General features: G+C 40.2%; 3 protein-coding genes across 9 annotated transcripts; 1 reads left to right on the top strand and 2 right to left on the bottom strand.

Annotated features, from left to right (window-relative positions):
* The first annotated feature begins 22382 nt into the window (after positions 1-22382).
* On the top strand, positions 22383-40096 carry LOC102782906 (snake venom 5'-nucleotidase-like). Its single transcript, XM_006809773.3, has 9 exons — positions 22383-22772; positions 22958-23177; positions 23457-23645; positions 23823-24020; positions 30417-30571; positions 30764-30872; positions 30977-31126; positions 31777-31977; positions 35759-40096. Exons 1-9 carry the CDS (start codon positions 22383-22385, stop codon positions 35914-35916), a joined length of 1770 nt encoding a protein of 589 aa, XP_006809836.3. The 3' UTR covers positions 35917-40096.
* On the bottom strand, positions 37297-60533 carry LOC102783199 (sorting nexin-14-like). Of its 5 annotated transcripts, none has more exons than XM_006809774.3 (31): positions 59950-60533; positions 59593-59763; positions 59366-59486; positions 59097-59170; positions 58648-58726; positions 58506-58549; positions 58333-58420; positions 58160-58244; positions 57924-58080; positions 57668-57743; positions 57398-57442; positions 56481-56561; positions 56141-56255; positions 55794-55949; positions 55550-55674; positions 54879-54937; positions 54423-54449; positions 53521-53667; positions 52752-52884; positions 51597-51783; positions 51278-51361; positions 50896-50996; positions 49085-49196; positions 48831-48871; positions 48560-48679; positions 46277-46400; positions 39483-39647; positions 39283-39378; positions 39063-39154; positions 38662-38718; positions 37297-37540 (listed from the first exon to the last, which is right to left on the bottom strand). In XM_006809774.3, the coding sequence occupies exons 2-31, from the start codon at positions 59727-59729 to the stop codon at positions 37499-37501; spliced, it is 2970 nt and encodes a 989-aa protein (XP_006809837.1). In that variant the 5' UTR covers positions 59730-59763; positions 59950-60533; the 3' UTR covers positions 37297-37498. The 5 variants fall into 5 exon arrangements, with proteins under 5 accessions (XP_006809837.1, XP_006809838.1, XP_006809840.1 ...); XM_006809775.3 differs by having other exon boundaries at positions 37297-37537; XM_006809777.3 differs by lacking the exon at positions 53521-53667.
* A 589-nt stretch (positions 60534-61122) lies between these two features.
* Positions 61123-69830, bottom strand: LOC102782421 (heterogeneous nuclear ribonucleoprotein Q). 3 transcript variants are annotated; one of them, XM_006809771.3, is made up of 12 exons: positions 69690-69830; positions 67734-67890; positions 66674-66792; positions 66301-66408; positions 66029-66142; positions 65571-65747; positions 65185-65320; positions 64629-64834; positions 64370-64519; positions 64147-64268; positions 63680-64002; positions 61123-63200 (listed from the first exon to the last, which is right to left on the bottom strand). In XM_006809771.3, the coding sequence occupies exons 2-12, from the start codon at positions 67876-67878 to the stop codon at positions 63172-63174; spliced, it is 1629 nt and encodes a 542-aa protein (XP_006809834.1). In that variant the 5' UTR covers positions 67879-67890; positions 69690-69830; the 3' UTR covers positions 61123-63171. The 3 variants fall into 3 exon arrangements, with proteins under 3 accessions (XP_006809834.1, XP_035772384.1, XP_006809835.1); XM_035916491.2 differs by having other exon boundaries at positions 61123-63197; XM_006809772.3 differs by lacking the exon at positions 67734-67890 and having other exon boundaries at positions 69690-69824.
* Between the last annotated feature and the right edge of the window lie 1710 nt (positions 69831-71540).

The following is a 71540-nucleotide window of genomic DNA, read 5'->3' as shown; positions in this document are numbered from 1 at the left end:
TAGCTGTAAGTGTTGATAGAAGAAGCATACACACATATTTACGGCGTTATCTTATACAATTCAAGATCCCCGTGCTGGGCAAACAGGTTTTGAAGCTGTTTGAGCCAAGATTTTCAAGTTATACACATAATGAAAAACTATACTTTGTTTCGGCAAAATTCCCCCATTCAAATGCATGTAATCGTAGGAAACGCACTGTCTTGACGAAATAAAGCGTTTTTGTACAACTTCATATAAATAGCTGTAAGTGTTGATAGAAGAAGCATACACACATATTTACGGCGTTATCTTATACAATTCAAGATCCCCGTGCTGGGCAAACAGGTTTTGAAGCTGTTTGAGCCAAGATTTTCAAGTTATTCACATAATGAAAACCTACACTTTGTTTCGGCAAAATTCCCCCATTCAAATGCATGTAATCGTAGGAAACGCACTGTCTTGACGAAATAAAGCGTTTTTGTACAACTTCATAAAAATAGCTGTAAGTCTTGATAGAAGAGTCAGACACACATATTTAAGGTGTTATCTTATACAATTCAAGATCCCCGTGCTGGGCAAACAGGTTTTGAAGCTGTTTGAGCTAAGATTTTCAAGTTATTCACATAATGAAAACCTATACTTTGTTTCGGCAAAATTCCCCCATTCAAATGCATGTAATCGTAGGAAACGCACTGTCTTGACGAAATAAAGCGTTTTTGTACAACTTCATATAAATAGCTGTAAGTCTTGATAGAAGAAGCATACACACATATTTACGGCGTTATCTTATACAATTCAAGATCCCCGTGCTGGGCAAACAGGTTTTAAAGCTGTTTGAGCCAAGATTTTCAAGTTATACACATAATGAAAAACTATACTTTGTTTCTGCAAAATTCCCCCATTCAAATGCATGTAATCGTAGGAAACGCACTGTCTTGACGAAATAAAGCGTTTTTGTACAACTTCATATAAATAGCTGTAAGTGTTGATAGAAGAAGCATACACACATATTTACGGCGTTATCTTATACAATTCAAGATCCCCGTGCTGGGCAAACAGGTTTTGAAGCTGTTTGAGCTAAGATTTTCAAGTTATTCACATAATGAAAACCTACACTTTGTTTCGGCAAAATTCCCCCATTCAAATGCATGTAATCGTAGGAAACGCACTGTCTTGACGAAATAAAGCGTTTTTGTACAACTTCATAAAAATAGCTGTAAGTCTTGATAGAAGAGTCAGACACACATATTTAAGGTGTTATCTTATACAATTCAAGATCCCCGTGCTGGGCAAACAGGTTTTGAAGCTGTTTGAGCCAAGATTTTCAAGTTATTCACATAATGAAAACATACACTTTGTTTCGGCAAAATTCCCCCATTCAAATGCATGTAATCGTAGGAAACGCACTGTCTTGACGAAATAAAGCGTTTTTGTACAACTTCATAAAAATAGCTGTAAGTCTTGATAGAAGAGTCAGACACACATATTTAAGGTGTTATCTTATACAATTCAAGATCCCCGTGCTGGGCAAACAGGTTTTGAAGCTGTTTGAGCTAAGATTTTCAACTTATTCACATAATGAAAACCTATACTTTGTTTCGGCAAAATTCCCCCATTCAAATGCATGTAATCGTAGGAAACGCACTGTCTTGACGAAATAAAGCGTTTTTGTACAACTTCATATAAATAGCTGTAAGTCTTGATAGAAGAAGCATACACACATATTTACGGCGTTATCTTATACAATTCAAGATCCCCGTGCTGGGCAAACAGGTTTTGAAGCTGTTTGAGCCAAGATTTTCAAGTTATACACATAATGAAAACCTATACTTTGTTTCGGCAAAATTCCCCCATTCAAATGCATGTAATCGTAGGAAACGCACTGTCTTGACGAAATAAAGCGTTTTTGTACAACTTCATATAAATAGCTGTAAGTGTTGATAGAAGAAGCATACACACATATTTACGGCGTTATCTTATACAATTCAAGATCCCCGTGCTGGGCAAACAGGTTTTGAAGCTGTTTGAGCCAAGATTTTCAAGTTATTCACATAATGAAAACCTACACTTTGTTTCGGCAAAATTCCCCCATTCAAATGCATGTAATCGTAGGAAACGCACTGTCTTGACGAAATAAAGCGTTTTTGTACAACTTCATAAAAATAGCTGTAAGTCTTGATAGAAGAGTCAGACACACATATTTAAGGTGTTATCTTATACAATTCAAGATCCCCGTGCTGGGCAAACAGGTTTTGAAGCTGTTTGAGCTAAGATTTTCAAGTTATTCACATAATGAAAACCTATACTTTGTTTCGGCAAAATTCCCCCATTCAAATGCATGTAATCGTAGGAAACGCACTGTCTTGACGAAATAAAGCGTTTTTGTACAACTTCATATAAATAGCTGTAAGTCTTGATAGAAGAAGCATACACACATATTTACGGCGTTATCTTATACAATTCAAGATCCCCGTGCTGGGCAAACAGGTTTGGAAGGTGTTTGAGCTAAGATTTTCAAGTTATTCACATAATGAAAACCTATACTTTGTTTCGGCCCATTCCCCCATTCAAATGCATGTAATCGTAGGAAACGCACTGTCTTGACGAAATAAAGCGTTTTTGTACAACTTCATAAAAATAGCTGTAAGTCTTGATAGAAGAGTCAGACACACATATTTACGGCGTTATCTTATACAATTCAAGATCCCCGTGCTGGGCAAACAGGTTTTGAAGCTGTTTGAGCCAAGATTTTCAAGTTATTCACATAATGAAAACCTATACTTTGTTTCGGCCGCATTCCCCCATTCAAATGCATGTAATCGTAGGAAACGCACTGTCTTGACGAAATAAAGCGTTTTTATACAACTTCATAAAAATAGCTGTAAGTCTTGATAGAAGAGTCAGACACACATATTTACGGCGTTATCTTATACAATTCAAGATCCCCGTGCTGGGCAAACAGGTTTTGAAGCTGTTTGAGCCAAGATTTTCAAGTTATTCACATAATGAAAACCTATACTTTGTTTCGGCAAAATTCCCCCATTCAAATGCATGTGATCGTAGGAAACGCACTGTCTTGACGAAATAAAGCGTTTTCGTACAACTTCATATAAATTGCTGTAAGTCTTGATAGAAGAAGCATACACACATATTTACGGCGTTATCTTATACAATTCAAGATCCCCGTGCTGGGCAAACAGGTTTTGAAGCTGTTTGAGCCAAGATTTTCAAATTATACACATAATGAAAAACTATACTTTGTTTCGGCAAAATTCCCCCATTCAAATGCATGTAATCGTAGGAAACGAACTGTCTTGACGAAATAAAGCGTTTTTGTACAACTTCATATAAATAGCTGTAAGTGTTGATAGAAGAAGCATACACACATATTTACGGCGTTATCTTATACAATTCAAGATCCCCGTGCTGGGCAAACAGGTTTTGAAGCTGTTTGAGCCAAGATTTTCAAGTTATTCACATAATGAAAACCTATACTTTGTTTCGGCCGCATTCCCCCATTCAAATGCATGTAATCGTAGGAAACGCACTGTCTTGACGAAATAAAGCGTTTTTGTACAACTTCATATAAATAGCTGTAAGTCTTGATAGAAGAAGCATACACACATATTTACGGCGTTATCTTATACAATTCAAGATCCCCGTGCTGGGCAAACAGGTTTTGAAGCTGTTTGAGCCAAGATTTTCAAGTTATTCACATAATGAAAACCTATACTTTGTTTCGGCCGCATTCCCCCATTCAAATGCATGTAATCGTAGGAAACGCACTGTCTTGACGAAATAAAGCGTTTTTGTACAACTTCATAAAAATAGCTGTAAGTCTTGATAGAAGAGTCAGACACACATATTTATTGCGTTATCTTATACAATTCAAGATCCCCGTGCTGGGCAAACAGGTTTTGAAGCTGTTTGAGCCAAGATTTTCAAGTTATTCACATAATGAAAACCTATACTTTGTTTCGGGCGCATTCCCCCATTCTAATGCATGTAATCGTAGGAAACGCACTGTCTTGACGAAATAAAGCGTTTTTGTACAACTTCATATAAATAGCTGTAAGTCTTGATACAAGAAGCATACACACATATTTACGGCGTTATCTTATACAATTCAAGATCCCCGTGCTGGGCAAACAGGTTTTGAAGCTGTTTGAGCCAAGATTTTCAAGTTATTCACATAATGAAAACCTACACTTTGTTTCGGCAAAATTCCCCCATTCAAATGCATGTAATCGTAGGAAACGCACTGTCTTGACGAAATAAAGCGTTTTTGTACAACTTCATAAAAATAGCTGTAAGTCTTAATAGAAGAGTCAGACACACATATTTACGGCGTTATCTTATACAATTCAAGATCCCCGTGCTGGGCAAACAGGTTTTGAAGCTGTTTGAGCCAAGATTTTCAAGTTATTCACATAATGAAAACCTATACTTTGTTTCGGCAAAATTCCCCCATTCAAATGCATGTAATCGTAGGAAATGCACTGTCTTGACGAAATAAAGCGTTTTTGTACAACTTCATAAAAATAGCTGTAAGTGTTGATAGAACAGTCAGACACACATATTTATTGCGTTATCTTATACAATTCAAGATCCCCGTGCTGGGCAAACAGGTTTTGAAGCTGTTTGAGCTAAGATTTTCAAGTTATTCACATAATGAAAACCTATACTTTGTTTCGGGCGCATTCCCCCATTCTAATGCATGTAATCGTAGGAAACGCACTGTCTTGACGAAATAAAGCGTTTTTGTACAACTTCATATAAATAGCTGTAAGTGTTGATAGAAGAAGCATACACACATATTTACGGCGTTATCTTATACAATTCAAGATCCCCGTGCTGGGCAAACAGGTTTTGAAGCTGTTTGAGCCAAGATTTTCAAGTTATTCACATAATGAAAACCTACACTTTGTTTTGGCAAAATTCCCCCATTCAAATGCATGTAATCATAGGAAACGCACTGTCTTGACCAAATAAAGCGTTTTTGTACAACTTCATAAAAATAGCTGTAAGTCTTGATAGAAGAGTCAGACACACATATTTAAGGTGTTATCTTATACAATTCAAGATCCCCGTGCTGGGCAAACAGGTTTTGAAGCTGAGGAAATCAAGAAAAATGGCAGACTACCACCAAATATGAATTCTGCCAACATTAATCTCCTGCTAAAACCAGGAAAAGACCCTTTATTTCCCTCAAGTTATCGTCCAATATCCCTTATAAATGTAGACCTTAAAATAATCTGCAAAGCTCTCTCAAAGAGATTAGAGAAAATAACCCCCCTTTTAATTCATCCTGACCAAACTGGTTTCATAAAAGGTCGGCACTCCTCAACAAACACTCGTAGATTATTTAATTTAATAGACTACTCATACAATAAAAACATTGAAACCATAATATTATCTCTAGATGCAGAAAAAGCATTTGACAGAGTTAACTGGAAATTTTTATTTGCAACTTTACACAAATTTGGTTTTGGAAACTCTTTCATAAATTGGATAAGAATATTATACAATTCCCCAACAGCTCGTATCAGAACAAATGACCAGACATCCTCCAGCTTTTGTCTCATGAGGGGCACCAGACAGGGATGCCCACTCTCCCCTTCACTTTTTGCAATTTTTATCGAACCTCTAGCAGCAGCATTTAGACAGGCTACAACAATTAAGGGCATAAAATGTAAGAACGTAGAACATAAAATCAGTCTCTATGCGGATGATGTGTTGCTTTTTCTGCAAAACTCACAAATCAACCTCTCTGAGGTAATTACTCTAATAAACTGGTTTTCAAGAGTTTCAGATTATTCAATTAATTGGCCAAAATCTACAGTTCTTCCCATTAACTGCTCCTTCCATAATTCATCTTCTGCCCCACTACAATCTGGAAATATTAAATATTTAAGTATTAATGTTTCTCCTAAGCTTTCAGACTTAATTAAATTAAACCACATCCCACTTCTAAAGAAAGTAGAAGGCGATCTGACTAGATGGAAATCTCTACCCATATCACTCATTGGAAGGGTCGCCACTATAAAAATGATGATCTTGCCAAAAATAAATTACTTATTTTTAATGATCCCCAACAAACCATCACAAGATTGGTTCAGATCTCTGGATTCACATATTTCTAAATTCCTTTGGAAAGATAAACCCCAGCGTATCAGCTTAAAAACACTACAAAGAACCAAGGATAGAGGAGGATTAGATCTGCCTAATTTTCACCAATACTTCTTAGCCAACAGGCTTCAGTTCATCTCAGAATTGTTAAAATGTACCCTCTTAGATGAGCCCTGGCTAGATGTTGAACAGGCACTATGCAATGATCTAGAGATTTCAGACCTACCATTTATTAGCTCAAACATCAAAAGACATGAATGCTTTAAAAGCATCAACATCAGCTTTTCTCTGACAGCATGGTGGGAGTTTCTAAAAATAACGGAGTCTTCATTAATCCCATGCAAACGTACACCTATCTGGAATAACCCTGACATATTACAAAACAATAATAAGATTAATTTCCCAGAATGGAGTTGTAAAGGAATTAAATACTTAGAACATATATTAGAGGGAACAGAATTTATTCCATTTGACAGACTAGTTACACAATATGGGATCAACAAGAAAAGATTTTTAGAATATCAACAAATTAAATCCATAGTAAAAAAGAAATTTAACCTCAGTCAAGTTGAATTACAAACACCACCAAGTGTGGTTCAATTTCTTACTCTTAAATCCCCCAAACTATTATCTAAAATATACAGAACACTTTCTAAAATAGATGAATCAATATCCCTTCCTATTGCAAAGTGGGAAGCAGATTTATCAGTCAGCTTAGACCAAAACGTCTGGTCTCAGATGTGCTTAAAAACCTTTAAATTGATTAAAAATCCCAATCTGCAATTAATACAATACAAAATACTGCATAGAGTGCACTATACAGGTCATCGAATGTTCAAGATGGGCTTTACATCCGCCAACAACTGCTCACACTGTCAAGGCAATACACCAGACAATTACATCCACGCTCTTTGGTTCTGTCCACCAGTGCAGAAGTTTTGGCACGAGATATGTGAAGACTTATCAAAGTGTCTGAAATGTAAAATTCCAACCTCCCCTTTAGTATGCTTGTTGGGAAATTTGGATGATGTCACTACAGAAACTAATACAGTCCACATGGTTTTTACTGCCCTATGCATCGCCAAGAAAACAGTCCTCATGAACTGGAAAAATAAAAATAATCTTAATTCTAGCCAATATAGAAACTATCTAATAGATCACATTAGTCTCGATATAGCCTCTGCCACCACATTAGATCAATCCCTCTGGGCTCCTTTGATCGGCTCCATCACCTAGCGGGGTTGGGGGGTCGTGGTTTGGTCCCGCCTTGGCTATTGTGGTTGATGTGGAGGTTGGGATGGGCTTAGGGCACCTGGAGGACCCCTAGAGACGTTATCCCTGGAGGGCTTAACCCGGGGGTTGTGTTCATAACCTGGTTAGTGGCTCTGGTCGCTCTCAGAGGGTGTTCTCCTCGTGGCTGCGTGCAGCGGGGCTGGAGGATGGTCTGTGCTGGCGGACGTAGGTTACTGGCCTGGTGGCCTGGCTGCCCCTGAGTGGATCCGGGGCGGGCGTGGGGGTTTGGGGTTCGGGGGTGCTTCGCCTCCGTGCTGGGGCTCTGGCTGGGCCTTGGGGGCTTCGGTCCTCGTCGGTGTGTCGCCGAGGTTGTGGGCGGGTGGGTGCACGGGGGCTCAGCCCTGGCGCAGGGGGCCTCTTGTGCATCGGCCTAACCGGGGGGCTCTTCAACTGGCAGGGAGGTTGTTCCATCTTTGCAGGAGTCCACTCTGCAGGTGGGGGAGAGACATAGGAGAGGTGGAGAATAAACTTAACCTGGGTGTCTGTGTCTTGTGTAGTCTGGGAGATGATTGAATGTTGGGGTGGGTACAGTTTCCTCTGCGGTGGGGTGGGGTGGGCTGCCCCGGGTCCTGTGGGGCTTGGCGGTGCTGCTGCCGTAGGCCCCGGTCTGGATGGGCCTGGGCTCCCTTGCCTTGGTGGATACCAGAGGACGGGGGTGCCTATTGGGGTCAGCGGGGGAGCTGGCCCAAGGGAGGGACACCCTCCCCTCCCTTCTTTTCCTCCCCATCCCCGGCTGCCTCCCTCTTCCCGCTCCACCACACCCACCCACACAGGTAGGGCTTTGGGGTGCGGGTGTGTCACCAGGGTGCAGGGGAGACATTCCCCCCCCCCCTCTGTCCTCTTCTGGCCACCTGTGCCTCAATTTTATCTCACAACTTAGACATCCACATTACTTACACTCTCATAACACACACACACACATATATATATATATATATATATATATATATATAGGGCCTTGAGGGTGGGCACGTTAACGGCGTCCAGTAGACGGTCTGTGTATTCAAACCTACCTCTGGCGCCGGTGCCCACCTCTCAATTTTAAATCCATGTAGACATTGAGGGTTCTCGGGAGGGGCCGTGCTAACACCTGCTGCTCTCTGGCAGCAGCACCATGCTCTCCCTTGTTTTAAACACACTTTAGAGCAACACGCAGCAACACTACACTTGAGCGGGAGGAGGAGGGTATGAGGTCTTAACACACCCCCGTTCTCTGCTAGCCATCGAGGCGGGGGGGGCTGGGAAGAGATGCTGGCTGTCCGATTGGCCTCCCTGCTGCTGCGGAGCCTGGGGCGGTCTGCTAGCCTCCACCCCGGAGGGAAGGGTAACATCTCTTGGGTCTGGGTGCCGTTTCCCCCTCTGGGGGCGAGGATACCTGGACCCGGGGTATAGAGTATGTTTGGGGAGTGTGATTGTGTGTACATGTCCATTTACGTTTATTCCTACGTTGGGTGAGTGCTGAGTGTTTGTATATGTGTGCATGAGGGTGGGAATGCATGTCTGTGTCTGTGTGTGCCTGTTTGTCTGTGTCTATATGTCAGGTCGGGTCTTAGACTCCACCTCTCTGGGAACTCCCAGGCCCTCCAAGTGTGGAGGCCTATCTCCCCTCACCACACTCCCTGCCGGTGACTGATGCCCTCAGGGGTCGGTGCATTGTTGGTTCTTGGTGTCCGGGGCTGGGCGCTCAGGTCATGTGCCAGCTCACTCCTGGTGGCTACTTGGCGGGGCCTGGCGCCTGCTGCTCAGTCAGGCCTCTTCCGGGGCGCGGAGGGCCCTCGGGCCTCTGGCCTCTGTGCCTGCGGCTCGGTTCACTCTGGCACAGCTGGCTGCCGGCGGAGCCGGCGGGCACGCCGGTGCAGCCCCCTCTAGTTTCTGCCCGGTGGCTACTGGGTGACCCCTCGTCTGGGTATCCTCAGCCCTTCCCATGAAGGTGGCACGGATGCCCCTCCGGTGGTCCTCCTTGGGCTCTTGCACTCTGGGACCTCTGGATGTCTGAGGCCTGGATCTCCTCCATGCCTGCTTCATGCCCTGAGGGACAGGGCTATGGCTCTCTACATCCTCTTGCAGACCATTACATGGGGAAACCATTTGAATACAAGCGCGCCGACCCACACAGGTGTGCACACAGGTGTTCACTGTTTGTAGACTTAAATCACACCTTTCTTGGCTGCTACTTCAAAGCACATTGTGCGCTGTCTGTCCTGCGTGCTGCACAACAACATTCAATATTTAGTATTTACTGCTGTTTACACTTAGCTAGATTAATGCGATGGTGTTGTGTATAGTATGTTGCTTTGTTTTGTTTTTTAGTTTTTTTTGCTTGTTTTCTATTCTTTTTCTCTCAACAGGTGATCCCGGAGATATTTTTTTTCCCCCCTTTCTCACTGTCCCTCTCCCCTTCTGTTTTTCTTTTCCTTCCTCTTTCTTTCTCCCTTTCCTATCCCTCACTCATGTCTGTCCGGTCTGTAACAACTGAAAATAAAAGAAAATAAATAATAAAAACATAGGTCGATCAAATGGACCAATACGGCAATGCCATGATGATCCATTTGGCAAAATAAATCCATTGGGTATCCTTGTTGGTCTTCAGACAACAATTATGACGGCTAAAGAACCAAATGGGTCAGGCAAAAAAAAAAAAAAAAAAAAAAAAAAAAAAAAGCTGTTTGAGCCAAGATTTTCAAGTTATTCACATAATGAAAACCTACACTTTGTTTCGGGCGCATTCCCCCATTCTAATGCATGTAATCGTAGGAAACGCACTGTCTTGACGAAATAAAGCGTTTTTGTACAACTTCATATAAATAGCTGTAAGTCTTGATAGAAGAAGCATACACACATATTTACGGCGTTATCTTATACAATTCAAGATCCCCGTGCTGGGCAAACAGGTTTTGAAGCTGTTTGAGCCAAGATTTTCAAGTTATTCACATAATGAAAACCTATACTTTTTTTCGGCAAAATTCCCCCATTCAAATGCATGTAATCGTAGGAAACGCACTGTCTTGACGAAATAAAGCGTTTTTGTACAACTTCATAAAAATAGCTGTAAGTGTTGATAGAACAGTCAGACACACATATTTATTGCGTTATCTTATACAATTCAAGATCCCCGTGCTGGGCAAACAGGTTTTGAAGCTGTTTGAGCTAAGATTTTCAAGTTATTCACATAATGAAAACCTACACTTTGTTTCGGGCGCATTCCCCCATTCTAATGCATGTAATCGTAGGAAACGCACTGTCTTGACGAAATAAAGCGTTTTTGTACAACTTCATATAAATAGCTGTAAGTGTTGATAGAAGAAGCATACACACATATTTACGGCGTTATCTTATACAATTCAAGATCCCCGTGCTGGGCAAACAGGTTTTGAAGCTGTTTGAGCCAAGATTTTCAAGTTATACACATAATGAAAAACTATACTTTGTTTCGGCAAAATTCCCCCATTCAAATGCATGTAATCGTAGGAAACGCACTGTCTTGACGAAATAAAGCGTTTTTGTACAACTTCATAAAAATAGCTGTAAGTCTTGATAGAAGAGTCAGACACACATATTTAAGGTGTTATCTTATACAATTCAAGATCCCCGTGCTGGGCAAACAGGTTTTGAAGCTGTTTGAGCTAAGATTTTCAAGTTATTCACATAATGAAAACCTATACTTTGTTTCGGCAAAATTCCCCCATTCAAATGCATGTAATCGTAGGAAACGCACTGTCTTGACGAAATAAAGCGTTTTTGTACAACTTCATATAAATAGCTGTAAGTCTTGATAGAAGAGTCAGACACACATATTTACGGCGTTATCTTATACAATTCAAGATCCCCGTGCTGGGCAAACAGGTTTTGAAGCTGTTTGAGCTAAGATTTTCAAGTTATTCACATAATGAAAACCTACACTTTGTTTCGGGCGCATTCCCCCATTCTAATGCATGTAATCGTAGGAAACGCACTGTCTTGACGAAATAAAGCGTTTTTGTACAACTTCATATAAATAGCTGTAAGTCTTGATAGAAGAAGCATACACACATATTTACGGCGTTATCTTATACAATTCAAGATCCCCGTGCTGGGCAAACAGGTTTTGAAGCTGTTTGAGCCAAGATTTTCAAGTTATACACATAATGAAAAACTATACTTTGTTTCGGCAAAATTCCCCCATTCAAATGCATGTAATCGTAGGAAACGCACTGTCTTGACGAAATAAAGCGTTTTTGTACAACCTCATATAAATAGCTGTAAGTGTTGATAGAAGAAGCATACACACATATTTACGGCGTTATCTTATACAATTCAAGATCCCCGTGCTGGGCAAACAGGTTTTGAAGCTGTTTGGGCCAAGATTTTCAAGTTATTCACATAATAAAAACCTACACTTTGTTTCGGCAAATTTCCCCCATTCAAATGCATGTAATCGTAGGAAATGCACTGTCTTGACGAAATAAAGCGTTTTTGTACAACTTCATATAAATAGCTGTAAGTCTTGATAGAAGAGTCAGACACACGTATTTACGGCGTTATCTTATACAATTCAAGATCCCCGTGCTGGGCAAACAGGTTTTGAAGCTGTTTGAGCCAAGATTTTCAAGTTATTCACATAATGAAAACCTATACTTTGTTTCGGCAAAATTCCCCCATTCAAATGCATGTAATCGTAGGAAACACACTGTCTTGACGAAATAAAGCGTTTTTGTACAACTTCATAAAAATAGCTGTAAGTGTTGATAGAACAGTCAGACACACATATTTATTGCGTTATCTTATACAATTCAAGATCCCCGTGCTGGGCAAACAGGTTTTGAAGCTGTTTGAGCTAAGATTTTCAAGTTATTCACATAATGAAAACCTACACTTTGTTTCGGGCGCATTCCCCCATTCTAATGCATGTAATCGTAGGAAACGCACTGTCTTGACGAAATAAAGCGTTTTTGTACAACTTCATATAAATAGCTTTAAGTCTTGATAGAAGAAGCATACACACATATTTACGGCGTTATCTTATACAATTCAAGATCCCCGTGCTGGGCAAACAGGTTTTGAAGCTGTTTGAGCCAAGATTTTCAAGTTATACACATAATGAAAAACTATACTTTGTTTCGGCAAAATTCCCCCATTCAAATGCATGTAATCGTAGGAAACGCACTGTCTTGGCGAAATAAAGCGTTTTTGTACAACTTCATATAAATAGCTGTAAGTGTTGATAGAAGAAGCATACACACATATTTACGGCGTTATCTTATACAATTCAAGATCCCCGTGCTGGGCAAACAGGTTTTGAAGCTGTTTGAGCCAAGATTTTCAAGTTATTCACATAATGAAAACCTACACTTTGTTTCGGCAAAATTCCCCCATTCAAATGCATGTAATCGTAGGAAACGCACTGTCTTGACGAAATAAAGCGTTTTTGTACAACTTCATAAAAATAGCTGTAAGTCTTGATAGAAGAGTCAGTGTTACGGATTCAAATATTGGGGATGGATACAAGAGGAAAACCAAAATAACCACACTGGTCCGGCCGGGTCAAGTCAAACGATGATTTAATGAACACACGCGTGGGAGATGGACACCATACAGCAGACAGCATCAAATCTCAAAATGGTGGAGCCTTGATCAAACTCTTATAGCCTCTAGTGGCCCCCACCTAATCATAAAAGCCTAAACATTCACATTCTTTCTCACACAGCGCCTAAGCTACGACCTTGGCTCCCTGTTTATCTGCTCCTGATGAAATGGGGCAGTATGCTCTGTTCTCTTCTAATCAGACAAATAAGGCGATGACTTTCTGTGAACAATATTTTCTTATAACTCAGCAGTATAATGCATCATAAAACAATATCATTCATTCACAATAAATCAACAGTCTAATGTAATGCAAATCAGTTTACCAAATGTAATAGTTATCACCTTCTTCTAATTCAGGAGCATAATGCAAACTAAAACTACATAATAATTCACAATCTTTAGTTAGGGGTCTAACATGGCATAAAATAATATCATAATGCGACAATTCCCCCTGATGAGCTCTTTAGACTTAAAGAGCTCACTTACACCCTGCAATCCAGTGTTGCCGGGTTCATTTCTCCTTACTCCTCAGGCCCTTTGTCCCCCTGTTGGGTGAACCATATGTGAGATGACCTCTGTGTTTACGCAGTTCAGATGCAAGAAAAACTTTTATTACAACAACAACAGTAGGTACAGGTGATACTCCCATCACTCCCCAGTTCTCCCACAGCTTTATTTCGGTGCTACCTTATACCCTCCAAACGTACTCAGACTAGAACCTCTGTCCGAGGAGCTTTTAACCTTTATTTTATTGCTGTAGGCACCAGTGTCTTCCAGTCGGGTGATCCTCTGCTCTTCTTTCTTCAACATCAGGGGTTAGACAACCCTTCAGTCGTTGCACAGATCAGGGGATTATTCTGCCCCGATTTCAAACAATGATCTGTGTATTCTGGGGTCACCGCCGTGTTCCCCAACAAAAGAAAGAGGAACGTGTTCCCCTTATGACCAAGAGCCTCTCGAACGTCGTTGGTCTGGTGTTCCTGGATTTCCGTCAACCCCTGCATGGTTATTGCTGTGTTTATGGGATCCATCCTTTTGAGGTGACTAACTGGAGCCCAAAATGCCATGACACTTGAACCCAGTTGATGTTTCAGCAGTCACCGTGTCTGTCTCTGCTGCGAAGGATCCTCGTATATCTGTGACCTCGTCTGGTGTCTGTTCCTTTCTCTGTAAGAGACAGAAAACCAAAACACCTCTCTTCCTAGCTCTAACAATCTAATGTTGCTGTCTACTGATCTTTTGGTGATTCAGAATTTGTTTAGAATATTCAGAATGTCCCAAGGACTTATCCTAATTTAGTGTATGTGTGTGTAAGCGTGTTTGCATTTAGCCTGCTGCACTCAAGGCATTTCCTACACTTTATCAGTCCGGACTATCGCCGAATGAAGCTTATGACCTTCAAAAAAAACCGAGTGCCAACTCATTATAAGCACATTTGCAAGATATATATAAAAATGATTAAAACCACTCATTCTAATAAAAGACATAAACAAATTAGCCATTTCTAATTCTAACATGTGTCCATTCAATAAAGCTAGAAAATTAAAAGAAAAGGTTAGTGACCTCATATCTCAAAAAGTATCAGACTTTCTCCTATCCAGTGTCGTTGCTCCAATCTTGTTATCCTGTGTTAGGGAATGAAATCAATTTAATTGTCATGTTAGATCTGTTCAACTCCTGGCTCCGCCCAGAGCCTGCGTCTTCACAATCATCTACAAACAAAACCTGTATTAATATGAACTTCACTTCAACATGAACTTGTTGACTACTTTTGACACCAGTAGATAAAAGATTAACATGGGGTTATAACAATCACTGTAATACAAATGTTAATATAATGTCAATAGCTTCAATAAATGTTCAATGCAATGCTTGTTATATTATTCTGATGTAACAATAATGCTGATGCTAAAATAACAATAAAACACACCCTTTTTATCCCTTACTGACCACAGCAGGGGCCTCTATGTTTTAATTCAGCCATGAAGCTCACCTGATTCATCACTGAGCCCCACCGGCACTGGCATTTGACAGGGTGGCGCTGCATATTCTTCCTTTAATGTCACTATTTTCAATCTGTTAATTAGAGTGCTTAAACATGAAGTAGACTACGTCCACAACAAGTCAATACAACTGTGAATGTGGCCAATTATCAATCTATTACCAATCAATAACAAAAAATAGCTTTTATTTTATGCATGCTTTTAGTCAACCACTCACCCAGAGGATCTCCAATCCCAGAAAATTCCTTCTCCTCATTTAATGAGTCTGTCCTCCTTCCATGCCCTGGTAACTGGTCCATCCCGAGCACTACATGCATAACATGCATGTAGTGCAAGCCTGGCTCTGCCTGGGGTTTGAATCAAAGATGTTCTTGCTGAGACACAACAGATCATGTATATGAGATGACTGTATAACATTCTAGTTTTGCCGTCGTGTGTGTAATTAAACTCACAAAATGTATTTTTGCACCAGCGCTCATAGGTCAGTAGGTTGTTCCACTGCACCACACGTGTAGCAAGCTGAGAGAACAAAACAAAAAGCATCTCCACTTAGTGGCTGCGTTACCTAGTTACAGCATTAAGCAGTAAATGCAAATGCTAATGCAGCGCAAGCAATAAATCACTAGCCATTAACCTTGTTAAACATGCAGATTTACCTCCCATCAGAATAAAAATATTTCTACAGGAGTAAACACAAATTTTTTTAAGCTTGAGTAATCAATGCAAATACATCGAGTGTCCTGAAAAATACCAAGACAAGAAGTTTTTCACCATCCTTGAAGGTGTGCAAAAATGTAAATAAAAAATAATCTTTTCAATGTCATAAAAAAGGGTCAAGAATGAGCAAAAGCATTTGTGTCAGACACCTGAGCTACATTTACAGTTTCATATACTGTGACAGTGTCTCACTGAGGTGGAGATAAAGTGTGTATTTGTCTGAATTTACAGGAATTTTAACAACTGATGTATGACGGGGGAAAAAAAAAATATTGTTTTTTGTTGTTGTAATAAAATCTTAAGGAGCTTGTAGCAATGTGAGTTTAGCAGACCTGACTGAACATTACCTAGCGCTGTTTTTTTTACTCCTAAGGCATGCAAACGCACCTCTGACACCTTTTCAAACCAAATTCCCAATTTGCATTATTGTAATCCTGATAATTGCTTTTAGTGTTCAATTTTTTTTCATTCACGGAGAGCTGACTGCATCTGTTAGAGAAAGCCTTTATTTAATTTGCAACAGCGTTGTGATTTCTGGTGTCTAACACTTGAATTCCCCTACAGTACAAGCACTGACAAGCAGCAGGCATTCCTCTGTGTTTGAACTCTGTAAAGAGTAATCTCAGGCAGCACTCAGTCCAAAACAGACCCTCCTGTGAGTTCATGATTGTACCCCTTCACTGACCATGACTGACTGGCACTGCTAATGCACAGGAACTGGACACAACCCAGCCAGTGTTGCCACTTTTCACATACTCACTGTTACCCAAAAAATGTGGAGAACTATGTTACCACCAGCTGAGGTGAGGTTGGATCAACCCTCTGGTGTGACTGCAAGCTCTGACTGTGAGATTTATGTAAGGACACTTGGAAATGCTCTATTAAATAAGCAGAAAACACACACGTGCGCTCAAAAATTGTATTTGAACAATGTTACTAGAATCATAAAGTGGTGTATTGTTTGTTTCCTGGTTGATTTTTCTGTGTTAAAAGCCTCCCTGTGGCCCACTTTGACTGCAGCAGCAGTAGCAGCATGGGGGGATTTCTATGACTCTGTTTGTGTTATCTCCTCTCATCTCTAAACGCATGGTAGCACAGCAAATCAGAAAGCCACCTATAAGCTCACAATGGAACTGAAAGTCCTATTTTTAGTCAGTTAATAAGGTATCCACTGTGCGTTAAAGCTGATCATTATAGAACATGCATGTGGTATACTGTAAGTTCTAGTTTTCTTAAATATATATATATAGACAGAGATACCAAGAGGAGTGAGAGTTCAAAAAGTAGAGTTTTCTGGGCAGGAAATCAATCAAAGCAGGGAAACAAACCTGATGGAATGAGCAGGAACCAGGAGAGATGGGCAGAATCAAAAATTATTAGAAGGCTTAGAGGTATAACCAAACCAGGGTGCACACTGTGCCATTGTAGGTTGGTCCAGACCAGTGTGGAGAACAAACACATCAAAGAACCAAGCCAATATCTTTGGTAATGGCTCCAAAATTGTGGATAGGCTTAAAGTTACCTGGTTTAACCTGGAAGAAATTTCCAACTTTTTCAGAAATTCAGGAAATAACTGCTGCTGTGTCACACAGTGTGTCCCACAGCCAACAATAACAGGAATATAGCTTGAAATGTTGCCAATTTGTAATCATTGTTATCCATCTGATGGCCTTTAGACAGAATGCGGGTTCAGGGCTCCTCTTATCCAGAAGCTCTGTCTCTGTTATATTGACTGACGTGCCTATTGTGGTATGAAGGAGGGGGAGTTTTATCAGATTTTTCAAGGATGTGTTGATTTTAAGCAGTTAGAGAGTGGGTACATTCTCTTAATATACCAACATTTGTTTCCCCACTGTTAACCTATTGCAATTTAATTCAATTTCACTTCAGTTTTATCTGTATAGTGACAAATCCCATCATAGATCATAGGTGCCTTAAGGTGTGTTATATTGTGAGGTAAACGTCATACAATAATGCAGAAAAACCCTAACAATCAAATTATCACCTAAAAGTGATAATTTGGCAAGAGCAGGAAGGAAAAACTCCCTTTTAACAGGAAGAAACCTCCAGCAGAACCAGATTCAGGAAGGGGCAACCATCTGCCCCAACCAATTACGGGTGAGGGGAGGGAGACACGACAAAAGACTGAAATTGTCTTTTAAATAAGAAACATTTTCTTCCACTTATCCAATCTAGAGAGCTAGAGCTTATCCTAGCTGTTGTTGGGCAAAAGGTGAAGTACTCCCTGGACAGATAGCCAAATATTTATTTAATTGTTATTTCCTGGAGTGGGCCAGGATACTGACTACATCCTTTAGGTCATGGTGGTGAAGCCCACTGAGGCTGTGATGCCAGGAGCCCTGCTGGAGCGGGGCTGCAGAATTGTTTCCTCAGCTGTTTATCTTTAAGATGGAGAAACCTAGTTATTTTTTTAGTTATTTTTCTCCAGTTTAACTCTTTACCTTAGCTTCAGTTTGCCTTTAGTTTGACCAACTAATATTCACTGTAACTATGCTGAACAAAACTCCAGCTGTTAAGAAAAAGGGGAATAAAAGAGAGTTTGACTGTTGAACTGTTTAAAAGCTTTTTATTCCTCAGCCATCCTTAACAGACAAAAACCCAAATGAAATTAGCTGGTGGTTAAATGTGTGACACAAAATGTCTATACCAACAGAGATTTAAAAGAAAATCTAGTTGCGTTATTGCAGCAGGAGTCTAGTCTGTGTGATGTCCTTCAGCTGTTATCATGACTGTGTCAAGGAGCTGCAACATGGATACAAATAATGAAAGAATTAAAGCTGTGCAGGGACTCGGTAGATTGTATCATCGTCTACATTCATCAAACCTGGTGTCATACCCAAGTTTATTATGTTCATTCAGTAAAGTGCTGCTTGCAACGAACTTGTAATATTACTGCAGTCACACAAACACCTTTACAGCTGAATGTTTCTCTCAGAAAGATGACCTTGCACAGAGTGAGACAGAGAAAGCCAGCAACACAGTTTTTGACTTTCGGCTGGTGACTGTGGCTCCATCCACACATACATGGGTATTTTTTAAGCCAGATTTTCTGCTTTAGTATTGCGTAAGTATTCTAAGGGCCTCGCATAATCAATGTTTGAAACAATATATGAGAGAAGATTTTTTTTCATGGGTTTACCTCAGTTTAACTGATTGAACGGTGAAACATCCTGACTAGCCAGTTTAAAAATCAACCTCCTGCTGACTAGGACATTTAAGAGAGAATAGCCTTTTATTGTCATTGTACATGTACAATGAAATTATGGCAGTATGGAATCAGGTATTTTAAAAAAAAGTCATCTCAAGTCACCAACTTTATCAAACTAACATTTTCTGGTTGGTAGGTACTTTTTGGGTTTGTTTTGTTCTCACTGAAAACAGCTTCCTTCCTCATTTCCTTTCAGAAATGAGTGATCCAACACATACACCCAGAAATGCAAAACAATGGTGTGAAAGACTAAACTGCTCTGAACGGTTGGGGAGGAAAACACAGATTAGTGCAGCTTTAATTGAAATGCTGCAAAAGTAATTAAGAGCAGGCTGTTCTGTCGACCTGCTAAAGACACTTCATTTCACTCTTACATAGTTGCACTTTCTCCATCAAGTCCATCAAGAGCACTTTTTGAGGCAACCGTTTAGTTATTGTGGTCAATTCTTTTTATTCGTGATAAATGACAGCTGTAGCAGCCGAGGCCAAATGGGGCAAACCCGAACCAGGGCAGATCCCTTGTTGTCGTGAGTGTCAACCCTCCCTCTCTACCTACCCGAAATTACTGCTGCGGGGAACTGCTCCTTCTTATCCAAGTGTTTATGACATGAGACACAAGAGAAGTGACAAAGCTGAGCAGCTAGGTCAGCCACGTTTGGAAACTGGAGCCTTAAATAATTCCCAACTGCTGAAGTAAATATATATAGCTCATACAAAGAAGAGCTATTGTATTAAGACCCGATATGCACCGAAGTGCTACATGAATAATACTGAAGTAACCTGAAATCTATTTCCATAAGATAGTTCATCATAAAATGCATATTTTTATACATTTGTACAAACAAAAAATACTTATTTTTCTTATTCTTAGAGATTATGTAACAGATTTATTTGTTATATTGCAATCACATTAGAGTTTCTACTACTCCAAAGAGCATGGCAAAGGAAAAAGAAAGCATCTATATATACAGCACAGTATGATCTTATGGATGTCATAAATTACAGAAACAACAATTAAATATTGCAGAAATAATAATATAATAAAATGATGTGTGCAAGAGTGAAATGTGATGACTTCTTTCACTGCTTTGTATGATCTGAAGGCTGGACTGGAGTACTATGAGAAACTCAAATATAGGACACATGTTGAGCAGCAGAGTGTGTCCCACTGCAGCTTGCTCCAGTCGGGTCTGATGGGATATGGTGCATTCTGCTCTGCCAATCGGCTCTCGAAGGTCTCCATCTAAAAATGTATTGGGAGAGGTACTATTTACAACTGGAGGCTCGCTTGGCTCAAACTTTCCAAATCCGATGATCATATGAAGGCGTGATCGCCACCATGTAGGGGATTGTGCCACTTTTTGGAAGGATGTGTCCCATTTTTTAGGAGACCCTCACTGTGCAGATTCTGTAGGTCGCTGAAGTGAAGCATTTCAGCATGCGACTGAGGCAAAAGAGGAAAGAACGTCTGCTCTAAATACAGTGTGTAAATCACTTTTTTTATTCCCTGGAGGAAAATATGACAGGGAAAGAGCTAAGTGGTGATTATAACTGTTGACTGCTAAGGTTGGTGTTACTGCGGTCAGACTCATTTTAGCTGAAGTGGAAGCAGACAAATCCATTTAAAAACTGAATATCCAGATAGGGAATTCACTTTGACCAGTAACTGGTTTTATCAGCCCTTTTAAAAGCTGGAACCAATCCATACTTTTAGCAGGAAAGGTAAGATGCATTTAGAAGTGGTAAGATAAGATAAGATAAGATAAAACTTTATTCATCCCTCGGGTGGGTTCCTCTGGGAAATTTGTTAAAGATTGGTAAAGATGGTATTGGTAAAGATTCTGCAGTAAGATGCAGAATAGTATGCACAATGCACATCGTTCTCTTTCATGCCACTACAGTGTCACAGATGGCCTCATTTTAAAATGAAAGGAGGGCTAGCTTGGGAGACAGACTGCAAACATTTTTAGGGGCATGCCGCTCAGAGATATGTGGAGAAGAATAAGACCTTATAATGTAAGTATGTGAGGTGAGATTTACTGGATTTACTGCCTCCTGGAGGTATAGGCTGTCTGATTTTGAGTGTGTATGTTTGCTTACACGCTCTATGTGTGAGGCTTGTGTGGTGAAAGAGACGTGGGGTGACAGCATGAAGAGGTGAGCAGCCTAATCCTCTGTGGGCAGACAAGTGCTAATAGCACACATCAGTGCTGGTGCGGGTGAAGCCTCGGGGAGTGTTAAAACGAGAGGTTATTGAGCAGGACAGACACAGGGTTCATGCTTGGAACAAGCATGGCTGAAATTGCATCAGCATATCAGCAGTATCTAAAAATCAAGGCTTGGAGAAACGTGCTAGAAATGCAGGATATGTGAACTGGAGCTACACATTTCAGGAACAATGTGCATGAGACTGCATGAACAAAACACTTCTCTGCTCATTTCCAGTGAAGACCCACTTTCATCAAAGAGTATTTGCCCACTCTGAGCTCCAGATCCTGAAAGTTTGCTCGTCATTAAAAAATAAACGATACTTACAAAAAAATGTTATCAGCGATAATAGATAGATAGATAGATAGATAGATAGATAGATAGATAGATAGATAGATAGATAGAAAGAAAGAATAGTGGTTTACCCTTGAGGTACTTTCTATTTATCTGTGAACAGGTCGGTGTTAAGTGGGTTAACAAACATTAACCTGGAAATGGTCAGGTGCAAGGATTGTATAGGCAAGATTTGAAAGCTCTTGAAATCCTGGCAAACATTTGGCAAACAAATTTGAAGAGAGTCACGGTGCTCGTTGTAACTCATTATTTTTAAATGTTTTTGTCCTTATTTGTCCACTAAGGGGAGCTGGTGGGTGAAGGGCATGTAAGAAATCTGATGACTTCTTTCACTGCTTTGTATGATCTGAAGGCTGGACTGGAGTACAGTGAGAAACTCAAATATAGGACACATGTTGAGCGACATTCAATAGTCAGAATATACAGTTTGCATAATGTAAGAAGTCATTCACTGCTGGAAAACACTTTAAACAATAGAGTGTGGTTAGTTATGTCATGTTGTGTTATGTGATGTACAAAAGTACTGGATAAAAAACATACTGAAGTCAGTACTACGGAACACAAGAGTAATGTTGTACATGTACAACATTACTCTTCTGTGTACTGGAATGACAGCATGCAGCTTGTGTCTTTGCATAGATGCTGTATGTGACAGCCTAACTGACAGCCTGTATAAAAAGGATAACTTGACATTGTTTCACCTGGACAGACACACACACACTGCAAACTTTCTAAGCTGTTGTGTTCTGCTAATCAGTACTCAAGTCTAATAAAACGACAAAAGACAAAACGACAGTTTATAAAATTTACAGTTTATAAAACTTACAGAACGCTTTCTCTCACTAATTTTCTATATCGGAATTTCCTGGACTTTTCCCTCCCTCTGTACTAAGCCGACGCCTCCTTCAATGTGCTATATATTCTTGGTCACAAATGCGGTTTTTACGCACGAAGACATCATGGGTTTCCGTTCGTCTCGGCGCGCTCTCTTGACCTCACTCTGCCTCATTTTAAACTGCTGGAGCGGAGCGTCGACCTTCGAGCTGACAATACTCCACACCAATGACAACCATGCACGAATCGAGGAGACCGGCAAGGACTCGGGAAAGTGTCGAACAGAGCGTCCCTGCTTCGCTGGTGTGGCCAGGAGGTTCACGAAAGTGACCGAGATCAGAAAAAAAGAGACGAACGTGGTGTTTCTGGATGCTGGAGACCAATTCCAAGGGACTATCTGGTTCAACTACTATAAAGGCGCTGAAGCCGCACACTTTATGAACAAACTTGGTTATGATGTTATGGCAAGTATTCTTTTAATTTCTATGTCGTTTGGAAACTTTTTGTGTGTTAAAGTGGGTCAAGTTTGTATTTTTTGAAGATAAGTTTCTTTAAAAAGTAAATTATGTGTTCATTTTTAAATTTTAGTAAATCATTATATTTAATGAGTTAATAAAGTAGTTGAAGTTCTTTTTTTTTTGTCACATAGGCTTTTGGAAATCACGAGTTTGACAATGGAGTGGAGGGTCTCATTCAACCCTTTCTCCAGAATATAAATTTCTCTGTGGTCAGTGCAAACATTAAACCCGACCAAACCCCGGCAGAGCTTCATAAATACTACAGTCCCTACAAAGTTATCAGTGTGGGCTCAGAGAAAGTGGCTGTGGTTGGCTATACCTCAGCAGAGACGCCATTCTTATCCATGCCAGGTAAATCTGTTCCAATAATGTCCCGCCCAATGCCCATGCTTTGTTTTTCCAGTTCGTGGATGAAGCTGGATTACAATCAGGATAATTTCACTCAAATAAAACTCTCTTTCTTTATAAAGCGTCGCTGATTGTTGGTGTTTTCAGCTACATTACCAGATGTCTTGCCTTGTAATTACAACTTTCAAATTGTTACCCAGTATTTAGACGTTTTATTCACCAGTGTTTTGAAATGTGCACTGCTTGCTTGCACCCATTTCCCCTATTTCCTGTGCGTGTTAGGCAAACATCTCAAGTTCAAAGATGAGGTGGAGTCACTTCAAGCTCAAGTAAATGAGCTGGAAAGTCTGGGCTATAATAAAATCATTGCCCTGGGACACTCTGGTTTTGTTGTGGATCAAGACATAGCGAGACACGTGAGAGGGGTGGACGTTGTTGTTGGAGGGCATACCAACACGTTCCTCTACACAGGTATCTCTATCCTGTTCTGTTGTTATTTATCATAGTGTTTATCCAGCTGTCTCCAGACACAAAAACTGCATTTCACACATGCAACAAACCAATTTAAAGGAATGGCATGCTTTTAACCTCACTATAATAGAAAGAAAGAACCACTTAGGCTACAAACCACATTTTCTTTCTCTGCAGGAACGCCCCCATCTTCCGAAATGCCAGCTGGCCCATATCCTTTTATAGTAAAATCCAGCCATGGAAGAGACGTGCCAGTGGTCCAGGCTTATGCCTTTGGGAAATATCTTGGACACTTAAAAGTCACTTTTGATGATGCTGGCAATGTCATCAAAGCCGTTGGAAATCCCATCCTAATGGACAGCAGCATACCTCAAGGTAGACTAAAATATCAGATTACACTGTACACATGTTACTGTTTGAAAAGTCAAAGCCATTCACTGAACCAAATAAGATTTTATCATGTTAAAATTTCTCAGTGTTCTTGTAAGCGTATTAAGGATTTGGGAAATGAGGCGAAAGTTTTATCTCTGTGAACACAAAAGAAATTGGATGTAATCAGAAGCGGCAATGAGACTAAATTACTCTGAAAGAGAGAGAAAACATTTTTAAAAGCTGGGTAAGCTCTTTAGTAAGCATTCCTGCTCCTGACACAGAACATGAACTTCAGTGATCATTTCTTATCTCATATTTGTTTACATTACCAGGTAACTTGTTATTACTGGTATTTGATGCACACACCCATCCTTGAGTGGTGGAAAATGTCTGCACATACTTACAGCAAAGTGGGGCAAAATTGCATTGGCCAAGACTCATCACAATATCAACAAATCTTCTGTCATTTGCTGACAGTTGAACATCCAGTGGCACATAGAGGTAAAAACTGCTTTAGCTCATTTGTCTCAGTATGAAAAGAATAACAAAAACACAACACAGGACTCAGGCTCTCCCATCATATCCATTTTCTAGTAAAAGTTTACATGTGCTCACACAAATAAGAACTTTAACATTACTTACCTTTTTGAAAGATACTTTTTGTTGTTTAATGAAGTGCATTATACTCATTAAATGAAACTAGTTAGCACCTTATATCTTATATAATCTATGAATATATGTTGCAGCCACTTTCTTGGGTACAACTACTCATTAACACAAATATCTAATCATCCAATGACTTGTTTTGTTTTTATTTTTGTTTTGTTTTTTTGTTTTTGTTTTTTGCCTGTCCTGTTTGGTTCTTCAGCCGTCAGAATTGGTGTCTGAAGGCCAACAAAGATACCCAATGGATTTACTTTACCAAGTGGATCATCACTTGCCGTATTGGTCCATTTGATCGACTTTTGTTGTTATTATTCATTTTATTTTCAGCTGTTACAAACAGGACAGACATACCTAGGGGATAGGAAAGGGAGAAAGAAAGATGAAGGAGAAGAAAAACAGAGGGGAAGAGAGACAGTGAGAAAGGTCACTTAAAAAGAAATGCAAATCTGTGCATTTTGACATGTAGACATGGTTAAGATGACCTGCTGAAGTTCTAAGTGAGCACCAGAGTGAAAAAGAAATGTGATTTAAGTGACGTTGAATGTGGGTTGGTCCCACAAGAGCGTCTGGCTGCAGCCACTGGGGAGCGCCATATTGCGACCTCCACACTAACCGGAAACACGTGACCTCCACACTAACCGGAAACACGTAGCTTCAGTTAAATCGACTTTGACAGCTAAAACGAAATTGTGTTTTTTTTTTTACTATTCATGCTGCTGATAAATAAAATTGGTTCTAAGTGTTTTTTTTTTAACACTCTGGGTTTGTTAAAAAAATCACCATCCTTTCAGCTTGTTCGTGGCAAAAGTGTCCATGTGTTATGTTTTTGTTTCTTTGCTACTTTTTCTGCATAAAGGTTTTTTCATAAATATAAACTAGTCATAACTTTTTACATTTTTAATCCTTCAAACACCTTTTTCTAGTACAATGCACGTGTTTGAAGACAACCTCAAAACTCACCATTCCATATATCAGCAGTGCTACTGGAAATTATTGTACAGTCGTCCCTCACTATAACGCGGTTCACCTTTTGCGGACTGTTTCGCTGATTTTTTTTTCTTTTTTTCTTTTTTACAGTGCATTGTGTTGTGCGTTCTGATTGCTGTAGACCAACCTAGTACAGTGTCTCCTGTACAGCAGCGGTCCGTTGAGTCGGTTTCCCTGGGTCTTTTCCCGTGTTGTGGTCGTGTGTCTTATTTTGAAAGAACTATTTACGCGTTACCATAGCGACCAGAGAGCATCAAGAAGCAGAGAGGAGGACGTTACTCGCAATGTTGTTGGCGTATTTCAGGAGGACGCTGCTCATAAAGTTACACAATTACACAGCCGAATTCGCGTTTGTTATTATATTTTCAGAATACCACCGTTTTTGTCTTTGTTTGTATCATTTTATTTTGTCGTATTTATCTGCAACACCTTAAAGGCCGGTCCGTGAAAATATTGTCTGACATTAAACTGGTCCGTGGTGCAAAAAAGGTTGCGGACCACTACTGTGCACAGAATGCATTTAGCTTGTCGAATTTATATAAATCTGCCCACGAAACGTTTTGCACGGTTTCGTTTTATAATACTGGACTTTTCTATGATGGGTTGAACTTTACGAGTGTTTAAACAAAAGAGAAAAGTGTGAAAAGGTTCATGCATGTCTGAGGAAAGTGTATAAAGCATGTAGTGAGAGGTTTTACAGTCTTAAAACATTTTTAATAATTGTAAAAAAAATATAGTTGCCTACTTCGCGTAGCGAATGTAACTCCCGCGATAAACGAGGGACTGCTGTATTATTAATAGTAGAGTCTGGGACATCTAATTGATTAACATCCACATTGATTATCATGCACTATTATTTTTGTTCAAGGAGAGCAAAAACTATAAAACTCTCTCTCAGCTTGTTCGTTGCCAAAAATGGCCACTTTTGTGTATGTTCGAAAAATGCTGTAAAATGTGTATTTATTAAAACATTTATCTACTTTTACCGACTCTTTAAATTAGCTCCAGTCCTTTTCATCAAAACCAAAATTTTATCTACATTCTTTTTTTACTCTTCAAATGCCAGTTAGGTTATATATAGTACCAGTAACGTTTCAGATAAAAAGGTGATAAAGTCCTAATGGTTTCATAAATCTTCCTATTTTTTTTATTTTTTTTTTTCATATAAGCATCGGGGACAAGGCTGTCTTGCAATTGTTGAGGTTCACTAGTGTGCACCCTATTTCTTCCAGGATCACTCTTCATTTGTAGGTTTTAGTGGACTCTTAGTACTGTGAAGTGATTTTCATGGGACAAAGGCTTGTATTCCAAGATCTGGGAGATTGTAGAAATGAGCAGTGATGCCCTTCTTACCATCTTTCCAGAAAAATAAGTGATCTGGAAGCTGTTAGGCTTACTTACAGCAGCAGCACTTTCTGTACCTGCATAAAGTCCAGGACACATTTACTAACAGTATGTGTTGCTGTATGTGCTGCAGCTTTGAATCTTTTATTAATATATATTTTGTTAATATTTTGGCTATGGTGTCTTGTTATGAAATGCAGAGTAAAAGTGTTAGCATGCGGTCAAAGCTAAGTTTGACTGGGAAACTCAAAGCTCAATAGTCTGTAGCAACAAAAATTCACTGCAGCCTGTGTAATATTTGATGCGTCATAATTTATTCCAGTCTGTCTTGCAAATACATGTTTGCGTTGCAATGTCATGCACAAACACACACAACTATTAGATCCTTAAGATCAAACATGTGTCATTCTTTTGATCCACTGCAGTGTAGTAGTCACACACAAAAAAGAAGTGAAGTGGCCAAGAATGGCCAGGATAGAGCCCAGAGGGTTAACACATAAATGTTAATAGCAACTGTAAGCTTTTTACTTTACTTTACTTTACGTTACAAGTATAAACAATGCTGTTACATTTACACTAACATTTTTTACTATAAGTATGGACATAAAACAAGCTTATTATAAAATGTTGTTCACTTAATTGGAATTCTGTACACTGAAAAAAAAACAGCCAGTGCCTTCATCTGTCCATTAAGTGTCAAACATCTCATTGACCTGTAGTCATTTAAAAAGAGCTCCATGTCCTCTGCAAACTGAAAAACAAAGAAGAAGAAGTCCCTCTACACAAAAACACTGCAGATGACAGGCCAGGCAAACATCTATTGATCTGTTTGAATGCCTCCTCATCATGTCAGCCTTGAAGTTTTTTTGTAAGAAGACTAAGACCACAGTGAGGGCATTTCATTTCCATGGACTTTCCACAAGCCACAGTTTCATTTAGCACAGAGGGTAGAGCACATGAATGTTCTACCCAAGATTCAGAAAATGGTTTAGATGCTGGAGACAAGACATCGAGGGGGAGATGGGGCTCCACAGAGAGTTCAGTGGGGAGCAGTCCTGATTGCTGACATGACAATAATTGACTTGCCATATCCCCACGCTGTATGACTGTCATGTTGCAGACAGGGCAGTGAAAGTGCACCGGCATATCATTTTGTCTGTAAGAGAGAAAAAAAAAGAAGAAAAACAACAATATGTAATTTAAATGCAGTTGTATAGAATGCAATCAGTTTATCTAACAATCAGATTGTACATATTAACAAAAATATCCAAGCCATCCTTAATAATGAAAGCAAAATGGTGTGGATCACAAAAGCTGTCAGGAAATGTGGTGAACAAGAAAGAAAATATTTAATGAAAACACACTTTTTGCTGATGAATGCACTGAACTGTACAATGTGAAAAGCAACATTTAAGTCAACAAAGAGACTGCAGAGGTGCTGAAAAAGGGCATATTTATAACTTTAACTATGAGGTATATTTAATACCAACAGACCTTTGAAAGGCAAAGCATTTTTAATGTGTCCATTTATTTGCTCCTCAATCTTTGCCCTGACAGTAGGGCTGAAAGTGGGGCACAGAGGGCAGTGAAACAGCCTACACGTGGTGCATTCCTGCAATTCTGGCTTGGAGGCAGAATTCCAATTTGATATGTGCATCTAAAACAGAGAGAAAAACAGATAAACACCATATACACGTTTAAGTTCAGGTTTTAGCAGAAATAACACGTTACAGTGAGCATGTAAGAGATTTGGGGAGACAATTCTTTACAAAAACATAATTTACCAGAAACTTTTATTTGTGACATACGTATCTATTGACATATAACAGATAATTTAACAAAGGCTAACTAAAATCTGGGCAATAAAAAAGCAGAACAGAATGGGATAGAGAATATTAGTATTTATAAATCTCTTTGTGACAAACTTTACAATGTTGATGCAGGTGGAATGAGAGACATGAATAAAGCACAATATGCAGTAAATGGAACAATGTGCATTGATGTCAGACAGTAAAAAGCAGTGAAGTGAATTTGTTCAATAGCAAGCAAAAATCAAATACGTTTGAAAGGGACCACTAGTCAGAGGTGTTAAAAGTGCATATAAAGTGCACATTCCTTACTTAAGTTTAGATACCTCGGGGGTCTGACCGTTGTTGTAACGCTAACAAAGTGCCAACATCAGTGTAAGCAAAGTAGATGATTCCTAGAATTATATAATTATTAACAGCAAATTTATAAATGGAAGACTCTGTACCCACCTTTACGGTCGATTTGCAAGGTTAATGATCCAAACTTACTTGAATTCTCTAAAAATGACATTATCTTTGGTTCTCTAAGAAAAGAAAAGAAGCTTGAAAATGTTTTAAATGTAATAATTATTATGGGGAAATTCTTCATTCACAAATGTCGTTTTCTGAAAACAAAGCCGTCCTTTTTTAATTTTCACAAAGAACTCTGCCTCTTCCTCTCATCTGTTAAATTTATGGACAAAAAACAAGCTCTGGTTCTGAATCATATGATTATCGAACTAGATCTGCTAGAAAACCCCTAAGGTATAATGTCTTTTTTTTTCTTTGTTTGTTTGTTTTCTGTTGTTGTTGTTGTTTTGTTTGTTTGCTTTGATTCTGTTTGGGGTTTGATTTTATTTATTTATTTGTTGTTGTTTGTACTTCCTGTTCATTATCTATCTTCTATATGCTGGAATTCAGCCTGTTCTGATACTATTTCATGTTGGGAAAATAGAATCTTTGTAGAGATTGCCATAATTGTTGTACATTTCTGTGCAAATTAAAAAGAGAAAAAAAAGGTTAATGATCCATGCAGGAACGAGACAAAAAAAAAATCCATGCGGGAATGTATTTCCGCCTACTGTGGAGGTCACGTGTTTCCGGTTAGTGTGGAGGTCACGTGTTTCCGGTTACTGTGGAGGTCCCAATCCGGCACTCCCCAGTGGCTGCAGCCAGACCCTTCTCAGGTTGGTTGGCACATGGACTCGGCTTACTATTATAGAAAATGCTGATGTATTGGGATTTTCCCACCTAAGCTTCCTTTCCCGTACAGCCAGGCTTACAGAGACAGTAACAGTAACAATCACCACTTGTTACAACCAAGATCTGCAGGACATGTTGAACCTTGAAGCAGATGGCTACAGCAGCAATATGTGATTCAATATGACATTGTAACTATGATTTGCAATCTCATATTGAAAAAGTGGAGTTGTTTCTTGCTTTACAAATGCAATGTTACCATATTTGTGTAAATTCTTCATTAGAGATCCAGGATCATCTATTTACTCTCAGGAATACTCAAAATACAATAATCTAGACTTTTTTTTTCTCCAAATCCTTTAGTCACGATCTGTGGGGTTTTTTTTTTCTTCTTCTTTGTTTTGTTTTGTTTCAGATGCGGAGATCCTTGCTGATGTTAATAAGTGGAAAACAGACTTGGCTCAATACTCGACTAAGTACGTGGGCCAAACCTTAGTCTACCTCAACGGGTCATTTGAAGAGTGCCGATTTCGGGAGTGTAACCTGGGAAACCTAATCTGTGATGCCATGGTAATAGTTACAGGCATTTTTCACTTAGTTAACATGAGTTAAGTGTGAATTAGTGGTTATAAAAGGACTGCGTGTGAGTTTTAAGGAAGGTGATTGATCTTAACAGATATTTATGATGATAAAAGGTGATGACAAACAGACACAAGCAAAGAGAATTTCTCTGTCATATAATACGTCTTTTTGCATTTACAGGTGTATCACAATATGAGGTATTCAGCTGGGGAGCAGTGGAATCATGTAAGCTTGTGTATGATGAATAGTGGGGGCATACGGACAGCGATAAACGAACGCTACAGAAATGGTAGGAGATTCTTTTTTTCCTTTGTGCAGAATTGCAGAGTTCTTAATTCACATTGAAGTGTTTTGTAATCTGCTGTTATTTACCTTTATATGTTGTCCTTTTAGGCTCCATAACAATGGAGGAGATCGTCAACGTGTTACCATTTGGAGGAACCTTTGACTTGGTCCAAATAAAAGGCTCAACAATAAAAAAGGCATTTGAACACTCTGTTCACAGATATGGAAGAAAGACTGGAGAATTTCTTCAGGTCTCAGGTCTGCGCTCCTCTGCTAACACAGAATAGTTTAATAATCTTTTATAACAAAGGGTTAGAAATACATTTCTAACATGTGCTTACAAAAGTTGCACTGAAAGCATTGCTCAGCTGCAGGTGTGCCTAGTTTTGTAACAGGACATTAAATAGCATGTTATATGAATCAGTTCCTAAAGTAACCGTAATGCACATGTGTATTTAGTGCAGTGTGAAAACAATAATCAGTGGCTTTATGAGGTAGTTCAGGTAGTGTTTGTTGTCTCATCTTAGTAGACCACCCGCTGTCTCCAGCCTTACACTAAACATAAAATGCTGTTGATGTTCTCCCAAAAGTAAACAGGACTGTGGCAGGGCGTGGTTCGTGGCGATGCTGCGGGGGAGGCTGATACACCTGAGCTCAGTCAGCTCATCACGCCTCCCCTGCATGAAAGAAGAATGAACTGGGTCCTGACGTTGTTGTTGTTGTTGTGTACGTGTGGCTGGCGGCTGGAAAGCTGCAGCCGAGAGTTGTAGAGAACAACAAGTGGTAAAAAAGAGAGTGAAACGTGTGAAGAATGTGGTCGAGTTTGTCATTGCATCGCATGCCACAAGGACACACTAGACTCTTTATATAAATGTAAACACTATGCCATTTTTCCCTTAAATTTCCAGGCATTCATGTTGAGTACGACCTCTCCAAGCCAGTGAACCAGCGTGTAGCATCGCTGTCATTGCTCTGCACAGAGTGCCGCGTGCCCAAGTATGAACCATTAGACCCACAGAAGACATACACCGTGGTCATGCCTTCATACATCGTGGGTGGAGGCGATAACTTTACAATGATTAAGACGGAGTTACTGAAACATAATTCAGGTGGGTGGCAGACTTGTTCTAAATTTATAAGCAGTTTACCTCAGTATATCAGGGGCACTTAGAAGGACCTTTACTGCATCCAGCACCAGCATCCTCTTAGTCAAAAATCACACTGACCTCATTAAAAAATGACATTTTCAATTCAAAAGGTCAAAGGTCAACCTCACACTAACATCCCTAACATCATAATCAACTCGTAGCAAAGTACCTAGCAGCTGTGAGATCCCTCTACAGCAGGGGTGTCAAACTCAAATACACAGTGGGCCAAAATTCAAAACTGGAACAAAGTCACGGGCTAACATTAATATTTATTGAAAAAAAAAATCTTCCTCTAGATATAAGAATGAATCTTTTCTTATGGACTCAAACAAGTTTTGCTGAAAAACTGAATATGGAACAAGCAAAGCTTAATACTAAACAATATATATATTAGCTGTATAATACCAGTAGGCCAGCTCTAATAGTAATTTGGTATGGCTTTGTGGGCCAAATGTAATTAGGCTGCGGGCCAAATTTGGCCCGCGGGCCAGAGTTTGACACCTATGCTCTACAGTTTCCCTTTTCTTGTTTTGCATAAGGCACAAGTTTTTCTACTTTGGAAAATTAATGACATCTTTTTGTCATAAAACCTTCGTTACTCATCTTGGTTACCGGATACACGTCTTTGGTCAAATCAAATGCAAACGTGTTAGTTTCAGTGCACCTTTGTGAGCTGGATGGATACGCTTACACGCCCTATGGGCTCGCTTTAATGTTCGATGTTGGAAAAGTCATGTTAGCAACTGTTCTGTTGTTTTTCCCTCGCCTTTGTGCATCCATCAAACTGCAGATAACGGTATTTCCACGCAATTGACATAACAGCACTCTTTGCATACATTTTGTTCTTATCGTGAAGCCAAAGTATTTTGAAAGAAAACACAATCAAAAGTTATCTGCATATCTTTATTTTTTTTTTTTTTTTTTTTTTTTTTTTTTTTTGCCTGTCCCATTTGGTTCTTTAGCCGTCAGAATTGTTGTCTGAAGACCAACAAGGATACCCAATGGATTTATTTTGCCAAATGGATCATCATGGCATTGCCGTATTGGTCCATTTGATCGACCTTTGTTTTTATTATTTATTTTATTTTATTTTCAGTTGTTACAGACGGGACAGACATGAGTGAGGGATAGGAAAGGGAGAAAGAAAGAGGAAGGAAAAGAAAAACAGAAGGGGAGAGGGACAGTGAGAAAGGGGGGAAAAAAAATATCTCCGGGATCACCTGTTGAGAGAAAAAGAATAGAAAACAAGCAAAAAAAACAAAACAAAACAAAGCAACATACTATACACAACACCATCGCATTAATCTACCTAAGTGTAAACAGCAGTAAATACTAAATATTGAATGTTGTTGTGCAGCACGCAGGACAGACAGCGCACAATGTGCTTTGAAGTAGCAGCCAAGAAAGGTGTGATTTAAGTCTACAAACAGTGAACACCTGTGTGCACACCTGTGTGGATCGGCGCGCTTGTATTCAAATGGTTTCCCCATGTAATGGTCTGCAAGAGGATGTAGAGAGCCATAGCCCTGTCCCTCAGGGCATGAAGCAGGCATGGAGGAGATCCAGGCCCCAGACATCCAGAGGTCCCAGAGTGCAAGAGCCCAAGGAGGACCACCGGAGGGGCATCCGTGCCACCTTCATGGGAAGGGCTGAGGATACCCAGGCGAGGGGTCACCCAGTAGCCACCGGGCAGAAACTAGAGGGGGCTGCACCGGCGTGCTCGTCGGCTCCGCCGGCAGCCAGCTGTGCCAGAGTGAACCGAGCCGCAGGCACAGAGGCCGGAGGCCCGAGGGCCCTCCGCGCCCCGGAAGAGGCCTGACTGAGCAGCAGGCGTATCTTTATTTTAACATAGTTGTTGTTGCTTTGCATTGCATTGGAGGAGCGTGCATTTTAAATATCACTTTTGTGTAATTGTGGGAAGCAAAGATTGCAATTGAGATTAAAACTGATGCACAAATAATGATTATTTGTGCATATTTGTGCATCACATTTGTTTTGAGACTATCACTTGTGATACTAAATTTGGGTACTGATTTTTTATATCCTCTTCGCTGCCAGACTGAATGCTTGTGTGTTTGAAGCATCCAAGTTTAGACTTCTTCTTTGAAGGTGTTTCTGCTGCTGTGGTCCACTCCATACTCACACTCCCTTTATAAATACATATAATCTAAATATATAAATATGTATATATACCAGAACAAAGAGCTCATTTAGCAATCACTCCAAGACTTGGCAGACTGTTATAAAGTTTGCAAACTCTTTAATGTTTCATAGTCATTTGTCCCTTGCTTTTTTTCTCCCTGGGGGAATGCAACCTGAGTCATGACCATTACTGTTTTTTTAAATAAAACACAGGAAGGAACTAGACGGTGCTTTTCATGAATTAACTGGATTGTCTAAAGTGAAATTCTAACATCCTGTCCATGTTAAAATGGATGAATTCATCTGATAATGTCTAAAGTGAGAAACATTTTACGAGCGGACACTGACAATTAACTGTGGCGCACTTGTCTGTGAAACGCATGGAAATGGGGAAAAACAACATATGGAGAACACATGGAAACGCAGCCATATAACATCTGCTCTCAAGAGTTTATTCTGTGACTCAAATTCCTGCTTCCTACTTGTCTGTAAACTTGACAACACACGTTACAGTAAAATATCTCTGTAGTGGTATAGTGGAAAAGTTTTTGTTATCTTCAAGGCCGCACTAAAGAAGTAAAGAATAGCAGGATGTGGCTTGTGACATTTTCATTCCCAGCATCCCAGCCCTCAGGCTCAAATTAAACTTTTTGTTGCTAATGCACAACCAAGTCCTGCAGTGGTACTTCTGAGTACAAAAAAAATCATAAAATATGTATGTGGGGTAATCAGGTTGTTAGTTTTTAACTGTTGCAAATCGGCAACGCCTGCCTCGAGAGGGTTAAGGGTTTCTGGCACAGTTTATCGAAATATTGAAACAACCATTGGACAGTTTTGCCGTAGCGCTTTGTATTAACACTTATGATTCTGAGATTCTGAGCCTGAAAAGCTGATGATCTGCTAACTGACATAGAAATCCATTGTTTTTGAGGATGGTTGAAGAACTCATATTAACTGTGGCAAAATTTCACATAGAGGTTGGGTTTTTTTGTTTTGTTTTTTAACTTTTTTTTACCACCCATTATTCAGGGACAGAAATGAACAACAAATCAAAGCCCGCTGCAACTGTAAACTCTTTAGTTCTCGATCTTTACTCTTGGGATTCTCTCCAGCAGGGATGTTTAAATCTTTTAAATATGTTTAAGCAGTTTTCTTTAAATTTTACAAAAATCCCTCTTGAAATTGAGAATCAAGCATCATGAAGATGTTATTTATATATTTTAATGACGTAATAATAGGGCGATTGTGGCTCGAGAGTTGGGAGTTCGCCTTGTAATCAGAAGGTTGCCGGTTCGAGCCCCGGCTCGGACAGTCTCGGTCATTGTGTCCTTGGGCAAGACACTTCACCTACTGGTGTTGGCCAGAAGGGCCGATGGCGCGATATGGCAGCCTCGCTTCTGTCAGTCTGCCCCAGTCTGGCTACAACTGTAGCTGCCTCCACCAGTGTGTGAATGGGTGGATGACTGGGTGTGTAAAGCGCTTTGGGGTCCCTAGAGGGGACTAGTAAAAGCGCTATACAAATACAGGCCATTTACCAATATTGGTTCTTTTAATGCCACTTTGAGATTTTTTTTAAAAAAAATTTTGCCTTTTCTTGCAGGTGACTTGGACATTACCGTTTTTTCCAAGTACATCTCCGACATGAAGCGCGTGTTCCCTGCAGTAGAAGGGCGCATCACTTTCAGGAACTCTGCTGTCATTGCTTCATACAGTATTGGCTTGTTGCTGCTGAGTCTGTGTCTGTCTGTGACACTTTGATTGGCTTTTTACACCCTGGTAAACTGTGATAAATTGAAAAGCTCCAGGACTTGGTTAACTGTCTTTTCAGCTCGCTGCCCTCAAAGCTAACTAGAAGTCAACAGGATTACAGGTTCAGACTCGGGGTAGCCAGCATCCAGGCAGAAACTTATTATAACGCACAACGATTCAGCAATCCCCCAAAAAAGCATGAGCGACAGTCTTGTTTACTAAAACCGACACACAAATGTACCAAAAGAAACAACCTAAATATAAAAAGCAAAGTTATATTGAATGATAGAGCTTACTGATTGAAAGACGAGGGAGTGTATGAAGCTTGGTCCATTTTCTGAATGAGATTATTTTACAAAATAACAGTGGATAGTAAAAAGCACACAAAGCAACAACTATTCCAAATGATTTTCTTTAATTACCATTATTCAAATGCCTCAAAAACTGTGGTCAGGCAGAATGCACGTCATCTTTAATAAGAATGATGTTTTCATCGGGTTACAAACATGAATGCATTACTGTGTAGAAACTGTGACGACTTGTAAAAAAGCCAGTGATTTGTTGTCACGAGGACCTATTTCATCTGCATATATGCAAAGATGAAAGATTCATCTGCACTGAGTTCATGAATTTGTCAGTACATCTAAAATTCATATTTACAAAAGTGCTTTTAAAATTCTAAGGATTTACCAAAAGAAAATCTATTATTCATTGTGCATTCTGTTCATCTTGTAGTCATTCCAACATAAACTCAACTTTAGTGGGCAAATGATTGTGCTCTTTAATGAAATATTAGTATAGTGATATGTATTTGCTTGTTATGATTACTCCTTTATTAGCAGTCAGCTATTAAGCTTGTAATATTTTACATTTCTCTAAATCAAATGCCATCTTCAAACTGACATAAACCCAGCCTCAGGTTAGTGCATTCCTAGTGTTCTTCTTAAGCCCAGATAAATGAGTTGGGGTACATCAGGATGAGTATCCCATCTAAAAACTGTGCCAATTTAAATCCACTGTTTGGATCACTTGGAAAATGCAGCTGACAGTGCCTTTGCCTTCCCTCCTTATGCCTTTCCACAAGTCTTGTCTCCCTATTCCTCCTGTCTGTCCTTTGTGATTATCTGCCCACCCTGGTGCCCGCCTGTCCCCTATCTGTTGGTCTGCTGCTCATTATTCATGCTTCTGGTTTCCCTCAAGTGTAGGTTTTGGATTTTGTGTACTATGGATTTTTCCTTAGCGCAATAAAGGCTTCCCTTTTGCTGTTTATTTCCCTGCCTTGGTCATTTGTGTCCTCTCCACCTCCACCACACCTGACAAAACTGTTAAATCACTGTCTTTTACTGTTAGCTTCTACTGCTAATAATAACACAAAGAAGAAATTGTCAGTTAAATTCTGACTTTTTATTTAGTATATACTTCATGTATGTATTTATTTTACAAATTAATGACAGATGCACCAGGAGAAACCATCTGCCTTTCCTCCTGTTGTGGGAGCAGGTATCCAGATAAAGTTACTGTACATGTCAGTTATGAAAGTCTATGTGTCGGATGAGCTCGGGTATGCCAAGCATGTTGGCTCATGTTTATTTTACATCCATGGCGCCATCACAGACGTCTCCTTCTGCACCTGCTGAGAACACAAGAATGCAGGGTTAACTCAGAAGCAGATGCGTGTTGCTGTGGTTTGGTGATTTAAAGACAACGTGAAAAAGCTTTGATTGTGTACAATCACATTTCCATAAAGTTGGGACGCTGGGAAGAATAAAAATGGAATGCAGTCACATAAAGCACACCTAATTAAAAATAGAAAAACAATTTAAAAAACATAAAATGTTTATTATGGCTTCTTCTTTGCCTGATAGAGCTTTAACATGTGATTTCTGGAAGTGTTCCTGAGGACATGGTGTGATTTCCATGATTCTTTCCTGTTTTTAAAGCATTGCCACCTGAGGGTCCAAAGATGCTATATTGATTTTCAGCATTGTCCCTTGCACACAGAGATTTTTCCCAATTCCCTGATCGGTTGATGATATTATGTACTGTAGATGATGAGATATTTAAACCCTTCAAGGTTTTATATTGAGGAACATGATTCAGATATTATTCAACAATTTGTAGGGGCAGTGTTTTGCAGACTAGTGAAATTCCATCTTCTAAATGCTCTTTTTTATGCCCAATGGCCAAATAACCTCATCAGTTTTCCTCCAGCTGTTCCTTTCTAGTACCTCTTACGTTTCAAGCCTTTTGTTGCCCTCTAACCTCTGCTCTAACCTAAATGCATCCAATTAAACCATTTGATATATATATTCAAAAGCAGAAGAACAGAAATAAATCCAGACATGGGGATAGGAGTTAAACAAATTCAACATCAGAATTATGCTCATAATTTTTGAGATTTTGGTGTGACAGCTAATCTTCACTCCAATTGCAGAAGCATTACTGTAAGACTATCCAGGTAAAGGACTTTGGCATACTTATTAACGAGTGATATGTGTGTATTTCTCCACTAAAAATGCAGTTATTTAATCTTATATTCATTGAACATTGAACATCATCATGCAGTCTCATTCATTCACTTATGCAACGATTAACAATGATGTTGCTGATAGTTATTGACTGCATGTTTTTTCATTTTTCTGTTTATGTTTTGGTATTTGGGGTTTTTTGGGTGTCAGGATATATTCACACTCCGTTCTGCGGAGGATAAGAGCCTATAGATGGGTGGGTGAACAAAAATGAATATATGTTTACCTTGTTTAGCTCTGGAAAAAGTTCCTGAATGACGATGTCCAGCAGCACATATGTCAGCTGAGGAAGGCAAAGCAAAAAAGGTAGGAACAAGATGAGAAGCATTAAGGTCAGTTGTGTTTAAATAAAGATGGAAACACGACCAGTATGCAGAACGGCAGAGGAAACTGTGTTTCAGCAAACTGCATGTTACATTGCGTACCTATTATAAGGTGCGAATGTTGCATTCAGAGATATGCTGCACAGCAGGAAAATGTACACCAAGTCAATTTCATTCATATACCCATCTGTCATATACTAGCAGCTTTTTTTCATGTCCTATCACATTTCCTATCAGCGAAGTGCAAACATTCTGAGAAAGCACCGAGTGTGTCCTCGCTGTTTGCGCGTGTCTGTCCTTGTACCTGTTTGTTGAGCACTGGCTGCTGTAGTCCATCAAAGAGGAGACGCACTCCTTCATACTTGGCCTCTTCTCCGATACATTTCCCCAGAAAGTCTGAAGATAAATCAAGGACAAGCCCCCAAGCGGCAATTTAAAACTCACCACTTGTCTTGTAGGTTTAGATGACGACTACAAGTGGTCCATAAATTACAAAAGGCGACTTGGAAGAACTAAATAAATACCTGGAATATAGCTCATCATCTCCTCGAACGTCTTCTTTGCTCTCCTCTGCTTGTCTTGGGCGGGGCGAGGCGGGCTGCTTTCACAGAAAACTGAGTCTATGAGGGCAAAGGTTCAGTACATGATTTCACCTCACTTAGTTTGTTTAAAGTTCAAGATTCTCACAAACACGCAGACTCTCTTCGGTTCCTTGGCCGTGTACCTCTAAGCAGGGTGATGAGCGAGACTAGCCGGTGCTCCTGGACCACTTGGTTGAGTTTGTACTGAAGATAATAATCTGTGTAGGCTTCCAGTGTGTTCTTGAACAGGATCCTGCCACCCATTAGCAGGTGGTGCAACCAATCAGGGACACGAAAGACGACTCTGCCTAAAAATCAAGAAGAAGAGAGAGAGCACTGATCACCTACATGACCTGTCTTTTTAATATACACCAGTCAGGTATAGCATTATGACCACCTGTCTGATATTGTGTTGCTCGCAGCCCTTAAACAATCAAAGCATAGACGCTCATACCAACAAGTCCTATAAGCTGCGAGGTGAAGCCTCCATGGACTGGAGCATATCCCACAGATGCTCAACTGGACTTACATCTGGGGAATTTAGAGGCCAATTCATCACCTCAAACTTCCTGTTGTGCTTCTCAAATCATTCCTATACATTTTTCACAGCCGTCAGGGAATACAGTTTCCACACATGTCAAAGTAATATCCACACCAATGGCAGGACCCAAGGTCTATCAGCAGAACACTGCCCAAAGCACCACACTGCTTCTGCGAGTTTATACTTGCCTTCTTGCCATAGTGCATCCTGGTGTCCGGTGTTTCAATTTCAATTTCAATTTCAATTTTATTTATATAGCGCCAAATCACAACAAATGTCGCCTCAAGGCGCTTCATAGATACAGAGAAAAGCCCAACAATCATATGACCCCCTATGAGCAAGCACTTTGGCGACAGTGGGAAGGAAAAACTCCCTTTTAACAGGAAGAAACCTCCGGCAGAACCAGGCTCAGGGAGGGGCGGCCATCTGCTGCGACCGGTTGGGGTGAGAGAAGGAAGACAGGATAAAAGACATGCTGTGGAAGAGAGACAGAGATTAATAACAGATATGATTCAATACAGAGAGGTCTATTAACACATAGTGAGTGAGAAAGGTGACTGGAAAGGAAAAACTCAATGCATCATGGGAATCCCCCGGCAGCCTACATCTATTGCAGCATAACTAAGGGAGGATTCAGGGTCACCTGGTCCAGCCCTAACTATATGCTTTAGCAAAAAGGAAAGTTTTAAGCCTAATCTTAAAAGTAGAGATAGTGTCTGTCTCCCGAATCCAAACTGGAAGCTGGTTCCACAGAAGAGGGGCCTGAAAACTGAAGGCTCTCCCTCCCATTCTACTTTTAAATACTCTAGGAACAACAAGTAGGCCTGCAGAGTGGGAGCGAAGTGCTCTAATAGGGTGATATGGTACTACAAGGTCATTAAGATAAGATGGGGCCTGATTATTTAAGACCTTGTATGTGAGGAGCAGGATTTTGAATTCAATTCTGGATTTAACAGGAAGCCAATGAAGGGAAGCCAAAACAGGAGAAATATGCTCTCTCTTTCTAGTCCCTGTCAGTACTCTTGCTGCAGCATTTTGGATTAACTGAAGGCTTTTCAGTGAGTTTTTTGGACATCCTGATAATAATGAATTGCAGTAGTCCAGCCTGGAAGTAATAAATGCATGAACTAGTTTTTCAGCATCACTCTGAGACAGGATATTTCTAATTTTAGAGATGTTGCGCAAATGGAAGAACGCAGTCTTACATATTTGTTTAATATGTGCGTTGAAGGACATATCCTGGTCAAAAATGACTCCAAGGTTCCTCACAGTGTTACTGGAGGCCAAGGTAATGCCATCCAGAGTAAGAATCTGGTTAGATACCATATTTCTAAGCTTTTCAGCGCCGAGTACAATGACCTCAGTTTTATCTGAGTTAAGAAGCAGAAAGTTAGTGGCCATCCAAGTCTTTATGTCTTTAAGACATTCCTGCAGTTTAACTAATTGGTGTGTGTTATCTGGCTTTATGGACAGATAGAGCTGGGTGTCATCTGCATAGCAGTGAAAATGTATGCTATGTCTTCTAATGATGCTGCCTAGGGGAAGCATGTATAATGTAAACAGAATTGGTCCTAGCACTGAACCCTGTGGAACTCCATAATTAACCTCAGTGTGTGAAGAGGACTCTCCATTTACATGCACAAATTGGAGTCTATTAGATAGATATGATACAAACCACTGCAGTGCAATACCTGTAATACCTACAGCATGTTCTAATCGCTCTAACAGGATATTATGGTCAACAGTATCGAATGCTGCACTAAGGTCAAGAAGGACAAGCACAGAGATGAGTCCACTGTCAGAGGCCATAAGAAGATCATTTGTAACCTTCACTAAAGCTGTTTCTGTGCTGTGATGAACTCTGAAACCTGACTGAAACTCTTCAAATAAACCATTCCTCTGCAGATGATCTGTTAGCTGTTTGACAACTACTCTTTCAAGGATTTTTGATATGAAAGGAAGGTTGGAGATTGGCCTATAATTAGCTAAGACTGCTGGGTCTAGAGATGGCTTTTTGAGTAAAGGTTTAACTGCAGCCACCTTGAAGGCCTGTGGTACATAGCCGATTATTAGAGATAGGTTGATCATATATAAGATCGAAGAATTAATCAATGGCAGGACTTCTTTGAGCAGTTTTGTAGGAATGGGGTCTAAAAGACACGTTGATGGTTTGGAGGAAGTAATTATTGAAGTTAACTCAGAAAGATCGATTGGAGAAAAAGAGTCTAACTTAACATCAATGGAACTAAGAGTAGCTGTAGATAATATTACATCTGTGGGATGATTATTGGTAATTTTTTCTCTAATGATAAAAATTTTATTTGTGAAGAAGTTCATGAAGTCATCACTAGTTAACGTTAAAGGGATGGTTGGCTCAAAAGAGCTCTGACTTTTTGTCAGCCTGGCTACAGTGCTGAAGAGAAACCTGGGGTTGTTCTTATTTTCTTCAATCAGTGATGAGTAGTAAGCTGTTCTGGCTTTGCGGAGGGCTTTCTTATAAAGCAACAAACTATTTCTCCAGGCTAAATGATGATCCTCTAAATTTGTGACACGCCATTTCCTCTCCAGATTACGAGTCATCTGCTTTAGGGTACGTGTTTGACAATTATACCACGGGGTCAGGTACTTCTGATTAGAGACCTTAGTTTTCACCGGAGCTACAGTATCCAGAGTCGTACGTAGTGAGGAGGTGAAATTATTAACAAGATAATCGACCTCTGTTGGGGTAGCGTTCAGATAGCTGCTCTGCTCTGTGTTGGTACAGGGCATTGACGATGATAACAGTGGCTGGATTATATTCTTAAACTTAGTTACAGCGCTTTCAGAAATACATCTACTTTGATAAAGTCCACTCTCCACTGCTGCGTAATCAATTATTGTAAATGTAAATGTTATCAAGAAATGATCAGACAGGAGAGGGTTTTCAGGAAACACTGTTAAATGTTCAGTTTCTATGCCATATGTTAAAACAAGATCTAGAGTGTGATTAAAGTGGTGGGTGGGTTCTTTTACATTTTGAGAGAAACCAATTGAGTCTAACAACAGATTAAATGCCATGTTGAGGCTGTCATTTTTAGCATCAACATGGATGTTAAAATCACCCACAATAATTATTTTATCTGAGCTCAGAACTAAATTAGATATAAAGTCTGAGAAATCAGACAGAAACTCTGTGTAAGGCCCAGGTGGACGATAGATGATAACAAGTAAGACTGGTTTCTGAGTTTCACAGCTGGGGTGGACAATGTTAAGCATCAGGCTTTCAAATGAATTAAAAGTCTGTCTTGGTCTTTCATTAATTAATAGACTGGTGTGAAAAATTGCTGCCAAACCGCCCCCTCGACCTGTGCTTCGAGATTTCTGGTAGTTAGAATGACTCGGGGGTGTTGATTCATTTAAACTAACATAATCATCCTGCTGCAACCAGGTTTCTGTAAGGCAGAGTAAATCAATTTGTTGATCAATTATTAAGTCATGTACTAACAGAGACTTGGAGGAGAGAGACCTAATATTTAATAATCCACATTTCACTGTTTTACTCTTTGGTTCAGATGTGGATACTGTATTGTTCTTTCTTTGTAAATGTTTAAGTTGTTTGTTGCTGGTTTTTAGTTTGTTTTTTGTTTTTTTGGAAGCAGACACAGTCTCTATGGAGATGGGTTTTTGGGGGGGTAACAGGAGGAGAGAAGCTGCAGAGAGGCGTGTAAGACTGCAACTCTGCTTCCTGGTCCCAACTCTGGATAGTCATGTTTTGAGGGGTTTAATAAATTTGTCGATATTTCTAGAAATGAGAGCTGCTCCATCCAAAGTGGGATGGATGCCATCTCTCCTAACAAGACCAGGTTTCCTCCAGAAGGTTTGCCAATTATCTATGAAGCCCACATCATTTCTGGGACACCACTCAGACAGCCAGCAATTTAAGGAGAACATGCGGCTAAACATGTCACTCCTGGTCTGATTGGGGAGGGGACCAGAGAAAACTACAGAGTCCGACATTGTTTTGGCAAAGTTACACACCGATTCAATATTGATTTTAGTGACCTCCGATTGGCGTAACCGGGTGTCATTACTGCCGACGTGAATTATGATTTTACTGAATTTACGTTTACCCTTAGCCAGCAGTTTTAAATTTCCTTCAATGTCGCCTGCTCTGGCCCCTGGAAGACAATTGACTATGGTTGCCGGTGTCTCTAGCTTCACATGTCTGAGAACAGAATCACCAATTACCAGAGTTTGACCCCCAGCGGGTGTGTCACCGAGTGGGGAAAAACGGTTAGACACATGAACGGGTTGGTGGTGTACCTGGGGCTTCTGTTTAGGACTATGCTTCCTCCTCACCGTTACCCAGCCGTCTTTCCCCAGCTGCTTGGGACCTGCCGGGGAACAGCTAGCGGGGCCTACGCTATCTTCGGCTGCACCAGCTACAGGGGCCTGGCTAGCTAAGGGTGAGAGAAGGGTGCAAAGCCGAGTCTCCAGATCAGTAATCCTGGCCTCCAGAGCTGCAAATATGCTACATTTGTTACAGATATCATTACTGCTAAAGGAGGCCGAGGAGTAACTAAACATCTGACACAATGAGCAAGAAAGTGCAGAAGGGACAGGTGAAGTAGCCATGGTGCTAACGGGTCGGCTACGAGCTAAGCTAGCGAAACAGTACAGAGACAGTGAGTGAATACTTTGGCTATAAATTAGGTAGTGAGTACACAGAAAGTGTGCTTCGGATGAAGCACGTGAAGATTATACTGTGAAAAAAAAGAATGTATTTAAAAATTGTTAATTAAACTGCTAAGCAAATAAGCTACTCAGAAACACCACTGTGTTTTAGCAGGAACAGGAAGCGATACTATACCACAGAGCGAGCGAACACCAAGTGACAGCGCCGGTGTTCCCCAGAGAAGCTTCACACATACACGTGATGTGACAGAAAATGTAATTCGTCAGACCACGCCATCTTCTTCTTACTCCATGGTCCAGTTCTGATCCTCACATGCCCATTGTTGGCACTTTCAGCACTGTACAGGGGTCAGCATGGGCACCCTGACTGGTCTGCAGCTATGCAGATGCATACACAACAAACTGCAATACTCAGCGTGTTCTTACACATTTCTATGACAACCAGCAGTAACTGTTCTATACTGTGTATTTTGTTGTACAGTTATTTTATTTTCAACTTTAATTTATATATTTTATCTTATTCTTTCCCAGTTAAATTTACCCTTCATTCTAATTTGTGTTGTACAGTTATCTCATTCTTAACTTAATTTTTATATTTTATTTTATTTTATTCCTTCCTGGTTAAATTTACCCTTTTTTATTTTCATATTTATTTCCTATCTTATTCATAGCCTTTTCTTTTTTCTTTAGGTCACGAGCAGTTGTCTAAGCATTTCACTGCATATCGTACTGTGTATGACTGTGTATGTGACAAATAAAAATTTGAATTTGAATTTGATTTGTTTCTGCAATTCCAGCTACAGTAGTTCATCTTCGCTCCCCATCAATGAGCCAATGAGCCATGACCCTGTTGCTGACTCACCACTGTTCCTTCCTTCACTGCTTTTGATAAGTATTGACCGATTCAGACCAGGAACACACCACGAGCTGCAGTTTTGGAGATGCTCCAGCTGTCTAGCTATCACATTTTGGCCCTTGTCAAACTTTCTCAAATCCTTACGCTTGCCCATTTTTCCTGCTTCTAACACATCGACTTCCAGGACAAAATGTTCACTTACTTCCTAATGACAATCAGTGTAATCGACGTGACCTGTCAGTGGTCATCGTTATGCCCGATCAGCGTAAGCTGTGTGTTTTACAATCTCTTTCCTCATCCCCTATTTGCTGACCTTATGGTTCATTTGGTGTAAACTTAACACTGTGGACATTTTTCAATTATTTGGCCTAATATTTCTTTTTTAGCAGCATGCACTTTCAGCCATATGTTTCATGGTTCTAGCGTCTGTCAGCTACACAGACCAAGACGGATGAAAGAATAAGACAAGCGGTGGAAATGGGCTTCCTCTGAAGGAAGCGAGGAGAGATAAGAAGAGGAGCTCAGTCATTCAAGAAGGAGTCAGAGTAGAGACGCTGCTTTTCTGCATCAAATGGAAGTAGTTGAGGTGGATATTGTGTCTCTCCGCTGGTTTGGAAATGTCCCTGTGCCTTCAGGGAGAAGCCGAGAGAGGGTATCTCTGCTGTGGCACAACCCAGAAGTGGTTTCACAGCAGATCCACAAATGGCACATGTGGAGTATTTCACTTTAGTATTTTACCTTGCAAAACAAGTCCTTTCTGAAACACTTTCCAATAACATTTCAACCCGGTACAAATCAATCCACATTCCTTGTTTAAGCCTGGAAAGGAAACATCATAAATTGTGTCTGCAGAACAGACTACTTACCAACATACATCAAGTAGTCATAAACCCCTTCAATGGTGATCATTTCCATGAAGTAGTTCTGATTGTGTCTCTTCTCTGTCATCTCTGATCGGTTGGCATTGTTTTTGAAGAGGTCATTGAAGAGCTGGGGGTGAGACACTTGCGTCAGATTTTAAGACTGAAGCTCTTTCAAACACCCACTGTCTCTATCTGAGAGCATTTCCAGTTATGAGTGACTCACAAAACTCTGGCAAAGTAAATATGTAACGTCCCTATTCTTTTAGGAATATATTCAGATTTTATGTTAAGTTAAGTGGACGTGTTTGTTTAAGCACCACTTGCAAAAAGCTGTTATGATCTCATCAGTTCAGCCACTGGCGAGTTCTCAGATTAAATGCCCGAGGCCTTTCTTGGCAATGTCAGACCTCATTTAAATTTTGTGAAGTGCTACTTCACAAAATTTGTTGCAAAAATAGCGCATGTGCTGATGTTTTATTCTATTGTGTCTGTAATACTAGAATCACCATTGGCTGATTTTAATCCCATTAAACTTCCTTTTAATTCAAGACAGAGGAATCTAATAAACACTAGAGGAAACAAAATATCAGCATAAACAGTTCCATAAATAGTCGATACAAATCACTGTCTTTGCTTTAAAAACTTTATTTAGGGGATTATTTAATCCCCTGCTCAATTTGTAAGTTTGCTCACAGAGAGAATATCAGACCAATAAATAACTTCGTACTTAGTGGAGAAACCCTTGTTGGCAAGTACAGGGGTAAGAAGTTGCTTGTAGTTGGCACCAGGTTTGCACACATCTCAGGAGGGACTTTGGCCCACTCATCTTTACAGAAATTCTAAATCCTTCACCTTTATTGGCTGCTGCTTGGCAACGCAAAGCTTCAGCTCCCTCTATGGATTTTCTATAAGACTAAAGTTTACAGACCAGCTAAGCCACTCCGTGACCCTAATGTGCTTCTTCTTTAGCTGCTCTTTTGAGCAGCTAAAGGAAGCAGGAAGTTTTTTTCCTGTTCCAAGACATACCGCCTTGATGGTATGTCTTGGGTCACTGTGTTGCTAGAAGATGACGACGACCCATCTTCAGTGTTCAGGTTGCGGGAAGCAGGTTCTTGTCCAAGCGTGGCCACGTTCATTGGACTCTCAGTGCGGTGAAGACATCCTGTACCCTTAGCAGGAAAACAGCCCCAAAGTATAGTGTTTACACTCCATGCTTGACTGTGGGGAACATGGTGGAGGCTTTAGGTCATACTCAGTGTTTCTCTTCCTCCAAACACAGCAGTTTAAGTTGATGCCAAAGAGCTTGATTTTGGTTTCATCTTCCAACAGCACTTTCTCCCAACACTCTTCTGAATCATTTTAATGTTCACTGGAAACTTAAGACAGGCTTGTAACTTCTTGAGTAGGGGGACCTTGCAAGAACTACAAGATTTCAATCCATTTCGGCGTAGTGTGTTACCAATGTTGTTTTTGTTGACTGCGGTTCCTACTGCCTTCAGATCATTAACAAGCTCCTCCCATGTAGGTTGGGACTGATCTACCACCACTCTCATGATCATCCTCACATCATGAGGCAAGATCTTTCATGGAGCTCCAGACCGAAGGTGATTGATGATCTTTTTATTTTTATTCTGAACAATCGCACCGGCAGTTGTCACTTCCTTCCACCAAGCTTCCTGCTGATGGTCTTGTAGCTCATTTCAGCCTTACGCAGGTTGACAATCTTGTCCTTGACATCCTTTGACAGCCTTTTTATGTCTTGCCCATTGTGATGGAAATCCATTCGGTTGACATTTGTGCTTTATATACATAAGTTGAGATCAGAAATTTCGACAATTGATTTTAATCTGTGTGCCACAAGAGCAGGCAGCCAATCTCTGGGAGGCAAAATTCTGTTTAGGTTGTAGGGGATCAAATACTTTCTCCACTCAACGACATGCAAATCAGTTCATAACTGTTATGCAATATGTTTTTTTTCTGTATTTTTGATCAATTTTCTGTCTCTCTCCATTAAAAAGAAATTACCATAATAATTAGAGACTGATTTGTTTCTTCGTAAGTGAGCAAACTCACCAATTCAGCAGAGGCTCTAATAATCGAATTATTTCCCCACTGTATATCTGTAGAGCTCAGCTGGCTTGTGGACTTTTGACCAGACAGTTGTAACAGGAACAATTAATTGCAACTGAGCTTTAGGGAGGACTCTACCAGTAGTCAGGATTCTCCTCAGGCTACTCTTTTAAACAATGCAGACACTCAAAAAGCTATAAAGCCTCACTTGCCAACCTTTTTGTCATTCTCTGAGGTGGGACTCAGGATAGTGAGCTCAGGTCGGCTGGGTTTGGGTTTGGGAGATTCACAGGAATTGAAGAAGGACTGGATGAAAGGTTCCAGGTGCTGCCCTTTCTGCCATAAAAAAAAACACACGTGCAAAATGTATATTGGGTGGTTATGGTTTCAAAAACACAAAGCTGACATTTAAAAACATCTGTATTGTGAAAGATGAGACACAAAGCACATCCTACATATTGTGTCCCAGAATAAATGCATTTCTCACCTCTTTTATCAGTTTGCTGGGGACCGACTTAATGATTTTCCCTGTGAAAAATAAAAAACCTTATCTCAGTGATGTATGCTTCTGTCACGTTGTGCCTCTTTTCCAGACACATCTCTTCTCATCCAACCCAAGGTCAGCCTGATCAAACATTTCCACAGGCTGTTTAAACATCATCTATTTTGCACATTTGTTTAAACAAAGCGTCTGTCACATTCTCTGCAGCCAGGTCAGAGAGAATGTGCCTCATACTGTACCGAGGTTCACGTCAGGTAACATCTTGTCCAGGAACTGAGACTCCATGCTATGAGGAGACAGGAAGTCGGCCAGTAGCTGGCTGTTGCTCAGCTCTGGGTGCTGCAGGAGTTTCTGCAAAGTTAACAGATAATGAAAACACACATTTGTTCTGTAGCTGAAAATCAATCACAGGACTGCAGATTTATTGTGTATGATCAAATGTATGCAGATGCAAGTGCTTTACTTGTTTTTAGAACAAAGCAGACTGTGGATTTTCAAGGGCTTTAGGTGGGTTTTTCTGCTTATAAAGCCTCCCAACCAAGTTTGGATTAGTGCTTACTACTTTCCACAGAACATTGCAACTTTTAAATTAATTCCCAAGCTTTCAAAGCAGCCTCTTGGTGTGCCTTTAAAAAAACTTATTTCAAGGTAAGTAATCCATCACAGTGAAAACTTTTACTGCTTTTTGTGTTGTCTCTTGTGATTCTGTACTGATGGTCCTCCAGGTGGGGACCATTTAAAAATCTTTCCTTGCCGTTCCATCCTCTCCAGGATGGGAAGTTTTGTCATTTTTCTCTATAAATGTTCAACAGTTAAGACTCAAATTTTATTCCTTGAAGTGTTTAAAGACCTTGGCAGCAACTGCAGAGACTGAATTGTGTTTTATTCATTTTTTTCCTCTGTGCTTTTGAAAAGCTGCTCTTAGAATCACCAAATGAAGCAATGACAAAGATATTTTTCTCTCTTTACAAGAAGCGACTCAACCACTAAGACTGATTAAGATTACTTTAAATGTTTCTTTTTTTCTGAAACCTAATTTGAAGTATTCTTGATAAACGCATACGCACAGAAAACTACACCCAAACACCTTTCAACAATGTGTGTGTGTGTGTGTGTGTGTGTGTGTGTGTGTGTGTGTGTGTGTGTGTGTGTGTGTGTGTGTGTGCGCGTACGTATTTCAAGCTAATTTGTTCGTAACCTTCTCACCAACTGCCTCCCCTCAAAGTCATTTTCTTAGAGTTTTTTATTATTTAGTTATTTGAAGAAGTTTTCACAGTACAAACCATGATTCAGCAACTTTTAGAATCACCTCTAGCAGCAATAAGTTGAAGTAAACATTTTCTGTATTTTGTTTTATTTATTTGAGGTTCGTTTTAAAATTACACTTGATGCCCCCAGGTTATATTCATCAATTTTACTATAATATATTTACTCCAAACATCTTATATTAGGAGCATATTCTTTTAATTAATACAAGAAAGTCATCAGGTTCCAATATATATTTTGCAGAAAATGCATAAACTAAATGCATAGTGCTAAATGTCCAGTTTTGCTATTAGGATTAACAATGGGCTGCACATTTTTGTATATTATGTTTATGATTATTAGGGTTGGGTACATGTAATCATAAATATATACATACACTACAATCATCATAGTACGATTATATAAAGAAATTATATAGAAAAATGTTAAAAGTGTAGCTACACAGTAATTACATAAAGTATAAAACTTTTAAAAGTGATTATTGTAGCTGATCAAAACCTGTTATATTGCCTAGGTACAGTATATATTACACCTATCTAAATGCTACCTCATTAAAAAAGCATTTGCATTTTAACATCAGAGATGGTCACACTTGCATGATCCTTTAATCAAGTGCATTTGATTGGACTGCTATTAGCATCATAATTTCTATGGAAGCGGTAAGGCTGTACTCAATGTTTCACAGCACTTCATGGAGTCCTTTGAAAACTTTCTTTTTCACATGACTGAGTATCCTGCCTAGTGCAATTCAGAAGAAAAGGCCATGAGAAGCTCAGATATCTACCTGAAGATATTCCTGAAACTCCTCCCTCTTCGATGTCAGAAATTCGTAATTCTTGGGACCAATTATTCTCTTTGAGGGCAGCTGCGCATCTGGAAATGAGCCTGCAGATGGTGTAAGATTTCACAAAGACGAGTGTTAAAAATATATGTCTCTCTTTAACTGGAACATAACAGCCGTGCAGTTTCCAAGTCCCCAAATAATGCAACAGGGCCATTAAATGTTCTTCGCTTCTAAAATGTAAGTTTACTTGGAAGTAATAATCTGGGATTTTTCTGTGGAGTCGACGACGTCATTTTCATGAGAAAATTCCTTCCTGATGGCCTTGAATGAAAAACAGAGCAGTGCACATGTGCTCTAAATTAGCATTATGTAGAAAACCTACCATGAAACTCGGTGAGCTTTGACTCTAGGACATAGAACTCCAGATATCTCCTGTACACAGACCAGTGCTCAGTCTCATGTCCGACTGCAGAGAGTAAAACAACAAGGTTTAATTAATGACCCCAAACCAAAACAGCTAGTCACACTAGTTACTGGTTACCTAATAGTATTACAGAAAATTATCCTTAGATCCTTTTTTCAATCAGAGTTCAATTCTATTAAAAGACACGGATGACTCTAAAAACGTCCCAGCTGAAATGGTGAGTGACTTCACTCAGAAGACACTAAGTGACACTGAAGGAAGGTCCGCACAGCCTCACCTGCCTTCCGGTCATTGCGCTCTACATCAATACAAAACACTGGAATGCGCTCCCTCTTTACGTCATCATCGTAGAAATCAATGTACGGGATTGTGATGTTCCAGGCTGAGAGGTTTCGCGGGGTGCTCGGGGTGGAGGCCGCCTCCATAGGGGGGTCATCTTCCAGCACCATCATGGCTTCCTCCACCTTGAATAGAAGGAAGTGAGAGTGGTTGAGGTCAAGGCTTTGCAGAGTACATGATAGATGAACAACACGACCACTTTTATGCTGCAAAACACACAAAGGTAGAGGCCTGACTTTAATTTCTTGGACTTCTTTTGTTCTTTGTGTATGGGTTCTTTTTACCTTAACCATATAATCTACTCCTATCAAAATTACTATTAAATTGAACAGCAAATGTGAAGATCAGGGAAAACTAAACAAAAAAAAGGTGACTGAGACCTGACCACAAGTAAGGGAAGTGCAACGTATACACAGGATATCCCTTTACAATAAATGCCAAACAAGGAATTAAAAGAGTAAAGACAGTAAAGTGTTGTAACAGACTGTGTTTGAAGTCACATCAATATAAATTTACAAAAGCTCTTAAACTAGCGGATTTTCATTCATCTGACACTTTTTTTTTTTTTAAATTTCTTTCATTTAAGGTGGATATTTAGTCATTTTCGCAGGTCGTCTTTGTGGTTTCACAGGGAAACTCTTGCTCTTTAAAATCAACACTATCTACTGTAAAACAAGCAAATTCATGGACTCCACCTCAGAAAACGCCAGAACCCAAACGTTGGATTTAAATATTGGAAAAATAGACAGATATTTTATTATGCCCGAAGAAATCAGCAAAACAAGCTTTGTCAAACTCGGCAGAGTCGGCAAATTGCACTGAAAACCTTGAAGATTTGCCCATAAGGTAGAATTAATAGACTATGTGGCTTTGTTTTCTTTACTCACCAGCGCCCACATGTGGGAATTACTTCAGGAGACCCTCAATATGACTTGAAGACTCTGTTTGCAGTTACTTCTAATAAATTTGACACGCTGCTTTAAATTTGACATGCAGTTTAACCCTAAAAAGCAACTATCACCACGTGAGCATTATTTTATACACTATCATCTTCTTATAATGAATGTTTAGGACATTTTTAGATGTGCCTTACCATATCATCCTCCCCCTCTACCAGCCCATAGGATGGCAGCATGGCTCCTTCCATCGTTGTGCTCTTGAACACTCCTTTGATCTTACTGCCAATGCGGCTAATCCCAAAGGACTCGCCCCTCTTAGACGTACTCCTGCAGTTCAAACAAGGAGGCTATTAAACACGGAGCAAAGGAGGAGATGCGCTTTGCTTCAGCAAAGCGCATGCAGCTTCAGAGAGGTAACAGAGCAGGGACTGTAGGGAAGAAGAAGCAGCTTACTGTATCTGTATCATGGGAGGTAAAAGCTAATCTAGCCAAACCAATGAGAACGTTTAACTTCACAGTCATCTTACAATAAAATGCCTGCGTTATTGGTAAAGCGCTACAGAGCCACAAAACACACACACACACAACAAAGCACTGAGCAGTGATGAACAGATGTGTAGCTTGGAGGGGATATTTTCAGGGTGTAAAAAATGCTGATGATGATCAGTTACCTGACAACCGATAAAAAGCACACAACATCACAGGTGCTCTGTGTGAGTGCCGGTTTGCTCACGTAAAATAAAAATCACCACATGACGCACAGAGATACGCCTACTACACAAGAAGCCGAGCACAGAAAAATTGGCTGCGGTGGAGGAAACAAAACGACAAATTAAAACAGGATCCCGTGCATAGACCCCACCATGCAGGCGTCCGGCTGGGACTGGGGTCACATGGGTGTGAAACTGGATAGCATGACATCACACTGAGCGACCTGTGACAGACAGATGGACCCTGACTTACTTGGGTGATGAGTGGCGGTGGGATAGCGAGCCATATGGGAAGTTTGTGAACGTGGACTGGGCATGGAGGGAGTTACAAGATGCAGGTGAAGAGCTGCCAGAGGCGGTGAACAGTGAGGACGGGGACTCGGGGCTCCAGTCCCAGGAGCTATAAGCAGAACAGGGTCACATCCCCACGGGCAAGAGGAGGGAGCGGATCGTGGATCATACCAGGGCAGGCAGTATGGTGGTCACAGAATCAGAGTGGACATACGGTCACAGACACAGGCACGATGGTGGAAATACACAGATGGGCGTAATGGGCAGACAAACGGGCAGAGGTGGAGAAGGTTTCTTAATCGCAGGTATGGAGGGAGGTTAGCCTCGAAACTGGTCACATGTGATTGTGGGCTGCGAAAGCAATTATATGCTATCCCATCTATCATTTTGAGTGGTGTAATTTATGCTGCTTTGGAAACTGCCTTTATAACAAGTTTGCTTTCAGGTGTTGGAAATGAAACAGAAAATGAATTTTCCTTCATTTTAATTCTCTCATTTTGGATATATTAGCTTTATCTGCTTATAGGCTTACTGCTGACACATGCTATGATTAGCTCATAAAGGTCAGTTTACTCACTGTTCTCTCTTTTTGCAGCTACAGCACACTCACCAAATAAAACATGTATTTAAGGGTGAAATGAGATGAGTGCTAAAAGATTATATATCATTATCGTAGTATCAGCTAGTGCTTATGACACTGAAGCCCTCCTTGACAGCTCGGGCCCAAGCAGGGCACAGTGATTCTGTTAAAAAACAAAGGCAGCACATCTTTAATCTTAAGTATGAAGTGTCTTTTGGAATCTTGCGTGCAGCACTACTCAGCCAGCCACTGTTCTGATCAGCACACTGACGACTTGTACTCACCGAATGTCATCCAAACTGACGCTATTTCTGGAACAATATGCACAAGGAGTTAGTGGCTGGGCCGCGTGGCCACGTACACACCACACCCCGCGATAGAAAACATGACAGTCGATCCATGGCTTCAGTTCAGTTACAGCTATACTGCAGTGGTCTAATATAACTTGCATTACAAGAAAACGGGTTGCTTCTTTACAGCTTAGTTACAGTTATGTTTATGTGTGACACAGCTGGCTCATAGCATATCCAGGGACAGGGATTTATGTATGTTTAACAGGGAAACCAGGAAAACTGGACGTGGAAGAAAACACAGAAATTGACTGTGTGTCTAAAATCTTAGTTAACAGTGAATTTGTGTTTGCGCTGTTTTCTGTTTCTATATTTTCTGAAAGTCCACCTGTGCATCATTATGCTAAACTTTTATGCTGTTACACACAAACGTAACAAAGTGAAACCTACCTGCTCATTTTGGAATTTCTGGCAGGGGACTCGGCCCCTCTGAGAAGCTGCCGAAAGTACTGTGGAAAAAAGAAGGTCACGGCAATCAAACAACACATATGGAAAATCTGGTACAGTATGCAAGCTAAACTCAAGGAACATGCCATATCTATTGACCTCTTAATGCCTAAACAATAATAACCACTGATGCCCAGTTTATTTGGGAGCACGAACAGGGGTGGCAACTAAGTAGAAAATAACCTCACATTGTTATCCAGACACTATTCACACAGGGCTATGGCCTGCTCTGAACAATGGCTGAGCTCTGGTCCACCCAGCTGAATTCAATGAAATTGCTTCTGAGGGGTGAAATTCAGCTTGGCAGTTTGGCGTAATGCCAGCGCCGGCTCATTGGCCGGTTGCGCGTCTGATATTGATGACAGGGCCGATAGCGGTTGGTAGCTGGGGGATGGAAAAATGGGTCTGAGTCAACAAATTCCAGTTGAGTTTGAGTTTAAGCATTTTACAGATATAGTTTTGGTACATCTGAGACAATAAAAATACTAAATTTAAGGAATGATCATTCAGTCTCAACTTAAAGACCCATAATTTAGACAGGAAAATGCTTAAATCTGGAAATCAAGCTGGGTGACAATAGGCTTAGTGGTTTCTATTGAGGTGTGGGCGCTAACCTCATCGCTGTGGCAGAACATGGGGGTGAAAACATTCTCCAGAAGAGAGAGGACGTGCTCGTAGGCTTCAAACAAGCACCTCATGGTCTGAAGTTTCACCACCTCCCCATAAGGACCCTCAGCAACTAGGACGTTCAACAAAAACACACAAGTGAGTTAGCATACTACACAGCATGCATACTCATTAAGGCACACCTAGGATGTTTAAGACACTTTAACTTCAATAATGACTCCTGTCACATACTGTTGCGTATTTCTTCCACTATGAAGGGGTCAAAGCGGATTTTGTCAACACTCTCGTCCAAGCAATAGGTCTCGTAGATCTTCTTCACTTCCTTATGGAGCATCATCTTCTCTGAATCCAACAGCTCAGGGCACAGAATCCTGTCGTTGAACTCCTCTGAGAAGTTAAGAGAGTCAGACATCAATACATCACAGTGATAGGTTACCTCTGCCACCCATGAGTGGTAATTTTTCCTGATAATTTCAGATGGGGTGATTAAAAGCTGTTGACTGACAGAACTGAGTAATTAAGGTAACAACAACTATTAACAACTACTAACAATTTAGAGAAAAAAACTAAATACTTGCCAACTGCGAGACAGAATTGGAGGACATGGACAGCGCCTTCTTGCTTTAGGAAGTTCATAAAGCGAAAGAGAAGGTCTTGCTGTTCTCGAATTTCCTTCAACTCCAGCTTTAGCACCTGATACAAAGGCAGGAAAAAATGGATTAATATACTCTATAAAGCATTGCCTGCTATATTCCTCCTGCTTCTATTAGGCTTACGCTGTCCCATATACCAGCTACACATTGTCACTAGGTTTTTGCTTAATGCCAGATGGCTTTTGTTTCAAAGGCGGCTTGCAGTTGAATTTTTGTAGGTTTTTAATGAATTACTTCACTCTCCTAGATGAAAGCAATCACTTACTGAGGGCTTTTTGCTGCGAGTATCAGAGTACTTTTGTAGGAAAGGAACCAGTGTTGAAGTGGGCTCTGTGGCTTCTTCAGGCTGGAGTGAACAAGTTGGGAAAAATTAAATACACATTTAAAATTCACAGAAGATACACTCACCCTTCATTCATTCTGTTAGGTATGCCTATGCCAGTTCGGAAGAAGAATCAGAACGGAGAAGAAAGGAGATTTAAGTGGATTTCTATGGGGCATCGTTGCTAGTGCTAATACAGGCTGGGCTGAGTATTTCAGAAACTGCTGATCTACTGGGATTTACTCCACACATCCATCTCAAGAAAATGGTCTGAAAAAGAGAAAATATCCCATGAGCAGCAGTTCTCTACGTGAAAATGCCTTGTGGACGTCACAGGTCAGAGGAGAGTGGCCAGACTTCTGGCTGCTTTGAGCAGACAGGATAGGAGGGCAACAGTAACTCAAATAACCACTCATTATGGAGAATAACATTTCTGAATGCACAACATGTTGAACACTGAAGCAGATGGGCTACAGCAACAGAGGACCACACAAAGATTCACCAAAATTGGACAACAGGAGATACAAAAGACATTATCTGGTCTGATGAGTCTGAATTTCTGCTGTGACACTTAAGAATTGAATGTAAAGAGCATGAAAGCATGGATGCATCCTGCCTTATACCAGTAACTCAGACAGGTGGTGCTGGTGTAATGGTGTGGGGATATTTTCTTGACACACACTGAGTACTGCTGCTGACCATGTCCATCTTTAATAACCCAGCCAACAAATCTGCTTTATGCCACAAAAATTTGAGTTCAGAAAGCAAAAGATCGACCTGACTTGTTACTAGAAAGGTGAACCAAACAGAGTGACTGGTGAGTGTAAATGACAGCCAGTTACAGTTCAGTATATACTTACAGGTGAGTTGTCAATGAATATCAAAATTAAATGATTCGCTGTGTCCTGAAATAAAATTAAAAAAAACACACAAAAAAGCAGTCAGTAAGTTTCAAACTCAAGTGTAGCGCTGTAAGTAATGTTTTGATTTGTCTTTTATTTCCATTCTCATAATACTGCACATTAGCACTGGTTAAAGGACAATAAAAGAAATATCCTGTTAGACTGGCAAAAGCATCCAAAGACACGTTTAAGGGAAAAGACAGCTTTGGATTTCTATTCTACACTTACAGGATCAGCCAAGTAGTCCATCGAAGGAAGGAAGACAGAACCAGCCAAAACCTCTCTTATCAGGAGTGTAAGAGATCTGAGAGAATGACGAGATACAGAAGCAGGAAATAAGAGAATGAAGCAATAAAGACGTAGTGCTGCGTAGTGTCACAAATGACACTATTCTCATGGTAGAATCATGCTGTGCATTCATGTTGTGACTTAAATAAATATATGATTGCAGTGCATGGGCTTTACTTCCAGAGAAGTCAGTTACCTGCAGTCTGTGGCCTTGGGCGGCAGGATGTAAGGGAACAGTATCTCAGTCAGCTTCCTGAGGTAGAGAAGCTCATCTCTGCGACTGCGAAGAGCCACGTGGAGATCAGGACCATATTCCTCCAGGGCAGCTTGTTGAAGATACTCTATGTTTTTTACTGAAAAGAAACCAAAAAACATTTTTTACGATAAAAGAAATAAAAAACAAACTGCTCTGTGTGATTATATCTGCCATACCCTTCTGCCTTGCTTTGCTAATAATTTCAATGTGCTTCATGGAAACTTTAAGGAGCTTTTTTGTGATGAGCGATGCCACATCCACCTAAGAGAGAGAGACAAGTTTATTTAAAAATGATGAAGACCGGTTTAAAAAATTCAAAATTTTTATCTTTGTAGAGTCTAAGTTTCACCTTCTGAGTCCGACGAACCAGCACGGCTGCAAAGAAACGCAAGGTCACTCTCAGCTCGTCGACAAACGCCTCGTCGTCTGTGATGTCTCTAAAAGGAAAAAGAAATCTGTCCCGTCACTTCACAGGACACAACACAGTTTGAACCTCAGAGGAAGGATACAAGAAACTCTTACCTATACCAAGGATATACAAAATTTTCCAGAACAAGCTCTAGAATCTAAAATAGAAACAATAGATTTTATTATGCCATAATTTGATAGATTCATTTAATGTTTATTTAAGAATAATAACGTGTTTAACGAATATGTCTATTACCTCTGAGAGTGAGGCATCCACTTTAGAAGGAATTTTCAGGTCAAGCCATGGCTGATAGTTTTCCAGTAACAGAGTCGGTCTATAAATATGAACAAAATTGAAAAAAAAAGGAATGAAATAGAAAAGATTCAGTATCATCAGCAGAGGAAGACAGAAGAATCAAGTCTGACCACTAGATGGCATTGCTAAATCTCCCATGACCTAATAAGTAGGTAACTTATTGTTGTCAACCCAGTAATGAGGTTATATATATATATGTATAGCATTCGTAGTAACACAGTGATATGGACTTGGTCACAGATGATCTGTAAACTGTGGCGTCAGGCATTAAGCATTTATTATGCTAAATATATAACTGCTGCTGAAATAGATATAAGGTTTCGATAAAACACAAGTCAGCTTCTGTCCAGTCTACGACTGTTGCACAACAGCATAACCACGTCACTCACCTGTGCCTTTTGCACTTGATTTTTCCACAAACAGCACAGCTGTGGCCCAGCGGAAACAGCTCCTGCTGGTACGACTACAAGATAAAGTCAACAGCAAAGATTATGAACTGCTGCTGCTTTTGTGCATTTTTATTCATCATCATCAATGTATAAGTAAGCAATAGCATGCTTCCAACAAGTGATAGACATTACATATATTTCTATCAGTTGTGGCACTCAGAGTGTGGAGGCTGTATCCTCCTAATTTGTTCAGTTAAATTCTAACAGACCTTGATTCTTGGTTTAATGGAGACTAAGATGTTAGGCAGCAGAGACTCAGGCCCCAGGGAGCAGTAGAAAGTGACGACTCCAGCCAGGAACGACCAAAACACCATTATGATGTGAATATATCTGTAGTAAAAAAGGAGGTGTGATGTATAAATGAATAAAAACATGGTAAGCTATGAAGTGAAATTGAGTGGGCTGCAGGTTTGCCTATGTAGAGTGAACTAGTTACCTGTTCAAAAGCAAAGTGGAGAGAAGCAGGACCAGCAGAAGGAAGCAGAAGACTGGATATTGTCGACCAAGCTCTCGGAGCCGGTCCACTTTTACCCTGCGTCTTAATTTCTGCAGATAAGCCCGGATGCATCCCATCGTTGTCTGTCAACATCCAGCCTACTGCATATTACTGTAAATAAATAAAGGTCGCATTACGAAGTGGCTGCAGGCTACAAATAAATAAGGGCGTGTAGTAGGAAGCACGAGCTCCTTACTCAAAGTCACAGTATTTTATTTATTTTTTTTAAATCTATCAATTCCGCTTAACATACGTATCAGGTTGCACTGATTTTAACATATCGACTCAAGCACTTACTGTAAGTGTACGGCGGACGATATGGGCCATTTTTCACTGTAGTTCAGGCGCGACACCATAATGAATTTGCAAAAACAAAATAAATACATAAGCAGGTTGCCTGTGTGCAGGATCAGCGCAGAGAGCAGAGCCGCGCACAGCTGTGAGCAACAGCAGGATTAGTGGCAGTTACACAGCATCACTCGTGCGTGGACCGTCCTAAAACTCTGATAGGTTGCCGTTTTGGTTAATGGCCGCGGTCCTGTCACGGGCATAGCTATCCATTGAGGAGCAGCAGCAGCGGCGGTGGTTGGTGCCTCGGTTGTCAGCGCTGGAGACGTGTGATGTCACCTCCGCTGCGCTCCCAGCAGCAGTAGCTGCTACTGGCTTCTGTAGTTTAGCTCTGAGGTAACGGACGTGTCCGCCACATATTCCCCTTGAAATGAAACCCACGCCAAGGTGCCCGGATCGAGGAGACGAGTCCCGGAGCGGAGTAGTGCTCACTGGAGCGGCCATTATTTATATTATTGTCACATTTAACGGACTCGAAGCGAAGCACCATTGATTTGTGTGTGTGGTAAACAGCTTCCAGTCGTACTTTGATCGAAGAAACTGCACAAGGGAACATGGGAAAATTGCGTTTTTACGTTTTTTAACGTGGACTTAAATTGGGTTAACCGGCAAATAGCCCTCCTACAGTAGCTCCATCACTCGCGATGACCTACTTCCAGTTAACTGACACAAAGGCGTTTAGAGCTTTTAACATCAGGCTGTAGATTACTGTAATAGTAACTATACTAACACAGTATTGTTACATTTGACGACTCAATGCAATAAATAGTGTTTAATTTATTCAAAGGCACTAATACTGTGCACGTATGCCTGTCCTATAAATCTAATAATATAAGCCTTATAAATCATATACACTATTATACACACAAAACATACATATATAAAGATGAAAAAAAAATACATAAACTGTAGCATATTAGATCTTGTCTATTACACACCCCCACTGCGCTCGTCAACCCGTTTAGGAAAATATTTATTCGAAATCTTGCATTTTAACATGAAACTTTAATGCAAATCTTTTTACATGAAATTTAAAATACCAAAATGACCGACTGCCTCCAGTTAATAAAGTCCTTGCACCTCATGAAAACTTTTGTTTTAATCAAAAGAGTAAGACACAGATAAAAATCAAAAACTTTATTACAAAAATAAGTTACACTCACCTCCATTTTACAGTATAAAACAATTTATTTGCAGGAATGCAAAAAACGTTGTTGGCCACCAACAATAGTTTAAAACTGCTAACATTTTTTTTCTCAAAAGGTGGTTGTTATGATTTTACTGAGGGAGTTAACTGTATAGAAAACTGGGATTGAAGAGCAGTTTCCTTTATGCTATACCTGGAAGTAGAAATCATTCACTGCAGTATCCCTTCTACCACTGTGAGACCATGATCCCTCACCAAATCATAGCAGCTAATGTTAGGCACACATGCTCACTGGCTGGGCAATATGGCAAGTCAGTCATCCAATAAGATTAACTCCAGAGATCTTCTACATAGTTGCTGTACTGGGGAGGGATCATTCGAGATTAACACGATCTTATAAGAGGAAGGATTGGATTAGGCTCTTACATTATTCCGATGCTGTCTGAAAATGTGTTGTATTGGTATAAAAACAAACCCACTGGAAGAATACAGTGGCACAAAAGGGACACTGCAGGGCTTTATTTTTGTTTGTTTTTTTTATTGTTTTTTTAATCAAAGGCAGTTGGATGCCCGTGATGTTGAAGCCTTTACAAAAGTAACATTTTCCGAAAAACTATACAACCAGTAACTACATACTCTGAATAAGCAAGGCAGCTAATTCAGTTCAAAATAAGATAAAAGCAGGGCTTGTTCAGACTCATCATATGAGATTGTTTTGCATGCCCGGTGTGACTGTTTGCAGTCTGCAGAGCTGCAGCTAAAATGACTATATTACATTAAGTACATCGTTTTTGCGCTGCAGCTCTTGTGCATATTTTGTATGAAAACAAGCCCTGCTTTCATCGATATAGTTTCCCTATTTACAGTACAGGCCGGGTAGTTTAGTCCTCTGTACTGAGGTAGTCAACCAACCCTTTAAAGACAAGTTCTGAAAAGAACCACTTTCCTGGAATGCCTGACTTATCCATGCCAGGTGGGTACACCCTAAAACCCTGCAAATGTTCTCTTTCAAACATCCAGATCAAACAATTAAGATTAACATGGATATTCCGACAATAAAAATTCCGATTAGCACAAAAATATACAATAGCATCAAGCTCCTTTGAGCCACTTCAAACCTAAGAACTTAAAAAGTGCAATTTCGTCATTAATTAAAAAAAAAATAAAAATGGCATGTTCAGGGACAGGGAAGGGGTAGATTGTAAGGGCAATTCATAGGTCCCCGTCAAGGAACAGGGACTCAGCAAAGAGGCTGTGGCAAGTATTCAGACTCCTCCAGTCATTTTATAAGGTGGCAGCTTCAAAACAAAACAAAAAAAATGAGCCCTTTTCAGACATGCACTACTCTCCAATAATCTGAACATGGTGGCTTCATTTGCATGAGCACCCAGGTCACTTTTCCATGAAAGTTGCATTGGTAAGCTTACTAGGTTGGACCTAGTAACAAGTCTTTAAACACAGCATAAGGTTGAACTGTACACAGTAACATTAACGGATGGGCACACCCAAGATAGACAGTTCATGTTGACGCTCTAAACTGCTCGGCTCACAAAAGAAAGTGTTCAAGAGCAAAACTTGCCCTATACCATCTTATCTCTCATGACATTTCTTCACGATCCATAAGAGATGCATCTCCTACTCTGCATGGAAAACCTTAACAGCGCAGAGAGCGCGAGCGTTCAAAAACATGGTTACATTTTGAGTCGATGCTGACAAAATTTGTTGCCATAAAGTAACAATTCTTTTGCATGCATTATCGAAGGCATATCTGAATGATGCCATGATGAATATTAATGTAAAAGTGACCCATGTCTGATTGGCAGAATGACACCACTAAAGAGATTATAGTTATGCATTATCCCATGTCTGAAAAGGGCTAAAGTGAGTTAAAATATAGAGGAGGGGAGATGCTTCTTCTGTAAGGCTGGAATATCATTGGACCTTTTTCTCATGCTTGTTGTTTCGACATCCATTGCAGCTTACGGTGTAACCCCACATATCAAGTCAGTATCCACTGTGACAGGTCAGGACCGCCCTCGGCCCCGTTTCCCTGCTGGACCAATAAGAAAGAAAGATGAAATTAGCACAGGAAACCAATGTTGCACACATTTGCCATAAATCAGACATTTAGACCAGACATCAGACATTCACACCAGTGGTCTTGCCACTTACGTGGGCATCAGCCGGCCTTAAAAATGCTATGAATGACCCTCTCTGCTGGCAAACAAGTTGACTTGCTGCTCTCAAAGATCCCAGAAAACTGGAGCCTTAGAATATGGCTTAGAATATGGCCAAAATCATTTGAAGATAATCGCCCTTAACTTTTCACAACTATAGCTGCTTTCATTTTCTATCCATCAGTCGTTTCATTCACGCCACTGCTCTTAATTTTGTGCTTTAATTTCTAATCCAATGTCAGAATATTTGCTTACAGCAAACCGAGCTTAAATGTATTTTTAAATTTGAAAATAAAAAGCACAAAGTAAAAATGTGGAGGTGGGGTGGGTGGTCACACAGGAAAAAGTCATTAACCTCTGATTGTTCCGAGGCCTCCTCGTTGGGAGAAGCCCACTCGACCCCTTGGAGTGATAGCACCACGGCCCCTGGTCTGATTGGCACCACCACGGACTCCTCTTGCTCCTCTTCCTCTCCCAGATGCTTGGAAGTCCTCATAGCCATAGTACGGGTCATCGTAGCCGCCCCGGTAGTTGTGGTAATTATATCCATAGTAATCGTAATAGTCTTCATATCCATAATAATCAGGCGGATAAGAATAACCTCCCCTACCGCCTCGTCCTCTGCCTCTTGTTGGTGGTGGCATGTGGGGGGGACCGTAATAATAGTAATCATCATACCTGAGAGGGGATACAGAGTTCTCATCAGGAAGCCTTCATGCCATATAACATAATTTTAAATTTGACAGTTTTTTTGGCTAAAAAGGTTGTTGGATTAATTACACACAACACAAACCTAGTTGCAATTACAAAGTTCTTGCTTACATTTGTGTTTTAGCGGCTTGTCTCTGGGCTTTACGCTCTTTCCTCTTCTGGTCAGGTGGCTTGGCAAAGACAATTTCAATGTGCTCTCCTTCGAGGTCTTTGCCATTAAGATCGGTCAAAGCCTGTGACGTGAAATCGAGATAATAGCGAAATACCATTCATACACAAAAATCACGACGGGAAAGTACAAACAGTCTGATTCTGAAACAGTTTCCCATCATACCTTCACAGCACTTTCTCGTTCCTCAAAGTGTATGAAGGCGTAGTCTTTCAACTTCTTCACTCGCTCCAGCTTGCCGTGTTGGCTAAAGGTCTTTTCAAGTATCTCCTCTGTAACAGTGCTCGCCAAGTTTCTCACAAACAGCACCTTGACCTGGGTAAAGAGAAGCATGTTTTGTTTATTCCCCATGCAGAAATGCAGTGCAAATCCAATTAATACACTTAAGGTTACATTGCTGAGGACTTTTCGTCCTGTGCCTTACCTTGGCCATGACCTCTGGGTCTGGGTCCTCAATGGGATCAGCCCACTCCACTGTGACCAAATTTCCCCAAACTTTGACCTTGCCACTCATTAGTCGGCGCCGGGCCTGAGCTGCCGTCTTGTGATCTTCATACTCAAGGAAGCAAAAACCTCGATTCTTTTTCTTGTCATCTGGCTGGTGGTACAATATGACATCATTTAGACCCTCTGTAGAGAAGAGAAACAGGAGAGAGAAGTGTAGACAAAGAAGCAGTTAAGTCAAATGTATTATGGAAAGCATAAACCTAAAGCCATAAATGCTTGATTCAAAACATGAAATGATCAAAATTAGAGAAATAAAATTTGAAAAACTACGTTTTCTGCAGTTTGTGTCCAGTCAGATCTTAGCGGTAAACCATCAGAGTAATGTGAATCACTCAAGTACAGTCATGAGATCATCATTTGGACAAAAAACAAAAAAAGGTTTAAAAATGCTTACTGGACAAATATACAAGCGACGCGAAACCCATTCCAAGATGGTTAATGGATGGAAAAGGTTAAAAAACAGTTTGACTCACCTGTTACTTTCGCAAATTCTTCAACAATCTGCTCTTTCGTTTTACTCTTGGGGATGGAGCCAACAAACAGTCTATTATTGGCCACAGAGATGCACACTCCAATGTGTTTTCCTGGTCGAATTTCATTGTTGTTGCACTGCAAAAAGACGCAGGAGTATAAGAGGAAAAATATATAAATAAAAGGAGACAGTCAAGTCTAGTTAGGAGAGCCTATTGCAACTGGTGGTGATGCTTTAAGATGCTTATTCGCCATTGCCAAACATGAGGCACATGCATGCTTCATAAATATATTCCTTTATTCTTCATTTGAAAAGTCCCCTTTGTTAAAACAAAGCCATAGAATAACTCATTTTCTGGTCATAATTAGAGTATTACAGTAGACCTACCAATTTGACAGCCTGCTGTGCAGCTTCTTTAGTGCAGAAAGTGACAAAGGCATAGCCTCTGTTCAGGCCACTTAGGGGATCCATCATCAGGCGCAAGTCCCATATGGGCCCAGCTTTCTCAAACAGTGGAACCAGTTCATCCTCAAAAAGATCTCTGGGGATTTTTCCTACAAAAATCTGCCAGGTTGACAGGAAAAGGAGGTGTAGCGCGTGAGATCAAAGTACTCATTTAAGATGCGTGGTACAAAGGGTAATAACATTGTGGTAAATGGTATCCAGTCAGGTCTTAGCAGTAAACTATCAGTGTAACCAAGGTTACTACAGCAGTGAATAGTTTCATCATTTGGACACCATAAAATAAATGACTGCACCTCATACAATCAATCTCAGAACACATTAATATATAAAGGTGCAGCATTTTAAATGGATAAATAAAGGGATAAGTGATTGTTTCATACCTCTGTACCAATGGTGGGTTGTGCCCCTGAATGGGCAGACTCTGGTGGGGGACCACCGTACTTCCTCTGTCCTGTTGTCACATCAAGTGTGTAGCCAGTCCTCTCCAGCAAAGCCTAACAATTAAAAAAAATAAGGGAAAAAAGAAAAAGAGGTGGAGCAGAGACAGAATTATTGCATTTTTTGGGCCCAAAAAACATTCATTATTCAATAGTGTACAACGAAGCATGAAATCAGTTTTAGAGTGATTTTTAAATGAACCATCAGTTCTCACTTTGATTTTGGCTTCATCTGGTCCTTTGTTGGTGTCTGACACTTTGGTCCCTTGTTTCTCTCTCTGTCTGTACGTCTTCATCACGCCACAAAGAAAGGCACTTTTGTTCTGAAAGACAAACAATTTAAATGGGATCAAACAGTAATTAAAAAAATATCAATTTCACTGTCAAATATAAATATATGAAATTTACCCTTCAATATATATGAGCAGGCAGAAGGAACAGGAAGCTTAATGACAACTAAGACCTATAGTGTAGTTGCACATTTCAACATAATACTGTTATTTCATTACACTAGCACTCTGATTTTGACTTTGCATTGAGGTATTCAAAATTATGTAAATAGCACCAGCAGCAGCACCGCATGCATACCTGAACATGTGAGAGGTCGCTGTCCTTGAATTGCAAAAGGACTTGGAGAGCACCTTCCTCGTTGAATTCTTTCAGAGCCTCAATCGCTCGATCATCTAAATCACTGTGTGACACCAAACCTGCAGGTTGAACGACACACACACACAAATAGTGAGCTACTAATAAGGGGGAAAAAATTACAAAAATGATACATAATTGACAAAAGTGCAAGGACCTAAGTGAAGTATTTAAATGGGGATTATTTTGTGAAACCAATATAATGAATGAATAATGACTTGTACAATTAGGAGTGAGGAGTGGGACGAGCATAATCTAATAGAGCCGTATTCAGTAGTCGGGCTGTACTTTATTCCTCAACCAGCAAATTTTTGCAGAACTAATCACAACAGATGTGACAGTGCAACTCGATATGCTCATGCCCCTCTATACTGTGGCTGGGAGTTTCTAATGAGCCAGTCTACATTCTCCTTTATGGAGAGGCTGTCACCTGTCCCAGGCAGCCATATACCAGACAGCTGCTGCCATTGTTTCTATCTCAGTTCCATCTGGCTGAAAGGGCCAGACCAGTACTTTTTCTAGATGTGGCCAACCAAACAAGTCCTAAAATGACCCCCCCAAAATTTGTCATTACAGTTCATCCCCATTTGATCTTCTACTAAAAATCAACAGTTATTTAAGCTGTAGCTAGTGTCCCATTTAGTCACTGCTCTGCTATAATTTTATGGGATGCAGAGAAACCTCACAGAAATTAGTAGCAATACTGAATAGGCTCATCAAAAGACTCCCAGAGAGAGAGAGGGAGAGAATTCATTCGCCCTGACACCAGTGATCATGCAACCATGTTGGGAATGCAAATGCTGCAATCATTTACACACTCTGGTAATGTGTAATTTAAAATTCTGTAGCACTGCAGTACCCATTTTGGTAGGAAACCACAAAAAGTTGCTTCGGGATCCCAATTCCCCCATTCAAAAATGTGATAAAATGACAATACATGCAAGAAATTGCTAAACATAAAAATTTGCATACTGAATATGCAAGAGTATTCATAGTGCCTTACCTGCTAGGTAAATTTCATCTAGTTTTTCAGCAACTTTCTGTGGTAAACCAGCTTCTAATAAAGTCTGGAAGTGCTCAGAATGGGTAACTGCAGAGGTGTCCATTGGTTCTTCTGGACCATTTCCATTAATATGTTCTGTGGCCATGTCTCCAGAAATCTGTGTAAATGCAATGAGCCAAATTAATCCTGGGTCAAGGGCAACAATTGTGATGTGCTCAAAAGAGTGTAAAGTCTCAGACTTGTCAGGAAAATCATTTGGGGGGAAAAATTACTTCACCAATTGTAATGTTTGCTGGAGTGCAACTTTCATACTAATAAAACCCATTTGTAACAAAAGAGATGCTGACATGTGCCGAACCAATTATCATGGTCATGTGCTCCTTACCAGTCTGGAGACTTTTCACTATCTTGACTTAGCACTCAGCTTGAACTAGAAGCTCAAAAGCCTGATATAGGCAGTGTGACACTGTGTGCAATACATTGGGTTCAGGACAAGCACATACCAAAGACTTCACCAAAGAATTCACCTCAGCTGCATATTACATATATATAATAAAAAAAAAAAGAAGGGGAAAAAAGGTTTAACTACGAGGTTCGTGGCCATGTGGCAGTATTTTCATTCTGGTTTGTTCTGAGCTAAAAAAAAAAAAAAAAAAAAAAAGTTGAGCAAACGGAGCCAAGTTTACGCGCTAACGCCCGAATCTCAGTCTTCTCCTGCCTGCTACGGTCTCTAAATTACATGTTAGCTTACCTTCTCACTACTGACTTCAGCACAGGACAGATAGCTGATACACGTGTTCCATCAGAGAGAGTGAACCCCGGTTTCCGGTGACTGACCAATGAACAACTATGCATACTTTAGCATTTTGTTTATACCTTTGCATCAACTATTGTTACACTGAACACAAACACTCTAATAATCGTGTTAATGACCAACCCAAACACTGCCTCTTATTCCTTTGTATGGATAGCTTTTGGGGTACTAACAGCAGCAATCTACCTGCTCACTGGTCACAATGTCTATCCGGCAACGGCAGACTCAGCGAAAACGTGGACGGCAATCTTATGTTTTGGCCTAACATTAACAGAAGCTCGTATTGTCCAGTCGGTGTGCTATACTGACTGCTAATCAATCTCGTATCGGTAGGCACGTGCTTTCTCCGTGGCAAAAACCTTTCTACTACGCTAAATGCACGAGTGAAACCCATTTACAAATAGATCTTAAATTTTTAACCTATTCACGTTATCGGTTTTATGGAAATGAATTACCCCCACCGTCTCCCCTCAAACTTCTACCATAATGTTAGGTTTGGGTTAGGTTTAGCGGGGAGGGACCGACTCGCACACGTTGAAGCTAACTAGCGAGCGGGCTAGTTTCCACGGCTAATGTTTCAGCAATCAAGCTAGGGGCATTAATCGGGACAATAACATGAGGTGCTTGTGTGCATTTACTATGAACACAGCTATAGTTATTCTTTAAGTATGCAATACACACATGTGTTAGTAAAGTACCAAGGGATGATCGCCACTTCTTACCAATATAACCGGCCGTTGCCAGCTAAGTGCAGTTAGCATACAATGACAATGAGCATGTCATTTTCGTGATCTGTCAAAATGGGTTAGCCTATGCTAGCATGCTAATTCGAACGGAATTTCAGTGAGGCCATTGTTACAACGTCATTTGTCGATGAGGACTTAGCCAATTGACAAAGCCTCGCTTTTTAAATACAATTAGATCCAACGTGGCCTTGGAAGCTAGAGGATTAGCCTGCTAAATGCGTGGTCTGTCAACGTGCCGCCACATAGGAAGAGTCCATTTTCAAAAAGCCGGTCTGGAGAACTCGTTCCCAACCACCACCAGTTTCCACATTGTTTGAAACAGCACCGCACGATTTACACTTTTTTAGCACTCAATTAAGCGACAATAACGTTATCAATTACAAGCATTCGCCCTACCTGCCGCTGGCACACCAACGTGTATGGTGCTGATTATTTAGGAAGATAAATGTGATACTGAAAAAGAGAGAAAAGTGTAAAACTCCCGGCACTGGTCCGGCTTCAGTCATTCACTCTTGATGATGTAAAATGGCTGCCACGTTCACGCCTCGAGTTTTGTCTCGTCGATGGGGTTTCTTGGACATCCCTGCACGGGCTTGCCTTGTATGCATTTTACAGTAGAGCAGCAGGTCATCTGCAGCATCCGTCATAACTCCAAAAGAGCAGTCGTTTCACCGCGTCGGAATCGTTTATTGATGGTGCAAGTGAACAAAAAAACAAAAGGGTGGCACAAACACACATCAAATTTAAACACGAAAGTAAATCACGAAACAAGGAATTACACAAATTAAACATATGTGTTGTTTTTAGACTACTTAACTAATACTGCACTGTCAACCCAGTGATAATAGCATTAATAATGAGTGTAAAATGATGGTGAAATCTGGCAAGTATGTCCCACTTTTCACCACACCGTGTCAGTCTTCTCGTAGATATAGCACTTGCCCATTTCGTAAACACAATAAAGAGACTGTGTAGGCAAGTTGAGATCCAACGTATTTATACCGAAACAATATGACTATATGTTGCAAAACAAATTTAAAAAAAACCTGTGAGTTATGAGGCTGCACTCTTCTTTATCCATACAAAGTTGCATCGTAATATTTACTGAGCAGCAATGTGCATAAAAGTGACAAAACGACATATGTAAAAAGAGGAAAAGTCACAGATCAAAGTTGATAGCCTATATAAACTCGTACTAAAGCCTTTACTAATAAAGCACTACTCTTGTGTGCATTGGTGTTGCAGAAAAATCAAGTTCGGCACTGTTTTACTTATAAATTTGGGATTCAGTAGTCCTGCTAACACATAATTTACCATTATGATCTGATAGGCATTTATTTCAGTGTTGAGCTTTAATATAACTTAAGTAATTAACTGCTGACGCACAGAGCGTTTATGAGGCTGGAACACTTCAAGGTTGAAGAAATAAAAGTTTGTGGCTGCACAAAAAAAAAAGCATTTTCTGTCATGGGTTGTGAAGTGAAGGACCCAAATACAGAAATTAAGCCCAAAAATGTGTTTATTAGGTTGTAGTCAAGGCAAAGTCAAAGCCCACATTGGAACAAAGCGCAGAACTCAAAATCCACGAGAACTTACACGGATAATATAACAAAGTCTTGGACTATCTGTTCAGTAGGCCTACACCTTGGGGAAACAGCTCAGGGAATCAGACACAGTTGTAGGCAATTAAGACAAAGCAAGACACACACAAAAAAAACATACCGCCGATAATTACTAAGCACATCTCTGTTCAGAAAAGCGCAGTCTCGGGAACGGCAAAGATACTGCGCAAGACCCTCAAGCAAGGATAAAGACCGCCCGCAGGGACGAGAGAGGGGATACAGTCCTAAAAACCTATAGATAGGCTACCTTAACATTTTTGCAATATGCACAGTTTTTATTTCGCATACTGCAATCGATGTACCCCAGAGAAGTCAACAGGTTAGGTTTATGTCCACTTTGAATTTTTGGAATAGTAAAAAGCTTACTACTAATGCCCAAAACAGGTCACAAATGTAGTTTAAAGCATAATTCAAAAACTGTTGTTTCATAAGCTACACACAGAAAGAGCTCATCAATAAGTCAGACAAACAAAACTTTTTTTCTTGAATTTTTGCTTGAGCTATAAAAAAAAAGTATTTTGGCATTAAAAAATGTGTAGATGTCTAAAGCCAGCACCACAGAGCTGTAACATCCACCCAAAAACCAGTCATGGGAGAACTGGAGACTATTGCATATGACAGAAGT

This window comes from Neolamprologus brichardi, chromosome 19, assembly GCF_056152115.1.
Source record: "Neolamprologus brichardi isolate AB-2024 chromosome 19, ASM5615211v1, whole genome shotgun sequence".
In the NCBI taxonomy this organism is placed as follows: Eukaryota; Metazoa; Chordata; class Actinopteri; order Cichliformes; family Cichlidae; genus Neolamprologus; species Neolamprologus brichardi.
This window is presented reverse-complemented; position numbering and strand designations above follow the sequence as displayed.

Bases quoted from the DNA above. Each gene is read 5' to 3' on its own strand.
- LOC102782421 (XM_006809771.3), bottom strand. From the start codon at position 67,878: ATGGCCACAGAACATATTAATGGAAATGGTCCAGAAGAACCAATGGAC. The intron at 65,321-65,570 runs GTAGGTCTACTG...GTCTTTTTGCAG, and splicing joins CACAGCAGGCTGTCAAATTG to TGCAACAACAATGAAATTCG. The intron at 64,003-64,146 runs GTAAGCAAGAAC...ATCCCCTCTCAG, and splicing joins CAAGCCGCTAAAACACAAAT to GTATGATGATTACTATTATT.
- LOC102782906 (XM_006809773.3), top strand. From the start codon at position 22,383: ATGTGCTATATATTCTTGGTCACAAATGCGGTTTTTACGCACGAAGAC. The intron at 22,773-22,957 runs GCAAGTATTCTT...TTTGTCACATAG, and splicing joins AACTTGGTTATGATGTTATG to GCTTTTGGAAATCACGAGTT. The intron at 30,572-30,763 runs GTAATAGTTACA...TTGCATTTACAG, and splicing joins ACCTAATCTGTGATGCCATG to GTGTATCACAATATGAGGTA.
- LOC102783199 (XM_006809774.3), bottom strand. From the start codon at position 59,729: ATGGGATGCATCCGGGCTTATCTGCAGAAATTAAGACGCAGGGTAAAA. The intron at 59,171-59,365 runs GTCTGTTAGAAT...TTTATCTTGTAG, and splicing joins CCATTAAACCAAGAATCAAG to TCGTACCAGCAGGAGCTGTT. The intron at 39,155-39,282 runs GTATTTATTTAG...ATTTATCTTCAG, and splicing joins GATGATGAGCTATATTCCAG to ACTTTCTGGGGAAATGTATC.